This window comes from Pelodiscus sinensis, chromosome 25 (genome assembly GCF_052426305.1).
Source record: "Pelodiscus sinensis isolate ZL-2025 chromosome 25, ASM5242630v1, whole genome shotgun sequence".
NCBI lineage: Eukaryota > Metazoa > Chordata > Testudines > Trionychidae > Pelodiscus > Pelodiscus sinensis.
Genome location: NC_143076.1, coordinates 10,234,777 through 10,306,865, shown reverse-complemented (window position 1 = coordinate 10,306,865; position 72,089 = coordinate 10,234,777). Strand labels below are relative to the sequence as shown.

Sequence of the window (72,089 nt, the reverse complement as noted above, 5' to 3'; positions counted from 1 at the left end):
CTAGCATTCAGCCAGGCTTCTTCCCCATACCATCCCACCCAGCCAGTGGGCTTTCCTCCTCGTAAGGCCACCTCCGAGACCTAACAACCAGTGAAGGTGCACCAAAATGAGGCTCCCTGAGCTGCATGCTGCTCTTTAACCCCTTTCATTCCAGTGTGGGGTTTATACCCCTTGTCGCAGAAATAACTTTATTTTCAGGCTTGTTTATCCACATATATCAAGAAAGGGAAACAGACAGTGCAGAGGACTGAGAAGCAGGACTCTCACGTCCCCATCCCGCCCTGCTACTATCTTGCTGGGTTGACATTAGGAAAATGGGTGCAATCAGGAGCCAAAATGAAGACATCATTACTTAGTACTTTGGTCTGATCCTAATGAAGCAAGGTAAACTTCGTCTGACTTCCATGGAAGCATTGATGCCTAGCGAGAGCATAGGAGCGGGGCATTTGTAAAGACAGGAACCTGATCCTGGAAAAGCCTGGTGAGACACCATTCACAGTTATGATTAGAAATGTCCTAGGAATTCCTGGGGAAGGATGAGTGTACAATAGCTATTAGACCCTGACTGTATGGTATGCAGCTCTGTCAGAAGTGGCCAGATGGCACTGTCTTTTTCCCCCAGTGATTTTGATTTGATAAGGTCATCTTTTCCATGAATGCAAAAATGGATCAGCCACTCCACCTGGCCATAGAAGAGCAGGATGTGTGGGGGAGGGGTACCTCTGACTTAAATCTTCCTGCAGGACTTTTTTAGCCTTTACCGTGGCTCCTGAACCTCATTTCTTGATGCTGGTGTGCAAGGTCAGCCCATGCAGCCTTGTACTGGGCATAAACGTAGTGGGGACAGATAACAGAGAGAGAGAAGGCTCTGTCCCGGCTCTGCCATCAACCTGCTGTATGATGCTGGGAAAGTCACTTCCCTTCTTGGGACTTCAGTTTGTTGTGCTATAGAAGGCTTCCCTGTCTCTTGAAGCTGCTGTGAACTTTGAAGCTCTTTGTGATTCTTGGATGAGAGGTACATCACATCAATGTAACTGTGATGATTTTAATACTTTAGGTGAAGAAGTCCTGACCATTAAGTTACTGGATAAAGTTAGCCCTTTTTGAGCAATTTGTGAAATAGCTGTGAAAAGAGTTTGATTTTCTACGGTTAGCGTGTAATGCAAAAGGGCTCGATGAACACACTCATCCAGATTTTCTGGTCTGGCTCAGACATGCTGGGCTCAGGGCCAGAGAAAGAGAGGGGAAAAGGTGGCATTATTCTGACTTAAGCCTGCAGGGGTCTGTCAGCCTGCATCAAAACCAAAATGACTAGTTTAAGGAACAGTCTCAGACGGGTAGCCGTGTTAGTCTGTAACTTAAAAAAACTTAAAAAACAAGTGGTCCTGTAGCACCTTATAGACTAACAAAAAATATACGTGGTATCATGAGCTTTCATAGGCACAATCTATTTCTTCAGATGAGTGGAGCAAAAGGCACAGAGAGGCACAGAAACTCCAACATTTAAAGCAGAAAAAGAGGGGAGAGGGAGAAAAGAAAAAAAACCGTGTTAAATGAGACTAATAGAGTGGGCTATAAGTGTCCGATACTTCGCTTTTGGTGTTGTTTGGGTGTTTTAAGAAACAGTTGGAGTTGCAGGTTGAAAGTTTTGCCACCAGATAGAGCTATCGTTCCATCATCCAGTGACAGCGTGAACAACTGATGAGAAATGCAGTAAGAAAACTAGGCTTCTAACAGGCTAATTCCTCCCCCTCTTTCTCCTCCGGCAGCTGCTTTAAAGGATCCCTGCTCTATTGTATACAGGAGTCTCACCACATGACAGCAGTAGATGGGAACATATAAAATAGACTGACTATTTTACAGGATCAGAATTGTCATCATCAGATGGTCAAAAATCATGTGTCAAATCCAAAGAAATCACAACATTGGCTTAAAAATATGAGCTTTTTAAAAATAACTTCTGGTCTCTTTTTATCTCCTGGTGCCATAGCCTTTAGGTGTCATCTTTTCAAGCTTTTCTCCCCAATCATGAGGGCTAGAAACTTATTTAAAAATGAAATCTGAGACACTCATGTAGTCACCTGAGTCCAGAAGGTGGGGCTTTCTGAAACGGCCCAAAATATCCACAGACTTGTGATGAAATTGCAAGAGTTGGCAACATGGCTTGACTCAAATGCATGTTCAGCCATTTGTGCTGATGAAGAAATTAGTGGGTGAGGTTTTCTGGCCTGTGTTGTGCAGGAAATCAGATGAGATGATCACAATGATCCCATCTGGCCTTAACATCTAGGGATTTATGCATCTGATCTTGGGTATGTGTTGACAGTGAGGTTGCAAATACTGATTCTTAAATGCACCAGTGGCATCAGAAGGAATGAGCTTAACTCACTTCCGAGCCTCATCCAGTGGAAACAGGGAGTAACCCTATTTAAGCCACTGGAGTTACATAGGTGAGTGCTCCTGGGGAATCAAGACCCAAGTTAACTTTCCTTCCCCTTTTGTCCTTATTACATTTAGCATACATTGGGTCTGACTCGGATTTCATTTTTACCCATGCAACCCTGGAGCGAGCCCAGCAATTTCTGAGTTTACTCCAGATTTACACCCACAGAATTTAGGCCATTGATTTCCTTGCCTGCCTTGCTTGTGCTACAGAAACCAGTGCTTCTGCTATTGTTGTTTATTTATTGTGTTGTGTTAGGGCCTCAGTACAGAGCAATAGCACCCAAGTGTTTTAGGCTCTGTGTTAACCCTGAACAAATCTCTGCTCCAAAGAGCTTACTCTTGTTCTGTAACCAGAGATGTTTGGAGTGAGGGGCTTTTTGCTTTGCTGCTTGGGGACATCAGTTGCCACAGAGAAGAATAATTGGCTCAGGGGGTAGCCTGTTCAGGAAGGACAGACGGGATGAAAAGGGATGAGATTCTGCATTAGGTGCCCAGATGATACCCACTTGTTCTGAGGAACAGAAGGAGGGAGGAGGAAGAGCAGCATCCGGATATCACAGTTTAGGAAAGATGTGGAGAAACTGGAGAGAGTCCAGAGAGGAGCAACACAAATGACAAAAGTTTTAGAAACCCTAATCATAACGAAAGGTTAAAACCTGGGCATGCTTAGTCTTGAGAAACGAAGACCTGGTAACAGTCTTCAAATATGCTAAGGGCTTTATAAAGAGAACGGCGATCGATTGTTCTCTATGTCCATTGAAGGTAGAACAGAAAGTAATGGACTTAATCCAAGAGCAACTGCTGTGTAGGGACATGGGGGGCACTAACCACGTGACCGCTGCCCCATGTGACTCCTCCCTGCCATACCCCTAATCTGGGGGAAGGCTGGAACCACCTCCTTCTTGCCCCTGCTCTGCCTCTTCCCGCAAACCCTCTCCCCTGAGTTATACGGCCCAGGGGACTAGCAGGCAGCAGAAGTCGGCTGCTTCTCCACACTCACTGGCAGCAGTCTGATAGCTGACCTCCAAGGCTAGGCAGACATACACAGAACTCCTGTTGCCTTCCAGGACACAAGGGCTGTGTCCAGACTCAGGGTTTTTTTCGAAAAAAGTAGCCTTTTTTCGAAAAAACTTCACCTGCATCTAGACTGCAGCCGCGTTCTTTCGAAATTAAATCGAAAGAATGCGGCTTTTCTTTCGACGGCGGTAAACCTCATTTCACGAGGAAGAACGCTTTTTTTCGAAAGTGCTCTTTCGAAAAAAGGCGTTCTTGAATGCAAACAGGGGTTTTTCAAAAGAGAGCATCCAGACTGCCTTTCGAAAAAGCGGCTTGCTTTTTCGAAAGTTCCGCTTGCAGTCTAGACGCTCTTTTTCGAAAGAGGCTCTTTTTCGAAAGAGGCTTGCAGTCTAGACATAGCCAAGAATCAAATCATCACCTTAAAAAAAGTGATTTTGTTAACAAAACAAAAAGACATACTTGATAAAGCACACTTAGTTGCTAGGTGTTCCAGAGCAAGGAAGAAAAGAACAGATCAAAACCACAAAGTTGCTGTAAATGGTGAGTGGGGGAGGGAAGGCATAGATTCACACAGAGAAGTTTAACCAAACAATCAAAACAAAGAACAATACCCTGATCATGACTAGATACACAGTTTCCCTCTACTCAAGATCCATGCTGATCCGTACTTCAAGGCCCATTTCACTCCCCAGTCCAATATTTCTTATAGGCATGGTAATTCTGAGCACTGCATCTGCTCCCTCCAGCCCTTACTTAGAATCCACAAAGAAAGAGCAGATGAGGTATCTATATCCAGTTCAGATTTCAGCACTTTATCCCCATTGGTTCTTCTGGCCCCCTGTCAACACCCTTGCTAGCTACCTGAGTTTAACCCCTTAGTCACTGGGTGCTGGCCAGCACTCCTCCTGTCCATCACAACCTCATTCAACCTCATGGTGCTTGGAACTATAAGTACACAGATAGAGACTGTCCCCAAGGATGAAATTCTCCTACCTGGGTCCCACAGATCACTGCTTTATCTCCTTGCCTTGTCCCATGCAGCAGAACCACTCGGAGGCTTCGGACAAGTCACAGTGGATCACTTCCTTCAGTCCTCGCTTAGGCCAATTTTTCAGTGAGTGCCATAGAGGAGGAATTTGGAATGACTGACTAGTCATTGCCTGATCCAGCCCTCAGCGTGGCTGGACCAAAGGCCATTATTACTATAGAGGAACATAAGACTCCCTAGAATCCCATTACTTCTGGCTGAGGAGCTGTGGGGAGAGCTGGGCCTGAGGAGGCGCTGAGGGAGAAAATGGAGGTGGCATGTCACAGAGAAGCCAGTGTGTGTGTGTCTGGGCACAGCGAGCAGCAGGGGAGTAAGACTGCAGGTGCTTATGGAAGAAGGGAAACAGAACTTGCAGAACATCAGGCCTGGGTGGGAGAGACAAGAGACAGGGCTAGGGGCAAAGTTCAGCAGAGCCATGCAGCTGGTAGGCAGGAGTTTGAAATATAGATGCAAACGGCCCTCACAAACTCTGTGCGGCAAAAGAAGCAATTGCATGAGCAAATTGGGAACTCACAGAGATCCACTAGTATTTGTACAGCGTTTTGGGATTCGTGGGGTAAGATATGTTATGGAAGAGCATGTCAATACATGTTGTTAATTGTATTTGTATTTTGGAAGCCCCTGGAGGCTGAGCTGAGGTTGGGGCCCCCATGCACTGTGTTTGTGACTCTTCTGTGCAGGAATAAGGCTTCTCTGACCTCCTCTCTTTCCTCGCTATCAGGGGTGAGGAACCTAAGGCCCAGAGGCCAGATGCGGCCCCCAGCTTGCCTGGATCTGACCCCCAAGGGTTGGAGCTCCTCCCTAGCATTGGGGACCCCGTGATGTTGCTCCAGCCCCCTACCAACCCTCTGTGGGGCTGCAGCACACAAAATCTACTGACCGGTTCTCCCCCCGGCTCTGGTGTGTGAGACGAACGAGGGGAGTGTCTTTCTGCTTCTCAGACGGGGGCCACGTCAGTGAGGTGGGGTTTTTGTCTGTTTGACTGGTTTTTTTTTTGCTTCACCCTTGTGTGGGACCCCCCCCCCAACTGATTTTTCTGTGGGTCAGCATCCCTCGACTCTAAAAAGGTTCCCCATCCCTGCTCTCCACCTGCACAACCTCAAACCTGCCCCAGCATAATGGCCTTGACCAATATTGGGGGACCATGATGCTGAATGCATACAGCTAATAGGAGATTGCCCCCATATGAGCTAAACAGGCAAAAGGATGCAGGAGAAACAAATGCACAGAGGAGTGAAGACTGGCCCAGGATCACACAGCAGGCTCGGGGCAGAGCCAGGGTGCCTGTGTCCAAGCCCAATTTCATTCCCATTAGACCATACAGCTTCTCAACTGCCACGTCTGACGGTTCCTGACCAGTTCTCACTTGGCTTTGTTCTCTCTCTCTCTGAGTCCTCCTCTCTTCTTCCCACACCTGTCCTTTCCATTTTAATCCAGAACAGAAAGATTCTGCCCCTCAGTTTGCTGGTGCAGAGCAAGAGGGATCAGGGCAGTGGAGAGACTCATCACCTTAAAAGTAATGGAAATATTTGCTAATGAATGAGCCCTCGTTTCAGCCGTTACAAGGAAATGCTTAATTGACAGGGGCCACCGGATAACAGGGTTTAATTAATAAATCTGGGTGGCGTCTCTTAAACCACAGGAAGGGATTACGGGGGTTAATGTGTCTGTCTGATGGACTTTTATGGAAGAGTTTCGCTGCCTGTCTTTAACCTGCTGGTCTCCCACCTGACACTTGTGAAGGGGAGAGTCATTTGGTTGGAAAAACACAACGGGCCTCTCTGAATGTTTGAACAGGGCTTGGGTGGCATCTAGGGATGGGGGATTGGACCAAGGGGATATTTGTTTGGTGTAGTTTGTTTGTTTGATGTAGCTTCGTCCAACAACTGAGTTTCTATGGTGCCATCTGCTCTATCCGCTCTCACATCATCATGTGTTCCACAAACAGCCCTCTCTTGAACGTAACGGCTTAGTGAGGGGGTCTTTAGCTGCACTGGCCATCCCAATGCTAGTGATGCTTTTGCTTTGGGACCAGTTCATGGGCTGGATCCTCCGCTGGTGTAAATTGCTATAGACCGATTGACATCAATGGATTTGCACCAGCTGCGAGTCTGGCTGTGTATTTAATTGCAAGCTGTTTTCTCCCGTGCTTGGAGAGCTGTAGCCAGATTCACCAAGAGCAGGTTTCCATTGCTCAGTTTGCAAACAGGGTGGATGTTAGGCCCTTTCTTCTTCACACTGACCCTTACCCAGGGTTCTTGGTGCAATATGAACAGCGAAGGAAGCCTCAAGGGCTGCTGATCTGATGAGTGTTCCTTTAAATGAACATATGGTCACAGCCTTTTTTGAACATGCCCCAAGGGGACTACACCAGAGGCCTGATTCCCCACCACCTTACACTCTAGGCCACCATTTACACCTGTGCAAAGTGGGGCTATAATCAAGCTCTTTGGGTCAGGACCATCTTTTTGCTTGGTATTTGTACAGCTCCTACCACAATGCCATACCTAGGGCTCCTCGGTGTGACCACAATACAAAGAAATTATAATCATACCAAACCCAAAAGATAGCATTTTGCACCCATTTGGCAGCTAATTGAGCCCATGATTTTAAGGCTCTCAGGCTCCCTTCAAAAGAGGAAAGAAAGTAGGAGCATTTGTGCTTCTAATACAAGAAGGTTTAATATATGCAGGTGCATCAGTATATGGGCCGAACCCTCAGCTGGTGTAAATCGGCACTGCTTCATTGGAACCAACTTGATTATACCACTGAGAATATGGACCATGTATGTATGTTTCCACACTGTGTCAAAGTGACAGCCAGGCTCTCAGCATGAAAATGAAAACACTAATCCAGTTTTAAGGAGTGCCTCTTTTCAAACAATCTCCCCTGACCACGAGAGAAATATTTGTGCATACAAACAGGAATATCACGAAGCAATGCAGTATTACCAGTTCTGCTGAAAATGATTAGGCATATAAAACCCCAAAGCCTTTTCCAAACAGACATTTGTGGTTCACCACCAGACCTTTAATAAATCCTTCTCCACCACAGAGATTTGATACTATCTGGTTTGATCTGAAAATCTTTCAGCCTAGTTATTGTGTGTAAATTAGGGTGACAAGATGTCCCAATATTCAAGGTTTTGTGCTATGCAACTATCCCTCCCAACAGCCTGTGGAAAAAGAAGGGGTAACCCAAGTGCAACCCTCTCTTGAAACTTAGACCATGTCTATACTTACTGCATCGGAGATTGATTTTCTGACGTTCGATTTAGCGGGTCTAGTAAAGACCCGTTAAATCAAATGCTAAGAGAGCGCCTGGTCAGTGCTGGTACTTCCTGCAGTCATGAGGAGTAAGGAAAGCTGATGGGAGCATTTGCTCCCATCGGCCTCCCACTGTGAAGACAGTGCCAAGCTTGGCTTAAGGTATGTCGATTTCAGCTACGTTATTTATGTAGTTGAAGTTGTGTACCCTAAGCCGACCTTCTGGGTCTAGTATAGACCTAGTGTTAGAGACAGACAAATTCTGCTTCCAGAAACAGTGGCCAGGTCTACTTTGGCAGAGAAAATCAATTCAAAATATACAACTCCAGCTACATGAATTGCGTAGTTGGAGTCGATATACCTTGCATCGATTTTCTGGGGTGGCCCCATAAGTCAACTGGGAGAAACATGAGGACTAACATGGTCAATGGGGTCATCCTCAGCATTCGACTTAGTGGGTCTTTACAAAACCTGCTAAATTGAATTCTGTAAGATCTATCACCGGAGAGTTAATCCTCCTATAAGTGGGGACAGGGCCACTGCTGTACAACCAGAATGAGTGCACATAAATCCATGGACCTAATCTGGCATTTATATTGTCCCCTGATTGCAGAATTTAGCCAAACAAATTTTGTTAGCTCTAATCGTTTTCAAGTGTTGGTATTATGGACCTGGGACCAGATCCTCTTGTGATCTGAATCAATGTAATTCTGTTGAAACCATTGGTATTAGACCAGTTTACACCAGCTGAAGATTTAGTCCCAGATCCTAATCCTGCTCTTCTTGACGCCTATGGGAGTTTTCCACTAACTTCAGTGGAAACAGCAGCTGGCTGTGTCATCATTTTCACTTGTGTGAAGTGGGTGGAAAACACATTACAGCACTTTGCAAATGATGACACAAGGTGCAATGTAGGGAAGAATCATACCTCAGAATTTAAACAAACAAAAGTCCCAATTAAAGTTACACATATTCAGAGTCAATCACCCCTCATGGACCATCTTCCCACCTTCCCTGCAGTAACTACATATTTGGAAAGGGTACGTTCTGTCCTGCTCTAGTCCTCATAAGGGATAAAAGCTTACCAGTAGTTGCTTCTTTGGCTGAACTGGGAGCAGCTTTCGGGCTGAAAGGCCTGGATTCAAATCCGGATGACTGCTAGAGGGGCGGGGGTTGAGGAAGTTGTTACATTTTTAATTATCAACACAATATTGAGCTTGAAATAAATTTGCTTTAGCTGGACAAATTTGCCTGCTCAATCTCCCCTCCACTCCTGCAACACTCCTTGTGGCATCTAGAGGTGTTTCTTTCCACCTTCTAGGTGCTAGTCTTTACTTTCACGAGGACTGAATTGCTCTGATCTGTCCTAGTCATTTTGTGATCTGCTTCTGTTCTCTTGTACATTTGCGGCTACCTCTGGGCTTTGGTGCTATGCCCAAATGTAATTGCCACTCGATTTCTTCACAAAGGAGGAAAGACATGAAGCAGCTGGGCAATGTAAAGGGAGGGACTGATGGAGATGGCAGAGGCTTAAAGTTTATTGAATCAAAGGAGCTGCTGGGAACTCGTTGAGATCTCTGCTATGGGCTATGACTATTAGGAGAGAGAGTTTCTTTTCCTTCTGACAGAAGTGATCCCTTATGCCATCTAGAAATGGCCCTAAACCTCACCTCGAGAACCCCTGTCCCGAAGCCTGCAGAAACATATTGTATTTCTCTAATAACAGGGCAAAAAAGATTGCTGAATAGCAAAGCAAAGAGACGGAAGTGCCAGATTTTAGCGCTTGGATCAGCGATGCTCCTTGGAATGCCAGGACCTTGTTCGCTCTCTTTCTTTCCACCTCCCTTCCAGTACAGAATAGTATGTTGTTGCTTCTTTCCTAGATCTTGGGCTCAGTTTTTGTTCTGTGTTTGTCCAGTGCTGAGTACAAAAGGTTCCTAGTCCATGAGTGTGGCTCCTAGGTGCTGCCGCTATAAAATAGTTATAAGACACAGGGTTTATTTAATATCCTCAAAGTCCTTTACACAGTTAAAAAGACAATGATGGGTTAAACAAAGATTGTAGCTAAAGAGAGCTCTTGTACGGGCTGTCAGGCTCTTCAGGACAGGAAGGGCACGTCTACACAGCAGGGCTAAACTCAAAATACGCTACACGACTCGAGCTACTCTAATTGCGTTGCTGAAGATGAAATAGCTTATGGAGCTATCTACTCAGCACTTATTTCGAAATAGAGCACTCTTCCCCCAACTTCCCTTACTCCTCCTACAATGAGGGTTACAGGAGTCAGAGTAAGAAGCCCGTTATTTCAAATTTATTTTGAAATAACAGGCTTGCTGTGTAGACACACACTATGTTATTTTGGAATAACTGACATTACTCCGACATAACACTGCTGTGTAGATGTAGTCAGAGTATGCTAGCTCAATGGAGCCCCATCCCTCCTCAGTGCCTCTAGATATTACGAGAGGCATAAGTAAGGAGTAGCCAGGGAGAATCTGTTTCTTCTCTGACAAAACTATATTGGAATTCCCTCTCACAGACTCACCTCCAGACCCTTTCATTGGCTGAAAGTGGGGACAACAATGGTTAACCTTAATGGGTGAGGCTTACGGCTTATGGTTAACTGGTGGGGCTGGAGCAGTTCTCTGCGGTGGAGCTGGGGGAGGTGCTCCAGCATTGCTGTGGCTATGGCGGGGCTGGAGTGGTGCCCTCCGGAACCTGTTTAATTAGTTAACCCATTAACTAATTAAATGGGAGTTCACATCTCCAGCTGAAAGCGTCCCTTCCTGTTTCAATGTGCTTTAATCGCCTTGGGCACCACTGTGCTAGAAATACTAACAAATCTAGGACCTGGTAGCGAGAGAGGGAGGGGAATGGAAGAGGCTCAGGCAAAGGTGGAAAGGCATGTGCTTAGATGGGATTTGAAATTAATGGTAAACTAGGTTGGTCTAGGGAGTTCTGGCTGTCAGGAGCTGTTCTTGCCCCCCACTGAGGAGACTGGGGGAAGGAAGGAAAGGAGGGAGGGAGGAAGGCAAGACGGGAAGGAGGAAGGAAGGGAGGAAAAGGAGGCTGGGGCTACATGAAAGGACAGGAGAAAGAGATGAAGATGGGGTATGTCCATTGAGAGTTTCAAAAGCAGAGATGGTGACTCTGAGCATGGGAATTTGGAGCAGTGGTGCTGTGACAGGAGGGCTCAGGGTGACATGGGCATAAGAAGGCTGACAGCAGTTTTCTGTACTTGCTAGAGTTTGGCACGCTAAAGTCTGGTCTATGCTGAGGATGAGCTTTAAGCTCAGCCATGACTGGACATCGACTGATGTAGCTGCTGATTCCTGTTGCAAATATGGCCATTTGTACGGTTTGCGCTACCTCCTGCTGGAATTGGTTGCTGGCTCCTATTGGCTGAATTAGGGCTAATTCCCAGGTCTGAGGCTGGGATGGGGGGCAGTAGGAAAGCGTGTTCATGCCCAGGCATGAAGAAGTGAAAGCCTAGGGGAGGATTTCACAAGAGGCAGCATGGAGGCAGCATAGCCACATTCCTGGGGTGGCTGTAGCAGGTCTGCAGATACCGGGAGGTGGAGGAGAGGAAACATTCCGGGTCATGGGTAATGTTCAGGCTATGGCCAGTGGAGACAAATGGGAAGTCCAAGTCAAGGAGACAAGGGAGTTATGTCTGAGGATGCTACTTAAACAGATGGGGCTTAGAATTGCCCACCAGTTGTTTAATGTAATACGCTGCCCCTTCGCTCAATTTAACACAGTGAAAGCTCCTGAGCTTAACCAATGGCACCAGGGCTCAAACCAGGGTCTTAACAGCTACATGAATTTTAATGTCCTAATTATGTTCAGTGGCAATTGAATTATGTCTGACCTCTCCCAGCACCTCATGGATACTGAATGTTCTTGCTGCAGAGGCGGGGTTATCCCCATGTGGTGCAAGACAGACTTTTTCATCCAGACATGTCTCACTGAATGAAACTGTAATGATCAGAGCTGAAAGGATTTCCAAATTCCTGCATTATCCCAGCATGCCATTTAGCATCAGGGGGTATGTCTACACTACCCCGCTAGTTCGAACTAGCGGGGTAATGTAGGCATACCGCACTTGCAAATGAAGCCCGGGATTTGAATTTCCCGGGCTTCATTTGCATAAACGGGGCGCCGCCATTTTTAAAACCCCGCTCGTTCGAACCCCGTCGAACCCCGTGCAGCACGGCTACACGGGGCACGAACTAGGTAGTTCGAACTAGGCTTCCGAGTTCGAACTACCGTTACTCCTCATTCCTTTCCATGAGGAGTAACGGTAGTTCGAACTAGGAAGCCTAGTTCGAACTACCTAGTTCGTGCCCTGTGTAGCCGCGCTGCACGGGGTTCGAACGAGCGGGGTTTTAAAAATGGCGGCGCCCCGCTTATGCAAATGAAGCCCGGGAAATTCAAATCCCGGGCTTCATTTGCAAGTGCGGTATGCCTACATTACCCTCCTAGTTCGAACTAGGAGGGTAGTGTAGACATATCCAGGGAGCCATAGATTTTTCTCTCCCACTCTCAGATGCCCTACCCAGAATCTTGATCTCCCCTACACCATGAGTTGCTACACCCAGCACTTCCAAAGAGCTTCATCACTCAAAAAGAACTTCTACCATCCCCCCTCCCAACCCTGCTCCTTACCTCTCCCTACTTTTTCCCCTCTAATATCCTGGGACCACCCAGCTACAACAACACTGCTATGAAATATGCACCCAGTCTGCTCGTTCCTGTAGAGCAGAACCTCCATTTAACCAAGCTCACAAATGACCAGGTAGATGCAGATTCCCCTTTCACTCCCCCTGCCCTAAAAATCAAATCAAGCAATGAAAGTGATACCCAGGGTGCCAGGGGTTGCACAACCTGGCTGGCAGCTGCTCCCTGAGAAAAGCCAGCATGGTGGGGGTGTGCTAGTCAGCAGCTGTTCCCCAGGGCTGGGGCATTTACTGCCCTTCTGTGGTAATTCTGGGGTAGAACTGTGCTTGATGCCCCCCCCCCGTGCTTGATGCACCCACGGTGGTAATTCTGAGGTAGAACTGTCCCTGCTATTATACCCCTCCTTTTCTGGTTGATAAGAAACAATCCCATTCCAGGCACATCCCATTGTCCTGGTGCAACCAAACCCTGACCTTTCTTTAAGTTATAAGAGGAAGCTGCCTACCAAATTTGGTGTCCTATTGTGAAGGCACATTGGGGGTCCCCCGTCTCCTGCACCCCGAAATGGCACAAACAGACTGCACCAGCCAGTGGAATAGAGGAAGTTTATTGCCTCTCCAGGATACAGCACAGCACAGATGCAATCTGGTCACAGAGCTGGGCTAGGATGCCTCAGCCCCCCTTGAGATGGGGGAGACTGGGCCCCTAAACTCCAGCCCCTTTCCCTAGGCTGTCTCCTCCATGCTTCCAGCCAGCAACTCACTAACCCTCTTCCAGCCCTGCCCCCCAGCCAGGGCAGCATTCCACCTTCCTTTGTTCCTCTCCATGGGGGGTGTCTGGCCATACTGGTTTGCATAGTGACTCATCCTATTTTGCTAGGTCGTGGTACCCACGGCAGCCAGTGGGGGTTACCCCAGAGCCAGCAGCATAGAAACCAGCCAGGTACCCCCACTACGTCACACCTATCTCTGACAATTTAGGAGTTCTTGAAAATATAGACTCACAGATGGACAGACAGACACACAGACAGATGTATAGCGCTAATACATATAAGTAGATTATTATTGTTATTAGAGCTCATGGCAGATTTATTTATAGATGTGTTGCTTCCTTTGTGATATGATAAGAAGAAGACCTCCGGAATAAGAGAATTCCACTCTGCATTTCCACTGGTGTAACATCAAAATCAGGCTCTGAAGGTGTAAATGGGGCAGGATCACAGTAACAGCACCATGCTCTCATGTACAGCTTTTCATGCGCAATCTCAAGGCACATTATAAAGGAAGTTCAGAGCACTGTTGCCATCCCACACATGGAGCAATTGAAGCACAGACAGGGGAAATGACTTACCCAAGGTCACTTGCAGACCCCAGGTCTCCTGACTCCTGGTGCAGCGTTAGAGCCCCAGGACTATTTTGCCTTCAAGTAGGGATTTATAAAGTGAATAATCTTGTTCTTTGTGCAATAGGTTTGGAGTCACAAGCCCACAGTGTATCTCTAATTTAGTTGATCTATTTTTATAACAGGCAAGTTTGGAGCCAACTGTAAAATGAATTACTGTTCCAATTCTGCATGATTTACTTCCTTTCCAGGTAACCTTGCCTATAGGAACATAGACACACTAACTTAACAGCTTCCCTTGTTCTAGGTCCTGCTCCCATTGAAATCAAAGGGAATTTTGCATTTGGTTTCAGCAGCCGCCAGATTGGACCCAAGAGTGCAACTGCTCTCTTGGAATGGATTCTTTTCCACTCCGTGGGCTCAGTGATGGGTGTGCCCTTCCACTATTTAGGAACACACCAAACCAGCTAGAATACAACTATCACTCATGGGGCAGGATCACTGGCAGAACTGGAGCTGTTTTGAGAGATGTTTTTGGGGTGGTGCAGATTTTCCGATGGGTGTTGTGTAGATATGACATTCACCTGAGTATATACCAAGAAATGTAGGCTCCCTTTTGGCAGGTAAACATTTGACACCCCTCCCCCCCCTTGTAACTGCTATGAGCCCAGAATCAGGACATGCAGACCAGGGCTGGGGAAGCGAGGAGCTACAACAAAAGAAGCATGCCAGCCTGGCACCCAAACACAGAAATGGGACTTGATGCGTAGGATAGCCCCGATGGGGTATTCTTAGGACAGTAAGGAAAGCAGAAATCACAAAGAACATAGGCTACGTCTACACTGGCATGATTTTCCGAAAATGCTTTTAACGGAAAACTTTTCCGTTAAAAGCATTTTTGGAAAAGCATGTCTAGATTGGCAGGATGCTTTTCCGCAAAAGCACTTTTTGCGGAAAAGCCTCCGTGGCCAATCTCGACGCGGCTTTCCGCAAAAAAGCCCCGATCACCATTTTCGCGATCGGGGCTTTTTTGCGGAAACAGTACTGTGCTGTCTACACTGGCTCTTTTGCGCAAAAGTCTTTCAGAAAAAGACTTTTGCCCAAACGGGAGCAGCATAGTATTTCCGGAAAAGCACAGATGATCTTACATGAGATCGTCAGTGCTTTTCCAGAAATTCAAGCGGCCAGTGTAGAGAGCTGGCAAGTATTTCTGGAAAAGCTGCTGATTTTCCAGAAAAACTTGCCAGTCTAGACACATTGTGTAAGGCAAATCCTCCTTCTGACCTCCCTGAGCACAGTGCAAGAAGGGGGGAGTGAAGCCAACAGATGAGCTGAATCCATAACATTCAAAGCCAGGTGCAAATACAGCAATTTGCTAGGGTTTGCCCACCCAACCATTTGCCCCACCAGCCACACATTGAGATAACCTTCCTCCTGTTCGCTGTACCGCCTCCTAGGCTATGTCTAGACTGCAAGCCTCTTTCGAAAGAGGCTTTTTCGAAAGCATCTTTCGAAAAAGCCTCTTTCAAAAAAGAGCGTCTAGACTGCAAGCAGTACTTTTGAAAAAGCAAGCCGCTTTTTCGAAAGAAAGCAGCGAGTGAGTCTGGCTGCTCTCTCTCTAAAAAGCCCTGTTGGCATTCAAGAACGCCTTTTTTCGAAAGAGCACTTTCGAAAAAAGGCGTTCTTCCTCGTGAAATGAGGTTTACCGCCGTCGAAAGAAAAGCCGCGTTCTTTCGATTTAATTTCGAAAGAACGCTGCTGCAGTCTAGACGCAGGTGAAGTTTTTTCAAAAAAGTATACTTTTTTTGAAAAAAACCCTGAGTCTGGACACAGCCCTAGGCTTTAAGAAACATGCTGAAAAGAAAACATCCCAGAAATCATAATTCTGTAAACTGATGCATCTGTCCCTTCCCCCTCCCCCCCCAAAGGAGTTGAACTGAAAATAGATTGAGAGAAATGCATCTAGAGACTTAAAAACAGCAGCCTGGGGTCTTCTGAAAGATGCCCATGGAAGAGTGACAAGAGCACAGAGCAAAAACTGAGGGGTTTTAAGGCTCAGGAGGCAAAATGGTATTTGCTTTTCGGAGTGTCCTCTCCCCGTATGGATTTAGTGCTGGTGAAGGGAACTACTTTGAGTGGCTCTTTGGGACTAAATTCCCATCATTAGTCACAGATAGGTGTGTCAGGGGCAGTGAGAAAAGAACCTTTTCCCCAGGGCCATTCCATCTGGGTTAGCAAATAGGGGAAAAGCTAGAGAAGACAGACCACCACTTCTAACCCTTCTCTGAGCTCCAGTGCGCAGGATACGTCCAACAGTGCTGGAGTTACTTGTTCTCAGGACCCACACCTCCTGCACTCATTTACAGCAGCGCAATGAATCCAGTCCATTGTATTTTATTGTAAAATCTGTAAAATGGGGCTATCAGTGCTGACCTCCTTTGCCAACTGCGGTGAGATCTACTGCTGAAAAGTGCTCCCTTGGAACTCATTTGATGCCTGCTCTGCAGAGGTGTAAATGAAGACTCAGGGAGTCAAGTCCAAAATGCGCTACGATCAGATAGAGTCAGATAACAAACCAGCCCCAGAGCTGGAGACAGAACTCAAGTCTCCTGCAGGCCAAAGCACAAGGCCACTCCCTGAACCTACCCACTCTCTCTCCATGAAAGCCTCTTTCCATGGGTGGGTGACTGTTATTTGCACAATTTGCTTTTGTTCCCCTGTCACTGGGGATGAGCTCTTCTCGTCTTCATCGACACAGACCCTAAGCTCTTGGACTTGCTTAGATTCTTGCCAGTTTCATCCCTGATTCTGATTCTGTCCTTGCACAGAATTCCTGTGGGAGACAATGGGGTCTGGGACCTAGTGTGTGACACACACACAGGGAAGTCCCAGCCAGTTCTTCTTATAGCTCAAGCTGATCTGCCCTTTGTAGAGTACTCCCTGCCCCCTCACATTACAGCCATCTCCCTCCCACACAATGGCATGAACTTCACCTTCATTCTCCCTCCTCCCCACCCCCACTCATCCCATTTCTTGAGAGTGAGGCAACCAGAGGGGAGAAGCAGCTACCAGCCAGGCAGCCCTGCTTGGAGAGAGGCTTGGTGGCTCCAACAGCTGTGAGGGGTTTGAGTCTCCTTGGCAGATGTTTGCTTTTCCAGCCACTTCATTAATGTTGGAAACAAAACCCCCGATTATTCCTGACCAAAGCGCTCCCGTTATGATTGACGGCCAGCGTGTGTGTCACTTGACAGAGCCCATCTTATTGCTCAGTCTAGCCTTTCTGTCTTTGCTTTGCTTTTTTCAATTCTCATTATTAAAACAAGTTCCTTTGGGCGCTTGAGAGAACGGATCCCATCTGCCAAGTCAGCGCTGACTGGCTCTACAGGGGGGGTTTGCGGCTCCCAGCGTGGCCGCTGAGAACCTGCTCAAGTGTCAGCTAGAAACCAGACTTCTGAGGCAGGAGTGAAATAAGCAGGCAATAAGAGACCCGGGTCCGTTAGCCAAGTGTGTGCGAAACGGCACAGCTCCATGGACATCGATTTCTGCGCTGCAGCGAGTCCCTTTCATGCAAGGCTGTTCCCCTCCCAGCATCTGCCTTGCGCCCTGAAATTAGCATCTCCAGCTACTAGCAACACTGAAATACAAGGCAGCCGAGCGACCCCATCTCCTGTCAGAATGAAGGTCCCCCCCTCCCGTTTCAGGAGTCAAACCCAGACTTCTTCACAACGTTGTGTATTTATTTATCGTCAGCAAGCGTTCGCTATTTATTTACGATGACAGTTTGAGTTACCGGTAGATATTTTAGTTCCTCGAAATAATCATTATCCGTGTAATCGGTTGCGTCGAAAGGTAGTTATTAAAACGTGCTTCTTTTCGAATTAAAGACGGCTAACATTGCATCAAATGATCAAATCTCTCAAGATATTTTGGGGGTGCTTTAGCAATGTAAACTACAGTTCAATTTACAAATAAAATAACTAAAGAGTATCGGGACACCTGTTTCTTTGAACCCCATTTTAATTAAATTCCTGCTTACGATAATCAGCTTTAATTTCTTAGCAGCAAAAAGAACACAGTATATTCCAAGTATAGTAAATAAAATATTATTGATTTTAAATATCGATGCTTTCCTAATTACTTTTAATGAACAAGATTATTGGTGTTCTCTCTGATTTATAAAAAAGCTGTTTAGTTTTTGTTTTAAAAAATGTAAAACCAATTGCTCTGTAGTTGAAAAAAGCATAAAATTCCCTGTTTCTCTGAACACACTATTTCAGTTTTTGACCGTGTTTAGAAAAGACACAAACATATTCTTTTTATGGTTCTCAAGACAGATCGTAAAACCAAACAATTTTTGCAACAGAAAAGGAAATATTGATCAAATACGGAAGCCAGTTAAAAGGATTCCCATATAGGTTTCTTTTAACGGGATCTACAACAACAAACTCCATACTAAAGACAAAGAATATTTTTTCTCATTCAAAACACAATACTTAAAAACAAACACGAACTTTATAATTTCTCAACGTTCTAAAATTAAAATATATGGGTTGTTATCGTATGGGTCAATATTATCTTGAAAAGAACGTGAGCAATATAGTTTTGCAGACGATATTAATGTGTTGGTTATATTTAATAATAAACTATTAGAAAAATTGAGTTTATAGCTACTTGCCTAGTTAATTAACAATTAATTAAACAATCGTTTGCACCATATAGTCGATTCACAGAACTTAATGAGGGACAGACGAGACTCAACGACTGATGTCAAAAGTCATTCAAATAATTCTGGTGCGGAAATATTCCGGTTCAAATGGAGGCGTTGGATCATTTCTAAAATCCAGACCTGACGAACGATTCTTCCCGCAAATCGGGAAGAATTGACACAATGTGAACATAAGCCACAGAAATGAAAAACAGAGCAAAATAATCAAGAAAGGTTTGGCTTCTTGAAACGCGCAGGAAAATTGCAGGAAAGCCCAGAGGCGCTTGAAGTTAAAGAACAAAGAAACATTAAGAATCTTCAGAATTAAACTAATTGACACGCGATTGCTTAACAGAAGACGAGAAAATGTGCCGCAGCACCTAAGAAGAACAATTATGGAACATTAAAAAATAATCATTTCCTCAAAACACTTGCAGGCAATGAAAGTGACACTATTTGCCAAGAATTTCTTTCCAACTTTAATCGGTGTGAGCAGGAGGTGTTCAGTGCTTGTTACGGAGGGAAACTGCCTTTGCAAAAATCATAAAGTGATCCAGCAAAAAGCCGAGAGAAAATAGTCAGAAATTCATCTAGTGCGGTTGTGAAAACAACCCAAAAAGCATTAGTGAAGAAAGTGTTTACTGTGAGCAATACACCTCAGTATAGTTTTCCTCAGCCCTTAGCAACAAACCCAGCAAATTCCTTAATTGTTTTGCCATGATAAAAGGTTTATTAGTTTCAGAACACTTAATTTTCTGTGCCTGTACACGGAATGCCTGTAGAGAAATACCCATTTGTGGATTGGATGTAGATTGGTGTGTGCACAAATATATACCCACAAGTATATGCCCGCGCACGAGTATTTCTTAGGGACAGCTCGTGCAAAGGGAGAGAAAGAGGAGGCTGTGAATTGCTCTGAAGCAACGGCAGCTTCTCTATTTGCCACCCATTTCGGAGCGGTGTGTTTGCTCTCTCGATGCAAATGTTCCAAAGTCCTTAATCACTTCCTGATGGACCACATTGCTACTTGGATTTTCAAGCCTGAAACTAATTGCAGTTCGGAGTGGGGGGAGTCGCCCTGGAAACTTTCCAGCGTTGCGAGGCGAAGCAGAAGGAAAAACACACCCCGGTGGCTTAAAATAGAGCGCGCGCGCCCGGGCACCTCCCCGCCGCGAGCTGGGGGAAGCGACGCGCAGGGAGATGCGAGCCAGAGGCTGCCCTGATTGACAGGCGCAGTGTCCTAAAAAGGACTCTCGGAGCTGCTTATCGGGAGGTTTATATAGCACCGCGCGGGCGCACGCTGGAGAGCGCTCGGCCCGGCCAAGCCAGGCGCGCAGGGGGCAAGGCGCAGGGACCACGCCTGGCGCAGGGGGAGCCACCTTTCTGGGACCCTCTCCTGCCCCCCTCCCCGCCCCCTAGAAAGGGAGAGCCCGCTCCTTGGGCGTGCTACAGCCTCCGCCGCTCGCTGGGAAGGGGGCCGAGCCCGGGCCGGCGGCGGCTTCCACCATGCACTGCCCTGGGCTCGCGTCCCCCGGGCAGCTGAAGGCAGCCAGGAGGCGCTACAAGACTTTCATGATCGATGAGATCCTCTCCAAGGAGACCTGCGATTACTTTGAGAAACTTTCCCTTTACTCTGTCTGCCCGTCCCTCATCGTCAGACCCAAACCTCTGCACTCCTGTACGGGTAAGAGCTCGGCTTTTCTCATCCGCTTCACCCCCTTCCCTGGCGCCCCTGGGCGACTGTCTCCCATGGAGGCTGGATTGGGAAGCTCTGCCCTAGCACCGAGCTGCCCCAAAGGAAGGGACTTTTGTCTCTGCAGGGACCCTTGCCCTTAGGTGCGATCGGAACAAGCGAGTGGGGAGCTGCGATAGCGCAGAAAAGATTTGCAACAAACCCCTTTTTGGCCGGTGGCTTTGGGGGCAAGAAAGTAGCGCGAATTCCCAGTGTGGGCTCTGCATGCGCCCTGATGTAGTTATAAGGGAAATGCGCCAAGCCCTTTCCCCTAAACTATCTTCTCTCCGGCCAAAACATTACAAACTCCTCAGCCAGGAGTCACCTTTCCCCTCCTCTCCGTATTTGTCTGTGGTTTGTTAAATATCCAGACACATCTCCATCTGGGACTCTGCCACCCACTTCAGCCCTCTCTGGATCTTCCACAAATAAATGGTTGGGGGGGAAATACAGAACACACATAGTCCCTACTAAATGGATTAAAGCCCTGATTTGGGCTCAGAGAAGTCACTGATAAAGTTGTGATTGTCGTCAATGGGAACAGGAATAAATAATAGAATAATTACTAACTCTAGAAAAGTGATCTACTGTTGTTGAAGAGCATTATTTGGACACCCAAATCTTCAGAATACGGTAGGACATTCTGAATGGGAAAACATTCTGGTCATGTTACAAACACAGGGTGAGATCCAACATACAGATTTGTACATTTGTGGAGCCCACTGACTTCAAGTGATGGATGGCTTCAGTGGTTTGAAGTGATTTGCAGAATCAGAGCCATGCATGCTTTTGCAAACCGTTTAGTGTGACACAGTGCACCCAAAACAAGTATCACTTTTCTGTTGCACTATGGGCAGAAATGTTTTCTCCTCACTAATAAGAGACTATGAGTTTTGCAGGACCACTAAGCAGTTAGATGGTTCAGCAGACTTTTATTTTCCTTCAAACTCTGTGTCCTCCCCACGCACATTAGTAGAAATATGAGTAACTTTGGAGAATCTAATGATAACATGGATGATTTTGTAAAAAGTGAAATTCCTTAAAATTTTTTTCTAAAGGACCAATTCCTGCTCATGAAGTTTTAGAATCAGCATGGGATGTTATGAATCTGAACATACAAAAGGTCTCTGCTGAAATCAGTAAAAGGTGTAGCCCTCAGATTGACTGGCCTATGTTTTTGGCTCTCAATTTTTCTCCTGCTTACCTGGGAGTAAATGAAGAGGAGCATCACTGATGCTGATGGAGTTACACTGAAATAAAACTTAACTGAAGTGAGATCAGCCACAGATCGATTTATTTTTTTTAAATAGGGACTTATTTAGTTCAAGCAAAGTCTAAAGCTCCCATTGCGTTAGTACCCCAATTTGTAAATATTAGTAATTAAATATCAGGAAAGGTGCTGGAGGCCAATACCATATCAAGCCCCAATTTTACCTGCTTTTGGAGAGATGCTTGTTATAGTGTAATTCTTATTCATAATACATTTTCCTTGGATTGATTCATGCTTGATTTTTTTTTTTACACCTTTTTGAACCAACCACAGACATATTTCTGGTGGAAGGGATAATTATTAATCAAAATCTCACTGGCAATGGATTTTTTTCTTTTTTGCAGCTAATCCTCTGTTAAACTTTAGCCAGTGAAACTCCTTCCAGAGCAAAAGTGGAATGAAAATCCCCATTGGCTCTAATGCAGAGCACAGTTCAGATGGCAAATCCTTACAGAGGGCCAATCCTGCTCACGTTGGAATCAATGGCAAAAACACCTGTTGATTCCAGTCATGCAGGAACAGGACCAAACACTCCAGTAGAATCTTGCGATCAAAGATTTTTCTCTTCATTTTAGGAAATTCTATTTTACATATAGAGGGGAAGTACTATAATCCCCCAAGACTTTCAGGGGTGCAATACGCCAAACATCCAGTAATTTGGAGGGCTGTAAAAGTAGTCCAGCATTATAAAGCAATACTGAGCTGCTTATCTGGGGTAAGCACTTCCTGACTTTTTTTTTGATAGATGAATAAACTCTCATTAGCTGTTTTATTCTCATCAAGCTCATGGGAAGGCTGGGTGTATTTTTATGGGTGCTTCCATGCCAGGTATGGAAAATGGTGGTTTTGCAAGGCTGAGATAATAAATCATAGCTAAATGAACTGACTCAGCAACTGATCATGGAATGATATTATCATGACACACTTGTTCTAATTATTTAAACTTTATTATTTTCTGTAAATTATTCATTGCATTTCCCTTCGGGATTCTGCTAATAGCCCCAAATCCATGTGGCCTATGTCATGACTGGGTTGAGTGAAGATTTTGGGTTCTATTAGAATATGCTTCATAAAACTGAGAAGTGCTGCAAGAGATTTGCATCAGATTAAAACCATAAAAGAAGGGGCTACATTACAATAGTCCACCCTTTCAGATTGTAAGGCACTGATGGATTTATAGCTACAGTTAAAAACTTAGGTCATGTGAATCCTTTTATTATAAGAGTGAGGAAATTCTGTCATTGGCCAAGAAATGGAATTAAATCTATGAATATAAATAAAGATGAAAGAAGAAAAAACCCATGTAGAGCAAATCACTAATAATCACTGATAAAAACTACCTTGTCTTCTGAAAATTGCGGCATTTATCCTACTGTCTGACTGTCTTTTTAAATTATGAAAACAAATAGTAGTCCTGTGGCACCTTAGTGCATAACAAATATATATAGTATCATGAGCCCACAGGGATTTTGCTCATGAGACTATATATATTTGTTGTGCACTAAGATGCCACAGGACTACGAATTGTTTTAAAGTTACAAACTAACACGGCCACCCCGCTGAGACTTTTTATATTCTAAAGCATTTACTTACCATGCTGGTGAGACAGCTCTTAATTTAAACCATGTAAATGTTGTCCAGATATTTCATAAAGCCTTGGAAATGCTTGAAATAAAAATAAGTAGTTAATCATTTCATCTAGGTATCTGGCATCAGTATGGAGATTTCTTGTATCTGGATCAAAATTCTGAAAGCAGTACTGTCCAAAGAGTTAACAACTTTTTCATCTGACAGCCAGTGGGGTCATGTAGGCCTTTAAGATTTGTTTGAGGTCCCCTCTTGAGTGGAGTAATATAAAACATATATAAAAGTATAAGCATCACAGGTATCCAATATTGCCCCCTTTTGATAGGAAGCAAGATCTTAGAAACATAGAAAACAAGGCAAAAACATTTTTCTTTTGCCTACAGTCAAAAGTTAATTATTTAACATGTGATGTGGAATCAGCACAGAACAGACTCAATCTGCAGAGTGTGGCAGGAAAGCAGAATGAAAGTTCTGAATCGCGTCAATGTCTCCAAAAGGGGCATACCAGAGTTCTGGCGAGGGGAATGTTCACATCTCTGAACCTCAGCCTTTTGAAGTCAGTGGAAAATGCCTGTTGAGCTTGGATCATGCCCAGAGTGAAATTAGGCTGGGGAGGAGGGAAAAAACTTCACTATCATGATAAACTTATAGGTACTACCGAAGTGTAAATGTCCGACATTTGTTGACCAAAAGCAATAAAAAGGCCCTACATGTATACATTTTGGCATAAAATAATTAGCCAGGTTCAATTATATGTAGTGGTTAAGATCCACCATAATCAGATGCCAGAACTATATATTCCTAATAAAGAGGAACATTTTTTCAGATGATCATTAAAAGTTCTCTGATACTAGCTTTTTGGATTCTGACATCTCAAACAGTAAGAACTTCCCTGTTCATTCATTTAATAGCCTTTGCATATTATATAGCTGCTAACTAACTAACCTGATCCATTAATTGCAATAGTTCTAATGTTTAAAGTGGGTTTTGTTATTGTGCAATTTGGAGACATGAGAAACTTTATTTCCAGCAGAGTAGGAATCAGTTACCAAAATATCTATCTGCAATTTTGAAAAGCTAAGTAAACCAAAATATGCGTGAATGATCCTCTATTAATTCTACCCTGTTTATTGGCTTTTTTTTTTTTTTTAAAGCTTTAGTTCAGTCATTAAAGTTGACACCTAGTTAGCTGTTGGGGTATGGTTTACTGTAAGTGTTTGGAAATCAATGGTGTATTAGTTTGTAGGGCTAACCTGTAACTGCACCATCTTTACCTGGAATTGGTCCCTTCAAAATAAATTGGATTATTTGGAAAAAATAAGTCAGGGCACCGGATAATTTAAAACAAAATGTTGTTATTCCTCATAGTGGGGTCCCTGATGTTAGAAAGTATTAAAATCAAATATTTGCTCTATGCAGCCTATCCTATTTACATTCATTGGGTTTGTGGGATAGAAAAGAATTTGAATTGTCAGAACTCATTTCAGTTCTGCAGAGCTGATATTGCAAGATATTCTGTGTATTCCATCTCCCACAGCACTGAAACTGTTGCTCATCAGAACTTGAGTAAAATTTTCAAAAACGCTCTGGTGACTTAGAAGATTGGTCTACCAGTTTTTGGGGCAGGTTAATCACAAAGTGGGTTTTCCCCCACAAAAGGTTATGTCCAAATAAATCTGTTAAGTCTTTAAAGTGCCACAGGACTCCTCATTGTTTTTGTAGATACAGACTAACACGGTTACCCCTCTGAGGCTATTTCTGTTAGAGGTATGCTTTTATTTTTTAAATTGAAGTAGTTACACTGATATCACTCCAAGCGAAGAGGCAGTTATGCTGATTTAAAGGTGCCTTTTACTAATTCAGTTTATTCACCTTCCCATATGGGAATACTAACACATTTATATCCACATCCACATTGGTGGGAGTTGTGCCATTTTAGCTACAGGTCAAAGCTCTTTAGTTCCGCACTCTCTGGTCTGGCAACACCTGTGGTCCAGCATGGTTTTAGTTAGCTGGATGTCCACTTTTTATGGGTATGGCCAAGTTTCCCACAGTCCTATAAAGTTTGTTTGCAGCCACCAGTAATCCTGGCTCTCGGTGTTTTGTGCTGTTAGTTAGTTCTAATTTACCCCTAAATGTCTCCTAAGATCCCAGTAAGCTTCAGAGGAATAGCTGAGTAGTCTGTAACAGGAAAGACTTAAAAATCAACAAATAGTCTAGTAGCACCGAAAAGACTAAATAGTTACAAGAGGCTAAGAACCATTAGTTTGCACTTGGAAAGGTCATCTTCCTTGTAACAATTTAGTCTTTTAGGTGCTTCTATGCCTCTGAAGCTTATCTACTCACTGTCTCTTTTCTTTTTTTCTTCTCCTCCATTTTTTTCCTTCACCCCGCTCCCTCCTTCCTTTATTTATTCTTGGATCTGGACTTCCAACACTCTGATCATCTGAAGAAGTGGGTTGTGCTCACGAAAGCTCATGATACCATCTGCATGTTTTGTTAGTCTTTAAGGTGCTACTTAAAATTTGTTGTTTTTTAAGGTTTTCCTGTCTAATGTAAGTCTCTGCTGGTGATTTGAATAGTTGTTTGTCATCTTTCCCCAAGCAAGAGAAGGAGAGGCCCATGTGAGAGCTTTTTGGGCCATTGTTTTCTTTTCTCTAAGTGGATTAAACTACAGGGCATCTGTTAATGTGGATCCTATGGGAGGTTTGGGGCTTATGCAGCAAAGTATGAACTCCGATATTCCCAAACTTCTGTCAATCTTGTCAAGTTTTAGGAAAACATGTAGAGAAAGTAGATTTCTTGTATCTTGCAACAGCTCAGATTTTAGATTAGTGATCACAGACCAATATGAAATTCCATGTGGTCTGGGTTGAAAAAGTTTGTCCATTCCTTGGCTATCTCCACTTTGAATTTGATCTGGGACACTACTTGAAATCTGGGTGGATTTTGGGCTAATGTTTAGGCGGATCTTTTCCTTTTAATTGAAGGGATACTGTTACGGAGCTCCTGTGGGAGAACAGGGAACTGTGGGAAAGGGTATAGCCTGTGTATCAAAGTGTGGAGAAAAATGAGATCGCCTTCCACCCAAAGCCTATTATCTGAAACATAACAGCTGTATTAATCCAGTTAAATAAAACAAATGTAAGGTTGTGAGTAATACCTTCTAACAGACTAATTTATACCTGAGTACACCAAAGCTCTTGTCAGTCATGCATCTTCGACTGGGATTGAATTGCCATCACCAAAGTATAGCACAACTCTATCTGTCCAGAACACAGAGTCCAAAATAATCATTCTTGTTAATACAGCCCCAAAACAGTAGCAGGGAAAGACTTCATCAGAATCTATCAATTTCAACACGTACAAAAGATCTGCATATAGGAACTGATACTGCTGTCATGTTCTTAGACATATTTGTACAGTGATCAAATCTCTCTTTCTAAAAACCATTTTATCTATCCATTTCAGTGACAAAGGCAAGTAAAATCCTATTGACTGATGTAAAACAGTAAAGACAAAACTCACGAGAAAACAATAACCCTGGGGAAAAAATACTTGAAAATGATTCATAAGTCTCCAGATCACTATGGATCCTTTATTAAGATATTCTTAAAAAGAGTCCCTAAATATTCTTAATCATAATAAAGTAATTAAAGGAATATTTTACAATGTAGTTTTACTATACAATACATCCATGTTAGTTTGCAGCGAAATACATCAGCATGTCCAGACATTGTACTAAAAACCATTAAGACTAGTCTTTGCCATAAAATTCTCTTCCGAACCATCAGTGCACACATTGTTTTGCCTGTTGTCAAAATCCCAAAAGACAGGGAGAAGTTTGTCCAGCATCAATCAAAACTTGGTAGGAAAAAATCCTGATATCAATATTATACCAAAGAAAGTCCCGATCCTCAGCTGGTATAAATGAGCATAACACTCCTGATGTCACTGGAGTTGTGTCAATTCATAAAGACTGAGGATTGGGCCCTAACCATCATTTTAAAGAGGTTGGTGTGCATTAGGATGCCTAGACTTTGTCCTATATGCTCAGTGTATTTGTAGCAGGAAAAAAATGTATAAAGCGATAAATGCCAAAATGAAACATGAAAGAAAATGAGTTGGCTAAGGATATAAGTTAATTAAATATTTAGAGAAAGGCCTGTGCCAATATCTTGGATCTGAATCTGTGCTCAGCTTTTGACAGTATCTGAGATTCAGAGCTGGATCAAGGGTCTGAATATTGCAAATGGCTCTTCCCTTTCTACTGAAACCTAACAGAAAATCCCAGATCTGACGGCTCCAAATTTTGGGGTGTCTAAGATTTGACTCCCAGCCTGAATTTTGCAGCTGTAGCCCATTGCTAATAATAATAATGACTCAAATAACTAACAAAAGGCAAAACCACATGGAACAAAACTGCCAAATACACCAGGGAAAAGGAAATAGGGTTACCACATGGGAAGCAATCAAAGTTCACTCTAGTTGTGGTTAAGTATGATTGAGCATTACAAAAGAGCCCTGTACAATATCACTTTTATACCACTGTGTGAAAAATAAGCAGGGGGTGGGGGGAGAGGGTTCTGTTCGTGCTTACTACTGTGCTGCCTCTTTGATGTCTATACCTTTGGATACAAGCATGCAGTTCTGCTCACAAGGGTTGCATGGGTGTAAATGACAGCTGGGTCTGGCTCACAGAGACTGATTTCCTTGCACATCTCCAGTTGCTCCCTGATTTCCATGAGAGTCTGGGGTGTGCTGAAGGATGGTCCGTGGTCTTCAGAGTATATAAAAACAACTTTACCAATTAAAGGGAAAACACGAAGAGTCCCTCCGGCTGGGTTGTGGAGGCTAGTTGCATATACAAGTGCAGGGAGCTACTGGTTTCAGTAAAAGCTGTCAATCCCCATCTGTTTTAACCTGAGTTAGCTAGAAAATAGGATGTAGTGCCTGATTCTGCTAACACAATATACAAACAGAAAGCAGGAGTAAGTGCATCTAAATTGATGGAATACACTAGCATACACTTCACTACAGTGGAATAGTGTACTGTAGGAGAAAGCATGCGGTTAGGTCCCATGGAAATGACTTCAGCCAATGTCCACAAATGCCATTCAATATTCACACAAATGACTCTCGAGTTTGCTTTGCTTTCCTTTGTGTTTCCAGTCCTGATAGGAATGTTTTTATAGAACTGTGCACTTCTCCAGTGAAGTCAGTGACCTTACACCAGTGTGGAGTGTAACTTGTAGCGGTAGCGGGGTCAAGCTGTTTATTTTTGAAAAGGTATAGTCGCTTCCTTGTGAAGATTCCCCTCTCTCTCCAAAGGAGAGGACAATTCAGAATCCTGCTAAGTTATCTACCCCCTATTGTTTTCTTTTAGAACGTAACATTTATTCTATGTGTACCTCTGCATAGCTGACATATTTGTATGGTATATGTATACGTATTGCCATTAGAGAACTTGCTCTCCGAGAAATCCACAACAAGTTTTCTAGGACACTAGGGTTATGTTCATAATTAGCACTGGTTGGGAAACAATTTGTTTTTAATTCTATGGAATGATGTTGATGTCATCTTGAAATGTTATGGGTCAAAAAAATTGCACCCCACAAATTAAAAAAAGCTGAAACCCCCAAAATTAAGCTTTTTTTAATGACACTTTCTGTTAAACTTTTGTTTGAAAAAGAAACAACTTTTCTATCAAAACTTTTCACAAAAAAAGTCATATTTTTATCTGCAAGGCTTGTTAAACACCCTAATAATAATCTTGTGTGTGTTTGTGTATGGATTCTATTTTGCAGACTCGTACTCATTTAATTAGTTGACTGATTTCAGTTGAACTGCTCACCTAAGAAAAAACTTGAATGATCAGCTTCTACATTTGCTGGGTATTTTATTTAGTATTATTTACTGATTTCTTTCAAAATAAGAGGAAACTTTCAATATAAACCTAGTCCAAGTATTTCACTCACAATGAAGTTTTGGGGGAGAAGCACTGCATTTTAGAGATTCCAAATGTTAATAGACTATTTTAATACAAATATTTTATATACCAGATTACACATGGCAAAAACAATACAGTAGCACAGCCAGATCCTCAACTGATGCCAATCCCTTAATTTTAGTGGATTAGTACAAAAATCCTGATCATCTTGAATCTGCATTATTAAAACAGAAGAGGGAAGAGGATTCTGTTTCTTCAGGCATAAAGAAGCCTATTCCCAGTATACTACATATATATAATAAACCTCTTTTAAATAAATGCAGAAGGATAGATTGCTTAAGAAAGATATTCTGGAAGGCAAAGAATATACATATGTTTGTAGTTGATTAGGAGATTTTTTAAGACTAATTGGGTTGATCCATAGATATATAGGAAAGAGCCTAAAATGTTATTTCAAAGTTATATTGAAATATATCGGAAGATTGTATATTGGATTTGCCCTTATTAAGCAACGAAAGATGTGAAAAATCTCATTGAAACCTAGAATAATGAATAACATAGGACATATATGCCTGTTTTATTGCTGAGCGTGTCCATGAATATTTTACAAAAACACCTGCCTTTATCCTTCCGTCTGCTTTCGTTCAAAGTTCCCATTTGATCTCAACACTTGCAATACATTTTATTTTCTGAATGCTGAAGTAGTTGATATTTGAAATATCCTATAAAGAAGGAGCTTGATAAAAGGGACTATACTGTAATTGCAAACTCAATGATGTCCTTTTTAGTTGCTTTTCACTATTAGATTTGCTTTAGATCACTTGATAATGGTGAAGCTTGCATTATTGGTGTAGCTGTGTTGGTTCAAGGATAAGGTGGCTGAGGAAATACACTTTTTTTGAGCCAACTTTTGTTGGTGAAGTTTTTACAAGTTTTGGAGTTTACACAGATCTGAAGAAGAGCTCGGTGCAAGCTCAAAATCTTGTCTGACTCACCAAAAGCAGTTGTTCCAATAAAGATATTTTCTCACCCACCTCCTCTCTCTAATAGCAAGTTTGACAGTTGCGTAGTAAGGCGCTGTGTTAGAAATTGGAATAGTTGGTTTCGCTTTGTTGCAATAAATTATAGAAGAATAATAAATGATGGAATAGTATTTGGGGATGAGGGAAAGAACAACTGATGGATTGTTTTATTTAGAATGATTTAGAGCTCAGTCCAACTCCCACTGAAGTCAATTACATAGGAGTTGGATCAGTGCCTTAGTGAGTCAATTTGAATCATGCTTTCATTGTAAACACTTAAGTCATGTTATTATAAGGTAGTTTAGCACCTATATTTAAGTCATGTTACAACAGAAGTTTTTATGGAAGCTCAGAATGATAGATTTTTTAAAATTTTAATGAACCCATTTTGTGTTTGGATTTAGACATCTTACAGTGTTTGAAACCCAAATTTTGTAGCACTTGACAGTTGTTGAGCAATGTTATAGCAAGTTCTCATGTGATTTTCAGCTAACTAGAAAATAATTTACAAAAGACCCAACCCCACACACCTACATGCTTGGGACTTTAGTCATGTAAGTCCATTGAGTTAAAGGGACTCCTCAGGTGAGTAAAGTTATGTTTAAGCATTTACAGATAAGGTCCCAGCACAATCATTATATTCTGTTTCCACTGTCTAAGCTGAATGAAGCATGAAGTACAAAAGGTGCACAACATAAATTATAAAAAATGAGGTAACCCTGTAAATTCTTTCAGGTTTGATAATTTAAGTTTAATTCAGGGATGGGGAATCTTTCCTGGGTCGGAGGCCACTGACCCACAGAAAAATCAGTGGGGGAAGCAACCCCTCCCCTCCAAACAAAAGCACCTAACTGACATGGCCCCAGACTGAGAAGCAGAAAGACACTCCCCCCCCCCATTCCCATCTCACACCAGAGCCTAAAGGGCCCCGGGCTAGTAGATTTTGTGGGCAATGTTATAGGCTCTGGGGTGGGACCAAAATGAGAGACTCAGTGTATGGGAGGGAGCTACCAGGAAGCAGGCTTGCGGTAAGGAGTGTTGGTGGGTCTGGAAGGGAAGTAGGGCGCAGGAGTGGAGTGGGGATACATCAGCAGGCATGGGGTGGGGGTGCTGCAGGACTGGAGCACCAGCTCCCCAAAGCTGGGTAGGGGCCTTGAGCCTCGGGGGCCAGAGGCAAGCCGGGGGCTAGATCTGGTCTCTGGGTCATAGGTTCTCCACCTCTGGTTTAATTAGCTCTACCTTGGAATAGACAAGTACCTTCTAACTCTACATTTCTATGATTCTTGTGAGGAGTTATCAGCAACAGAAGTCAGGGCGTTTGCTTTGTTGCTGGTGATATTTAACCCAGACTTTGTGTCTTCTTCATATTATGTGCCTCTAAGTAGGAGAGAGTCTTCCTTCTTTAATCTAAAATATTGATCCCTCTTATATTCAGTCCATCCCAAATTTTCTACTAATACAATTATATTCTGCAGTATTCAATGGTATGTCCCCATTTATCTCCCCAAACATCCTTGTTTGAATGCTGGCAGTATAGTGTCTCCTTGCTTGTGTTTGTCTAAAGGACTGACTGTGCTTATGGAGCTGTGGTTCCTCGCGCTGCCTCCATCGATCTGTCAAAAACTTTGGACACTGTGGATCATGACTGTGTATGGGGAATGAGTAGGGCTCATTCCTATCTACCTGTGTGGATTATATTTGTCCCTGTAGATAGGAGGCATTTAACTCTATGCCAGACATTGAAAGGAATTCTGCTGTGTTTGGTGTAAGGGGCCTGTTTTGTTGTTGTGCTTTGTAAACAGCCATGTTAAAGTGAAATATGAGGGGCCTGATTCCCAATTTCACAAAGGTTTCTTTACATTGCTGTGGCTGTGTGAAAAGAAGTCTTAAAGTGGACCGAAATTCCAGAGCAGTGCAAAGTAGCTTTAGTGTAAAACTGAGACTTTGGTGCAGATTGTTTCAAATGTCTGTTTTCGCCTTGTACTATTAGCCCTTAGAATCAGGTGTGAATGTCGAGCAGAAATTTTATTTTCATATAATTTGCAAACTTTGCCTGATAGTCTCCTCTTTCATGAAAAGGAACCATTACGGCTTTATTTTCAGAAATACTGAACCACCCACAACTCCTAGCAAATTTCCTGAGAGCTCAGTCCCTCTGAAGATGCCATTGTGGCTATCACTCATGTTAAAATACAACGAAGAATATGAATGGAAAATACAGAGGAAACAGACTGAAATTCATTTAGGACCATCTCAATTCTTTGATTTTCTTTTAAAATTAGATTTTCCACTGAAATAAATGAGAAGCTGCTTATAAATTGAGAGCATAGCTAGCACAATAGCCTTTAAGTCCTGCAACTTTGGTTAGCCAGCTGAATTGGCTATATACAGTAGTAGGTTTGGCATATTTAATTAGCAAACTGCTTCCTGTGTGTTGTCACATGTCTTTTTCTTTTGCTTTATCAAATAGCTGAGTTGTGATTTCATTTACCCGCATTTTATTTTCAGTGCAAAAGTCTTAGAGGAGTAGCCATGTTAGTCTGTACCTTTAAAAAAAACACCATGTAATCCTGTGGCACCTTAAAGACTCACAAAATATACTAACTATACATATATTTTTGTTAGTCTCTAAGATGCCACAGGTCTACTTGTTTTTTAAAAGTTATTTTCAGTTCTGTTCAATAAGGAACAAGCCCTCTTATGTAGTTTCACAAGTATTTTAGAAAATGATCATTGAAAAAAAAAATAGGTATGCTTTATCTGTTCTTGCCCTCTCTCAAAACACAGAGTAATAGAACCTTCTTACGGTGAATTCACATACCAAAAAAACCTCCATTGGTTGTGGCAAACAATGAAAGCCCGAGAATGTTTCCATGCATTGCAATATACTAATTATAATTTGAATTACACAAAACCTGTGCTTAGGGAGAAGTTGTTCAGTGAAAAAATTGACATTGCTATAAGAGGCTTCACGTGTGTAGCTTTTATAGATAACAAAAGCTGCAGCGAATAGCTTCTCTTGGCACTGATAATTCTGTTTATTTTACTATTTGGTTAAAAAACCAAACCAACAGAAGACGCCTACAGTTAATTTCTGGCTTTGACGTGTAGCACTGTTTAAGGTTGTAATATATATTTTTCTCAAAAGATTTGCTGTTCTTCCTCTTCGTGGGACCTCAGATGGGAGGGGCAGGACCAGGAGGATACTCCCCTGCTTCCCTACCCACAGACCCTGATTGGTCTTGGAGTGGGGGAGTGTGCAAAATCTTTGCCCCTGCCCCTCCTAGGTACCTGTGCCCCTGGCAGTGGGGCTGAGGTGCTCCTCCCGCTGTCCCCAGGTCAATCAGGGCCTTGGAGAGGGGGAGCATGTGAAGTCTCTTGCTCCCTGCCCCGCCCTGAAAGGGAGCACCGGGCTTAGTCAACCACCAGCTGAGCAGCAGCTGGTGGTTGACTTTAAGAGCTGAGCCCCTTGCAGGGCTGGAGGAGACTTGGCTTGTGGGTGGGGAGAGCGTGTAAAGCCTCCTCCCACCCTGCCCGTGTCTTGCAAGGAGCGCGTGGTGCTTAGAAGTGCCATGCCCCTCGCAGGGCGGTAGGAGACCTCATGCGCTTCCCCCCTTCCCCCAGGCCAGTCAGGGCTTGGGAGTGGGGTGAGCGCACAAAGTCTCTTCTCGCCCTGCCAGGAGCGCTCAGCACTTCTAAGCGCTGTGCACTCCTTGGAGGGCGGGGGCAGGACAGGAGGAGATTTCGTGCACGCTTCCCCTCCAGGCCCTGATTGGCTTGGGGATGTGGGGAGCGGCACGGCCTCTGTGTTGACCTAGCTGTATCCATACTGGAGGGTGGGTCAGATAGCTACATTGCTTAGGGTGTCCTGAGTGACACATGTAAATATAATTCTGAAGCGTAGACCAGGCCTTAATTTATGTCTCTGGAGAGCTGCTACTCCGGTTAGAGCAGGAGCACTTTGCATTTTGAGACTAGATTAAAAATGCATAATGATTGCAATGATTCCCTATTTGTTTACCAAATCTATTTTTGATCTGCACAGGCATTCTCCATCCAGGCTTCTCCTAACTTACATCAATAAGTCAATAAAAAAAAAAAAAAGACATAGGAGAGATGTTTGAAGGGCCAACTTTTTAGATGCTGTGTAGACCAGTGTTTCTTCAACTATGTTCTGCGGAACACTGGTGTTCCGTGAACAACTCGCAGGTGTGCCGCGACCTCTTCTTTGTTTTTGTCTTTTTTTGGTCTGACAACAATTGTTTTTTTGAAGAACATTTTTATAAGTATTCCGCTTAAAAAAAATATGATTGTTTGGAGTTCCGTGGTCTCAAAAAGTTTAAGAAACACTGGTGTAGACTATGTGCCCAAATCCTTCTTGACTCAACCCTAATTACTCATTGAAGTCAATGGGAGTTTTAGGTGAGTAAGGAAAGGAGGAATTGTGCCAGGTATATATATAAAGATCCTGCTAAGCTGTCAGTGTGAAAAATGCCTCTCTTGTGAATGAAGGTAAGCAAACTTCACAGATTTTTAAGTATATAAGAGAGACCTGAAGCTCTGAACTTTTTCCTCAGTTCTGCCACTGACTCACTGTCATCATCAGCAAATTACTTCCCTCACCATGCCTCAGTTTCCTGATCAGTAAAACGAGACCAGCACTTACCCAGTTTTATAAAGTATTTGGAAGTGCTTAGGTAAGCAGTGCTAGAGAAGTGCAGTGTCTTTGAATATTTTCTTCACAAAGGTGATTCAAATAAACTAATTTTATAGCCAGGGAGGTGCCTATGCCATGCAGAAAGGACAGACCAGCGCTCTCCAAAAGTCATGCTGGTACAAGTGAGAGCCCTACATGTATGTAGACCATGTTTAGTCTCATTTCTCTCATCCACTCTTTTTTTTTTTTACTGTTAATCTCTGATTTGCTTTTCACGTTACCCACTCCCTTCTAGATTTTACAAGATGTCTTTTTGCTGCATTCACTCTTTCTGGTCCTTTTTCCCCACAGTCATTTTCGTAAGTGAAATGTTGACCCAATGACATTCAAGTTCAAGTCAAACTTTCAAACCCATTACATCAAGTGCATTTGGAATTAGGCAAAACCAGTTTGCCCACCCCTCATTGTAAAAGAGTTAATCCTCTAAACTATTGACAGAAGGGCAGGGAATTATGAAAGAAGTCCTGGTTTTATGAGCATTTATATTACCAGTGGTTGGATACCAGTAATAAATAGGTTGCTGCTATGATTAATGAATGGTTTTCAATATGCTGACAATGGATTATATGCTTTATTTTTGTAGAAACCATTTAGTCTACAGGCTTCCTACCACACCTATGCAGGAACTTAGATTTTAATATCACAAAGAGTTGTCATGTGTAAATAATTTAATTAAAGATGATCTGCAAAAGAGAACATAACTGATTATGTCCCCTGTTTTCCTTCCTTGCACTGTTTTAAATTCTCAAAGGCCTTTTAATTTAGGGCTTGTTTTTACACTAGACATTCTTTTTTTTGTCCATGCCAGAAATCTATATGAACCACTGTAAAACTAGTAAGATTATAACATCATGAATGAAATGTTATTTAGGAGAGAAGTCATTTATGGTCAGGCTTTTTAAAGCTTTTTGCTTGTTTTATATTTTTAGTAACACCATTTTAAGGAAGAAATGGCACAAAAATCAGTAATGTGTGAATTGTACCATTAGTGTGTGTATACTACGCCATTATTTTGAGATAACTAGCATTATTTTGAAATAACAATGTGAATGTCTACACAGCCATTCTGTTACTTCAAAATAACTTGAAGATAATTCTGTTATTTTGAAATAATTTTGAAATAATGGACAGCTTATTCTGAAATCTGTAAACCTCATTCTATCAGGAATAACAGCTATTCTGAAATAGCTATTTTGAAATAAGGCGTGTGTAGATGCGCCACTGATGCTATTTCGAAATATCCCCACACGAGGGCTATTCTAAACTATTTCTCCCCAGTGCCTCGTGGGGCTCTAAATCAAAATAGCACGTCTACATTAGGGAAGCCCCGAAGTGTAGACATGCTATTTCAAAATAAGCTATTTCAGAATAACGATTCTGGAAGGCTGTGTCTACATTGGCACCCTTTTGGAAAAGGGATGCTAATGTAGCACGTTGGAATAGGCAAATCCGCGGGGATTTAAATATCCCCCGCGGCATTTGCATTAACGTGGCTGCCGCTTTTTTCCGGCTTTTTTACGGTTCCATATTTAGAACTTAGATAATGAAGTGGAGAGCGTGCTTATAAAAGTTGCGACTGACTCTAAGGTGGAAGAGGTTGCAAGTGCTTTAGACCAGTGTTTCCCAATTGGTGCTCCGGGGAACCCTGGGGTTCCGTGAAGCAAAACTAGGGGTTCCGCGAGGAGCCGGCACTCTCCCCCCCCCCCCCTCTGAAAGAGAGAGAGCTGTCTAGCCAGCAGAGGTGTAGGCAGCAAGTTGTACGGGCTCGTGGTGCCCATGCTCCACCAATATTTGGAACTGAAGCGGGCCCTGGCCCCCCCACGTGTCCTCCCACCCCAGTCCCAGAGCATCTCTCCCCCAGTCCCATCCCTGTCCCCATCCCGTACCTGCCGCGCACAACCTTTACTGAACTCCCCCTTGCAGGCTGCTGCTGCCCTGCACTGCGTGCTCAAACCGGTAGGCAGGGAGACGCCTGGGTGTGACGTAACGTCACGGCCCGGGATTTTAAATCTGCTGTGCGCTGCGTTGCGCCATGTGGCTGAGTTGCGGGTTCGGAGTTCAGGGATGGAGCTTAGACTCCAGCCCCACAAAGTGGAAGGCAGAAGGAAGGGGAAGGGCTGGGAGAGGAAGGGGCTTGTGCGGAGGGGGAGGGAAGAGGGGGAAGAGAGGGGAAGGCACCAAAAGGACAGGGTAGAGGAGAGACAAATGCCAGGGGGCCAAGTGCAGACAATGAGGAAAAAGGCAGGAGAGGAGGTGTCAGTGGGAGGGGGACAGGGTGATGCTGGGAGGGGAGAGGGTAAGGGCATTGGGGGCTAGAGGGGGGAGGTGCTGGGAGAAGGCTTGAAAGAAGGGGTGGGCATGAGGAAGGCTGGGATGGAGCAAGTCATTGTGTGGAGGGCACAGGGGCATGAGCACAGGGGCATGAGGGGAACGGGGGCAGAGGGTGGTGAGGTGGTAGTCATCAGGGAAAAAGAGGGCAAAGGAGGTAGGCGCAGTGAGGGAAGGGGGAGGCAACAGGAGGGTGCAGGAGTAAGAGAAGATGCAAGTGCCAGGGGATTCTGGGGGTGAAGCAGAAGGGCAGACACCTGCAGGGGAGGGACCACCACCAGAGGAGAGACGCAGGGCAGGTTTGTAGAGAGAGGTGTTAGAAGAGGGGATGAGGAGGGTAGCTCACATGGGGCTACTGGAGGAGTGGGCACAGGGAGGAGAGAAGGGCTGGTGGACGGGGGCAGGTTGCAGGAGGGCTGAGGGCAGTGAGAAGGGCAGGAGTCAGGACAGCAGAGGAGGATGAGGAGTTAGGAGGCAGCAGGCACCAGGGGAGCTGATTGGAAAAAGGGGAGGAGACATGGCAGCAGAGAGAAAAGGTAGAGGTTTAAAAATATTTATTAATAACTTGGGTGCCACAGTGGCACATCCAAACAAGCCACATGAACTCAGTACTGGTGCACAACACAAAATTCATTTTGCTCATGCAAGGAAACTCTTAGGCTATGTCTACACTGGCAGTTTCTTGCGCAAGAGTTATTGTGCAAGAACACGTCCACACTGCCACATGTGAACTGTGCTTTTGCACAAGAGCATCTATGGCAGTGTGGACGCTCTCTTGCCCGAGAAAGTGCCGATGGCCATTTTAGCCACAGGGCTTTCTTGCGCAAGAAATTCATGTTGCCTGTCTACACTGGCCTCTTGCGCAAGAACAGTTGCACAAAAGGGCTTATTCATGAGCTGGAGCATCATAGTTCTTGCGCAAGAAGCCCTGATTTCATACATGAGAACGTCAGTGTACTTGCGCAAGAACACACGGCCAGTGTAGACAGGAAGCAAGCACCAGTGTAGACACAGCCAAGGGGAGGGAGGGAAGGAGGCGGGGCAGGGAATCAGCTGGCTCAGCATGTCTGCATGGTTTGGGGGAAGGTGCAGGGAAATTGAGCTCAGCTGGGTTGCAGAGTGGGGAGGTCCGGGGAGCTGGGCTGGGCTGGGCTGGGCTGCGGGGGGTGTGTGTGTGGAGCTCAGAGCTCAGTTTGGCAGCAGGAGGAGGGAGGTGCCGGGAACCCGGGCTAGACTCAAGGGGAGGGAGGGACAGGGAATCGGCTCTTGCCTCAGCAGTTTTGTGGAAGGAGGTGCAGGCAAACAGGGCTCAGCTGTGCTGTGGGGGAGGCATGCAGGGAACCAGTGCAGGGCTCAGCTGAGGTGGATGGGGGAGGGCATACGGAACAGATGGGCAGCTCAGCTGGACTGTGAGGGGCTGCAGGGAACTGGTGCTGCACTCCCTTGGATTGTGGGGGATGGTTTTGGGGGAGGTGCAGGGAACCAGCAGGGGTGGGCAGCTCAGTTGAGTTGCAGGGGATAGAGGTGCAAAGAAGCCTATTGTGTGTGTAGGGGGGGGGGTGGGGACCAGGAGCCCTGAAATGACCTCCCCTGGTCCAAAAATCCCTCATCTGGGACCAGTCAGGTTCAGAGGGTGCTAGATCAGGGAGGTCCAACTCCTACCCAAGTCCCCTCCTTGCATCCTCTCTCGTAGCCAGACACCCTATATCCAGCCTGCCTACCACCCAGACCTTCTGCACCCTGCCTACCACCCAGACCTTTCCTCCTATCATACACTGGAACCCCCTGTCCTGAGCCTCTTACATCCCCAAACCCTCAGTCTTCTGCCACAACACTCCTGCACCATCCACACATCACAAATCTGTGTCCTGAGCCTGTCATACTCACAACCTTCTTGCCCTGAGTCCCTCACATATCTAGCCCAAACTCCTGCACCCTCACATCCACAAGCCCTTGGCTTGCTCAGCACCCCAACTTCCTCCTGAGCCCAACACTCCCGAGCCTGGAGCCCCTTCTCTGAGCCAACAGCCCCTTCTCCTGCATCCAAATTCTCTCCCAGAGCTTGTACTTCTCACCTTTTCCCAAACCCAAATCCCTCATTCCCACCCCACACCTCCTGTCTCAACCTAGTAAAAGTGAATAAGGGCTGGGGATAGCAAGTGATGGAGAGGAGGGGAACAGAGAGGATGAGGCCTCAAGGAAGGGGGGTAGGAGGGTCTTGGGGAAGGAATGTGATTTTCATGCATTGGTGGGGATTTTCATGAATTACTGGGTACCTCTCCCCCCGCTTTCTTTTTGCTTCACAAACCTAGGGGTTCCTTGAAATTCTGAAAAGCTAAAAAGGGTTCCTCAGCCAAATAAAATTGGGAAAAACTGCTTTAGACAACAGGATTAAAATTCAAAAGGATGTTGAAAAATTGGAAAATTGATATGAAATCAAGAAGATGAAATTCAACAAAGACAAGTGCAAAGTGCTACACATAGGAAAGACAAATCAAATGTTCAACTTCAACCTGGGAAATAAGTGTCCAGGTGGCAGTGCAGCTGAAAAGGATCTTGAGGTTATACTGGATCACAAACTGAATGAGCCAAACTGTGGTGCTATTGCAAAGAATTCAAAATCCTTCTGGAGCAAATGAACAGGAGTGCCAAATGTAAGCTGGGGGAGATAACTGTCCTGCTCCATTCTGCCCTGATGTGTATTCAGCTGGAGTAATGTGTCCAATTCTGTGTGCTGCTCTTTGGAAAAGATGTGGATCAAGTTGGAGAGAGTCCAGGGGAGAGCAATAAAAATGATACAAAGTTTAGGAAACTTGACTGATGAGGAAAGGCTAAAAAATTGGGCATGTTTGGTCTTGAGAAAAGAAGACTGAGAGGGGAAACCTGATAACAATCTTCAAACATGTTGAAGGCAGCTATGAAGGGGATGGTGATTAGCTCTCTGTCCACTGAGATTAGAACAAAAAATATAGGGGCGTAATCTGCATCAAATGAGATTTAGGTTAGATATCAGGAAAAGCTTTCTAAATGGAAGCGTATATAAGCTCTGGAATAGGCTTCCAAGGAGGTTGTGGCATTCCCATCACTGGCGGTTTTAAAGAAGCAGTTAAACAATCATCTGTCGAGGAAGGTCTATAGATATACTTGGTCTTGCAGCAGTGCTGGGGCTGGATTACATGACCTTTAGGTCTCTTCCAGATTTAAATTTCTATGCTTCTATGATTATTATCCAATAACAAGATATAAAAATTGTTCTCAAGGTATAACAATAAACCCCACGGAGTTGTCTGATCTGGCCAGTGATTGAAGTTACAGGTGGACTATAGCATCTGTTAAGCTGAATCTTTGAAAGTGTCATAAAGATTTCGACAATGCAAAAGGAACGACATTTTTCAGAGTGCAGCAGGAAACTGCTGGAACGCCAAATCTTTCAGAGTTCCGTCCAGACCTGAGAAATTTGTTTGAGAAATGTCAAAATATTTGCTTTGGATTTATGCCTTTAAAACTGATCATGTCATAGAATTTGGGAGGGGTGGTTGATGCTTGGCTAAGCATGCTATTTTCTTTCCCAATTTGAAAATTATAGATGTGCACAAAGAGTTATTTTGGTTTGAAAACTGCACACAGTGTAAATGCCTGTTACTGGAGGTGGAATTATTATTATTCCCATAAAGCACTGTGAGTTCTGCAATAGCAGGCTACATACGTTGCTTGATTATTATCATGTATATTAATGGCACACTGAGAAATTTCATAATGATACGACACAAGAGAATTCTCAGTATGGTGTTCCTATAATTTACTTATGCGGAAATAGACTTAACCAAGTGTGGGATAAGGATATTTTCCCCTAGTGGTTTTCATTTGAGGATTTTACAGGGTTTTTACATGGACCCTTGTGTGGTAGGTATCATCATCCTTACTTTACACATGGAGAATGGAGAGGCACATCGAGTTTAAGTGACTTGGTTGAGGTCACACAACACATCTGTGGCAGACCTAGGGATACCACCAGGATTTACACTTTCTAAACTCCTTTCTGAGCTATCATGGGCCTCCTAAGAACCAGAGTAAACCACATAGCTATAGTCATGGGGGGGTTTCTGTTTCTTTTTTGCTTATATGCGTTGTCATTATTATTTAGTTCTCCATAAAGCCATAGATTTACCTACTGCTTCAAAGAAGAGCCCAGTATTACATTCCACAGTGATTGATGCCTTAAAAAACTTTAGATAAGTAGCTATGCAGATGAAAACTAGAGACGGGCAAAAAATGGATGCTTGCATCCAAACCTCTTCAGTCAGTGAGATGAGGAAGGGTATCTTGTTTGCTTCATATGCTAGTAGATACAAAACTGCAAGGGACATATTTTCTAGTTCGTGTTGATATAAATGTGACTGAAACAGATGTCCTTGTAAGATTTCAATGTAACATAGCATGAATCTAGCGAGATTAGCCCACAGTATGAGTTTGCAGAATTTCAGCACTATAAATGCCAAATTCAAACTCTAGAGCTAATTAAGACTGAAATCTAGGCCAGATCTAATCAGGATAGAGATATAAACACCATGTCCCCTTCAATCAAAGTAAGGGAAAAAAATACTGCATGAAAGTCTAACATGAGTGGTTGTCATATTCTTTGGAAAACCTGCATTTTTAGGGCTCACGGACTAGAATTTCTGACTCGTGCGTGCCTGAATCCCTCTAACACAGTGTTTCTCAATGACTGGTGCCAGTCTATGAGACCTCGCAGACTCAGTATAGGCAGGCAGCAAGCTGGTCCTTGGTATAGATTGAGAAACACTGCTCTAACAGACCTGTGTGGGTTCAGCTATGTAACTGAAAGGAGAGGTTGTCATAGTGTGTATGCAGTGGGGCATATTTCTGTTGTGCTTTCCCAACATCAAAGCTGATATTTTCAAAAGGGGTCACTAATTTGGGATGCTTTAATTTTTGGCACATCTTTGCATCTGATATTTCAGAGTGCTGAGGCATAATGGGAACAGCAGTTGCTCAGCATTTCAGGTAATGTTTGAAAATATTGCCCTGACTGTTCTTTCAAAATGAGCAGATAGCTTGTAAGATTTGTTGCTAACTCTGAGAAAGATCCCCTAGTATTCAGGACTCCAGTGGGGTCTCCTCAAAGGAGAGGTGATTCTCTGTGTTTTGTTTTGTTTTGGGTTTTTTTGCCTTCTTCAGCATACTTTATACCTTTTCCTTTTGTATCCCTGGGAATGGTGATGCCCCACATATACTAACTTGTATTTGCAATGTCTTCTGGAGTTTTGGTTAGAATTCTGAGCAGTGGGAGAGGAACATGTTACCATTTTGGGGAGAGGAAAGCAAAATATTCTGGGCCAAATTCTACCCTTTAGGATGCACGCACGATCATAACATAGGAGGGAGTGAGACATGCGAAACTGAGTGCAGAATCTGGCCCTTATCTAGAAAATCTAGATTTATGGGGAGTAAACTCCATTCTCCATTACATCTGGAGTAACCCATTGACTTCAATATGGCCCCCAGGAGGCTGTATCTCCTCTAATGTTGGATATGTGGAGTGAATGCTAGCTGATGAAGACTCCTGCATCACCTGCATTAATTTGATATTAATAAAATTTAGCCCTCCAAAAAAATGAGATAGTTTTGATCAAAATAGATTTAAGACATATAAAACAAACATATATATCAGGGTTCCCTTTAAGCTGCATGCTTGTACGTGCGTGCAAAATTTTTTTCCACTCCACGCACCACCTATACCAGGGCTGGGCAAAATACGGCCCGGGGGCTGGATCCGGCCCGGCTACCCACCGGATTCGGCCCACCCTGCCGGGACCCTCAGGCACTCAGCTGCGCAGTTTAAAGCGCAGTCCATGCAAATCTCTGTGCTCCATGGTGGGGGAAGCTTCTTGTGATCACCCCATCCCCAGCTCAACCCTCAGCTCCTATTGGCCAGAAAAAACCGGCCAATAGGAACGGACCCAGCCAATCTCTCAGTTCCTATTGGATGGTAGTTTCCAGCCAATAGGAGCTGAGAAATTGGCCTGGGAAGGATGAGCGCAGGGCTGAGCGCTTTGTGCAGGGAGCAACCTGCAGTTTCAGGCAGGACTGAAGTAGTCAGGGAGCCCAGCCTGACTTGGGGTGCTGGGCTTACGTAAGCGCCTCCCAGCCAGAGCCTGTCTCTGGCACCCCAGCCCCTCCTGCACCCAACTCCCTCCCCCCAGGTCACCATCCAAACCCTTCGCACCCCCTGCCCAGGTCACATCTTTCTTTCAGACCCTGTACCCCCCTCCTACATCTCTCCCCCAGGCCAGAATCCTCTCCTGCACCAAATACCCTGCATCCCAATCCCCTGACCCAGGTCACAAACCCCTCTCGGACCTCACACTGTCTCCTGCAGCCCAGTCCCTTGCCCAGTACACCCTTCTGCACCCAATCTCCATCCTAGACCCTGCATTCCCTTCACAGAAAAGTGCGGCCCTTGACCACTTTCCAAAATCTTGGAGTGTCCCCCCGGCCAGAAATTATTTCCCACCCCTGTCCTACGCAGAGTGGCTTAGGAGGAGCCATGAGCTGCATGGCAGGAGGCTGCGGTGGCGGCCGGGGCCGGAGGAGTCACAAGTCACATAGCAGGAGGCTGCATCAGTGGCTGGGCAGGAGGAGCCGCGAGCCATGTGGTGGGAGTCTGCAGTGTTGGCTGGGGCCAGAGGAGCCGTGAGCTGCATGGGAGCCTGGGTGGGAGAAAGGTGAGGCAGGTACGTGGGTCATACCATAAGAGCTAAGGACAACGGGGACCCGGCGCAGAAGCCAGCTGGGTGGGGGCAAAGGCACCAGCCATCTGTAGTGGTGGGAGGTACCAGGCCCAGGTAAATTCCGGGGGGCGGGAGGGCAAGGTGCAGTGTTGGACACAAGTCTCTAAGCAACGAGGGGGTGGAACAGGCGAGATGTGGGACTGGGCACAGGTCTCTGGGGAGTGGTGCTTGGGCTGTGGGCCCTAGGCCCAGGTGCTGGCTGTTTGTGTTTGGGGAGCAGATAGCATGGCCCTGGCTTATATACTGGTGGCATTTGGGGGGCAGATTGCAAGGCTGGGCACAACTACAGAGTATGTGTGGGTGTAGGCCTATGCAGGTACCAGCTGGCTGTGTGTGGCCCTGATGGGGACACAGTATGTGCTGGGGGCTGAGGCCAGGAAGCTGGGTGTTTTTCAGGGTGGGTGGGTGCAGGGTCATGCACTTCGTTGATTATCCATTGCTTTAGTATTTTTTCTTGCATAACAATTTTAAATTATGTGTGTGTGTGTATGTGTGTGTGTTTTGTTAGTAACTGGTGGGTGCCATGGTGGTACACATCTAAACAAGTGCACATGGCCTCAATATTGGTGCAAAACTCACTCCGCTCATGGATGGAAAATCTTAGAGGGAACACTGAAGTACATATGTGTATTACTGCTCTTATTGGATAAAATGAGAATTGCTCATCCATATGTCATAGGTCTTGTACTGCTGACTGATTTGGGAAAATCTCTTTTTATTGAAATGGCTGAGGTCTGTGTGTTTGAAGCTTCCTAGGTAATCATGGATTTGTTATAGCAGGCTTGCATCTATTTGTTCTGAACACATCACGTAACATTTAAAGGAAACACAAAACTGCCAACATCATCAACAACAAAAGTCAGGACTAGATCAAATCCCTCAGTTAATGGAGTCTGGTCCTTGTCTATAGTCCACGTGGCTGTGGATTCCAACATGCTTGCTCTGGACTTCTTTGAATAACACTGCTGTTGGCAGTATGAGTATCTTTATCCCTGGTGTATGTTGCTCCTTCATTACCCTGCCATGAGGGATTTGTCTCTGATCTAATTGACAAACACAAAGGATAGGAAGGCTGGACAAAACTCGCTCATGTATCATTTGCATCCTTCTAAATTGCATTGTGTGCACAGCTGTTCAGTCAAATCACCCACCAAGTTTATTTTTGTCCCAGAAAGGAAACAGAGACAGGTGTTCTCTCTATTAGGGCAGATCCAAGATCAAAGAATCTTATATGCAGCCAGAAGACACCTTCACTAGTTTTTGAGTTGGAGTGAGTTTATAACAGGACTACATTTGAGATATTAACAGGCAAAGATTTAACCAAAACTTAGCACATGTCTAGCAGATTTACGCTGGCACCTGTTGAAATGATCCTTTCATTTCATTCACAGAAAATGAGGTTTCTTCCAAGAAAGCCAGAATTAAAAACTGATCACTGGCCCAGGAGATAAAAAGTGTTTCCCACAAGGCCTGTCAAGCCAATATTAAACAGATTTCTGTTTAGCAATAATTAAACTCTATTTCTTCCCTTGTGCCACTCGCCAATTTATTTTATGCCCCTGAAGCTGGAAGAGGCAGTGACATTTACGGCCAGCTTTTTGTTGGCATGCAAGACAAGGGTGGGCTTGTGGAACCTGAAGAGAGCTTTTGTGTGTGCTGCTCGACAGCTGTCCAAAGTGAGGCTTTGCTTATGGCTGTTGTGATAACAATTAACAGAACAGGAAATAAAGGCCTGATTTACTCACACACAGCACGACGCATGTAATTTCGATACCAACAATGCCATCCAAAGTGGGAGATGACCTTCCTTTTTAGCATGTGCTTCTAGGGACAATTCAGGGTGTTGCTTTTCAATCAGTGAACCCCTGCCAGACTACTTTCCACTTCACTTGGGGCAACAGGCCTGTGCAAGGGAAAAATCACCACAGAATGTGCTCCCCTAGCAGCTGGGCACGGCCTAGCAAGTTCTCCTCCACTAGCCCTTCCTGTGGATGGTTGCTCCTGCCCTGTGGCAGTCTGCTTCAACCTGGGCACGCCTGTTCTCTCAGGTATAAGTCTAATTCTGACATACCAGTGTCTGCACAAGAGCCTCCCCAATTCACACTAAATGAAAGGGGGCACTTTATTCCAAAACAAAACCATCTGCACACCAAATTAACAAAACTGAATGCACACCCATTGAATTATTTGTGCAATGAGGTTTAACAGGTAGTTCGAAATAGGGCTTTATTTCGAATGCCCGTTTCACTGCCGTGTGTAGACGTGGGCAGTTATTCCGGGCTTGTAAATTTAAAAAAATGGCGCCCGGCCGGGAAGATGCAAATCAAGCGTGAGATATTTAAATCCCAGGCTTGATTTGCGATTCCGAATGCCTACATTTGCAGCCCTATTCCGAAATAGGCTGCAAGTGTAGACATACCCATAGATCCTGTGCCTGGACAAAGTTCAGTGAAACCTGTTGTATATGAATGCTTCACAATCCTTTTAATGAGGAAGCATTATCCCCATTATACAGATGGGGAATTGAGGGACATGAAGATTAAGAGACTTGCCCTGCATCATCCAGACAGTCTGTGGCAGGGCAGGGGTGATTGAACCTGGGTCCCCAGATTCTTCTTCTATTCCCTGCACTTTCTTTTAATCTGTCATCTGTGTAAAACGGACGGCTGCGGTGGGCTGATCTTGAGTATGCAGAGAGCTATATCTCCTCCATGCCATAGTCCCTTCCTAACCCACAGTAAACAAGACCAGATGCTGTTTGCAAATCTTTTTTCATAAGCATTCAATTCTATAATCTTATGGCTACTTTGATTACTAAACTCGGTACATAAAACCCTGAAAGCTAGATCAAGATTTTATTCTTGGTAATGGAGGGAAGAGTGGGCTGGAACATTTAGTATGACATAGTTCAAGAGAAAGATCTTTAAACTGAAGTTAACTTGCGGGAGCCAGAAGGTCTCTTGATGCAGATATATAGAGCCCTACAAATCTGCGGATATCTGCGGACCATGTCTGTAGATCGCATATCGGCTGCAGATACAAATTTTGCATCTGTGCAGGGATCTACAGGCACAGTAAATTGACTGATGGCTTGCATCCCAGGAACTTTTCTGCATTGTCCAAATGCTCTGGTTTAGAGATGTGCTCATATCGATTTCTCTAGGACTGACATACTCTGGCCTTAAAACTCCCGCAGAGTCTGCACATAAAGGCTACGTCTACATTGCGCTTTCTTGTGCAAGAACATATGCAAATGAGGCACAGCGATAAATATTTTTGCCGTGCAAGGGGCTTTTGTGCAAGAAGGAGCAGTCTATACTTAGAACCTTTACCAAATCACCTCACTTGTGCTGCCTCTTGCTACTGACTTAAAATAACAGCACACACCTCCTCTAAGCTCGTGCTCAGCATCTTTGAGGATTGGACCCTAATGTCACCATAGAGTAGAGATTATTAGTATGTCCTGATAATGGCTTGACTATATGAAGCAGAGTAGATTAATTAGGAAAAGCAGTGTGAATTTGCATTAGAAATGGTTAGTCCAGAATCACTTGTGCTGTGACATTTCTTACACAGGATTTCTGGAGAGCTAAGCCAGGGTTTTCTTAAAAGCTACTTTGAAAAAAAAATCCCTTTATTTATAAATTGCCAGAGCTCCAGAGTACTCTCAGCTGGATAGAGAGCATGGGATGGGAGAGGCTGTATATAACAATTGCAATATTTAGCATCTCTATGTAGTATTTTTTCTGTCCTTAGATCTCAAAACACTTTAAAAAGCATGGGTAGGCACTATTATCCTCTGAGCCTGGGAAACTGAGGCAATGAGCGGTTAAGTTTGCTTTCAAACTGAGGTCAATTACTGACATGGGTCTTCTGACACCCTCTCTCCCCATTCAGTGCCCCACCCATTCAGCTACCCAAATACAGTAAACTTCCGATAATCCGGCACCTTTAGGACCCAGGGGGTGCCGGATTATCAGATATGCCGGACTATCAGAAGGGGGGGCTATGAGGGGTCTGGAGTGGGGTGGGAGGGGATGCCACCCCAGACCCCTCATAGCCCCCCCTTACGATAGTCTGGCTCTGCCCTAGATGTCCCTGATTCAGCTGCTGCTGGTCAGTTTCAGCAGCAGCAGAATGGGGGAAGCCTGTCCGGCTGCCCCAGCACTTCCGGGTTCCTGATGGTGCCGGACCATCAGGAGTCCCGGAGCATTGGATGCCGGACTAATGGAGTTTTACTGTAGCACAGAAGTACAAGGCATAATTATTGTTACAGGAAAGATTCCTTTGGCAGCATCCTTCAGGGTTCTGCATTCAAGACCTTTATCCTGCAGGTGGATTTTCGATTGTGTGTAAAGTAGAGATAGATGCAGGGGGAGTAGCTACCTAATGCAGAGTTTTATACTGAGTTACTTTTGTAGTTAACTAGCTGAGGCCTTGCTCTGGGAATCTCTTAGGGCTTGTCTCATGTTCTGAGCTAATTAGCTAATGTCTGTGCAGAGCCTTGAAGATGTAAAAAGCATGGCATAAATATTAAATGTTGTTGTTGTTGTTAAGTATTAATTATCTTTCTGGTTAGTATTTTTAAGGCCTCCAAAGGCCTTCAGGCACGGGTGCCTCTGTACATTGACAGTTATTAATTACCATTATTATATAAACGTTATACAGAAACATGGGGTTGAGAAATTGCTAATAGGGATAAGCCTGAATCAAAGCCCTCAAGAGCTCCAAACTTTGGAGAAATTTCATGTGTGGGTCAAACTTCTAAATTGGGCCAAACACTCCAGAACTTTGGGCGTGCTCAGCTGTGGCATTAGATCTGAATTAGTCTTATGCCGAGCGGATAAACGGATATGCAGTTGATTTTTTTATGCATTTATTTATGTGCATTTCATCTCTGTGAGGCATGTTGATGAAAAATGCTGTTTAATTACTAGGTTTACTGGCAGTCCCCGACTTACGAACGGATTACGTTTCGAACACCTGGTCATAAATCGATTTGGTCATAAGTTGGAAATACCCTTAAACGCATTGCCCACACTGTTCGAAAAACTTGATGTACAGGGTTCTCAACTCGAAAATATTATAATGGAGTTAATGGGAGGTTGGACGTAAGTACAGGTGGTCATAAGTCAGTGTGTTCGTAAGTCAGGGAGTGGCTGTATTATGATGATAACTAATATTTACACCAACTATGGTAGTAAGACTTCTGCTTGCAGCTGAAATCAGGTGCAAGGTGGTTGGCACAATTTAAATCTGCTTTCAAAACTGGAGACCTTTAATTCTTACTTAACTGATTACTTTAAGCTTTCAGTTACTGTAGGAAGCCCTAATATAGTACTAGTATATGTGCCCTTTGCCTTCCGTGTGTCCCTCTTCAATAAGCTCAGAATAGGGTGGCAACCTCCAATTTATGAGACATGAACAATAACAGCCATGCATAGTGTTATGACAGCACATTACAAGAGCTGGGCTCTAATTCTCCTGGGTCTTGCACCATGTATTATCATTTACCCCAGTGCAATGTGGGTGGAAAATACTGTTGACATTTTAATATCCCACTCTGATGGCATGTAAATGTCTGCACAAGGTACAGGGCAACAGAGAATAGGATTCTTGGTCAGAAAATGTCAATATCTGAAAATGGACATTTTAAAGCAAATTTCCACAAATTTTTCTTTTCTTCCCATTTTTCTCCAGTTCAGGACACCTGGGGTGGAATCCTGGCTCCATTGAAGTCCATGTGGATATAGCCATTGATTTCAATGGAACCCAGATTTCTCCCAAGATAGAGAAACCATTGGATACTAAGAAGCCCTTTGATCCTTTGTTGGATTTATTTCACTTTGGTGATACTTACCTTCCTTGCCACAGTTATACCTCTGAATTCAAGTGGCGAGCTGCAGGACTGTGTATCCAGTGAGGAACCTTGATGAAAGTGATTCCCTGGCACCAGCAGGAACGATTCTACGCTTTTATTTGAGCACTAACTGCTGCACATTGCCCTCTAGCCTCCATGAGACTGATGATTCCCATGGCTCTGTGTCCTTTGGCTGAGTCTTAGGGCTATTTTGGGAAACTTTCAGAACGCTCCAGGAGTGCCTTTCACCCCTGTACACATGCAGAATCTTTGGATGGGCGACAGCAGGCCTTTGTGTGCAATTAAAAACCAGAGAGCCAGAGACAGCACTCCCATGCACGGATCCCAATGAATACTGGAATTGCAACCAGGTGCGGGCCTGGAACCAAGCAGACTCTGTTTTGGGCCTCTTCGGAATCTCTATTTTGGGCATAATAACTAGAGATGGGCCTGAGCTGCAAAGCTGGGTCTGAGGATTGAGATCTGAAGTTTGTCAGTACATTATGCACATGGGAGTCAGCTGAAACCTACAGGTCTGGATAAAAATCAGAAAGGTTTTTAAACAAAAGTGGAAATTCCAGACTCCTACAGGGAGGGCTCTAAGAGAAGCAGCACGTCGTGAAATTTGGGATTAGATTAGCGTGCTCACCATTCAGATTCCTCTTTAAACACCTGCTTCTTCCATGCTGCTTACCATGAACCAAGTTTATTTGTGTTTGTGTGCATGTGTATATTGACTTGTAGTATCTGTTGTCTATTCGGTGCAGTGGGTAACCTTGGACAGTGAGCCAGACAACAGGCGATATAAGTTCTCTAAGTCCTGGGCTGGCGTAGAGAAGGGAGAATACTTGGAAGTGTTCGCTGCGTGGACTGAATGAAAAGAGGATAGTTCTGCAGCCTGCTCCACTGTAGCTGGAAGCAGGGAGGAATACATGACAGCTCCTCATATGTGACATCCTCTCTCCTGGGGGTTTGCTCCCCAGGGACCCTGCACCCTAGTTTTTTGGCTGCTGGAATAAATTAAGATTATTACTCCTGTTAGGCCAGATCCTCACTTCCCATTCATTTACTAAGGGTTTGGTCTATGAACAGGAAATGTGCTGGGGTTGAAATTCACCTTTGTGCAGAGATCAGGCACAAGGACTGAGCACTACCAAGGTTTCACTTAAAGGATAGACTTCGATGCAGCTGTGCATGAACTGAGGATCTGCCTTGAGGTGGGACTTCTCTAGATCACGGCTTTGTGCTGGCCCTTTGCCCCCGAGTGAATTTCAATCCCAGCCTGTTTGCTTCAGCGCTAACAGCCTCAGTGGGATTTTCAAAAGCACTCAGCAGTGACATAACCCTGTTCCCTCTGAAGCGGTGGTAAAACTCTATTTCGGTGGGGGCAGAATTAGGCCACCCTGAGCAATAATGCAAACGATTTCTCTTTTCTTATTGCTAAGCTGGGCCAGTACAAAAAATTACCAACAATATTTTAAAAGAAAACTGGGGTTTTGATTAAACAGAAATTTTGTGGACAGGGTTGGCTTTCTTCAATATTTTTGTGAGAAAAATGAAAAAATTCAAATAAAATTTTTGAATACCAAATTTTTTGTTCTCTTTTCATTTTTTAATGAAGATTCCCTATTTTCTGCTAAGCTCCATAGCTAAGGTTTCTGTTCTTCCCTTTGAGGCTATATCCTTTCTTCCTTCAGACCGCTTGCCCTTTTGCTGCAGTCTGAAGCTGATGTTTCATTCTCAGATGCACCCCTTTAGAAAAATGAGCTTTCCTCTTTGCTTTCCTTTTGTTTGACACTTTAGACTCTGCAGATTTATAGACTTTCCCATGTCATAAGTTCATTTTCTTCTTTTTCTTTACCTTTCACTGACTGAATTCTGAGTGAGTTTTCATTCTGCCTCCGAGCTGAGCGGATCTGCCAAGAGGAGCTGATCCATAAATCTTTCCTTCCTTCTCCTTTCTTTCCAAAACAGAATTAGCTGATTTAGCCCAGGAGGAGAAACTGTTCTGCCATTGCCGGCAGTCAAACAGTGCAATTAATTAGTGCTTACCCTTTTTTCTTCCCCCCCCCTAGTTTGCATTTGTCTGTGCCAAAGGTATGCAGCATAGATCTCATTGAGCCAAGAGAGGGAGAGGAGAAGAAAAAAAAATTGTCTGAAGTGATTTGACTGAAATGATTTTCATGATACTTTTGAAATGTGATCCAATGGAGTAGTGGTGGTATACATTGCGTCATGTCCAGTGGTCATAAGGAATTTAATCAAAACCTTTAAACAGCTGGCTGGAGCTGACTTCGGGTTGGTCTGATGAAAAGCAAGTGTTTTCAGTTCCGATGAGCACACTGGACTCAAACACCTCTGGGGAACCCAATTTGCCTTTGACATACACCTTGTGTTCATAGCTGGGGGAAGTGGATGTAGGGGTCTGAGTTATGCTGAGAAATGAGATTGCTTTGACTGGTAAAAATGCTCCTTCTGGATTGAATCCTTTGGGGGAAAGGGGATGATTTTCTTGCTGTTTTTCTTTCTATTCATGATCGGACCCCCTCCCCTGCAAATATCCTTTTGTATTCTGAGTCTTTTTGTATTTTGTTATGAATATTTGATATACCTCTAACTCGAATCTGGATTCTAGTCCTGGCCTGCTGTGGTGGCAATATGTGGCCTCTTGAACAGGTCCATTACCCTCAGTGTGGCTCATTCACTCCCCAGTGAAGTGGGCATAGTAATAGTCACTCACTCATCACACGGGGCACTGTGAGGCTTGACGGATTTCTTTTAAAAATACTTGGAAATACTCCGATTAAAAGTTCTATAGAATTTTGAAGTATTGTTATATGACAGCCCCTTGGATAAATCCACCTTAAAAACTGGCCACTTCAGGAACCGATACAACCGGACAGTCCATCAACTGGGGACAATGATATGGGAAAAGTTGATTGTCTGTATCCAACTGGAACTGTTCAGTAAGACAGAGTTACTGATTGGAAAAACAGCTGTCTCAGCTCCTTTGTATTTGAGAGTGAGCAAGTCCTGACAGTCCATAGCAGACAGAGCCATTTGCCAATATTTAATTTGTTGTGGATTATGAAATTGCTTCATTTCCACAATTACTGTGTCTGTCTAAAGAAGGATCCAAACACTTTTGAACTCTGGGATGTTCAGAATCTATGTCTGGGTTCAAATTTGAGGATGTTTGGAATCCAGAACTTGTATTTGGATCTGAATTATGCAGATGGCATCTTGATACTGAAACCTTATAAATAGTAGAGCTAGATAGAATGGGAAGGGCCTTGCATACAAAATATCCTCAACTTTTGAGGTACCTAAATTCAGATCAGTTTGTACCCTAGCTTTTTACTTTATGATTTAGAGCCTAGATCCGTGATCTATCTAGTTGGACTCGTAGGGTCTCCTGAGCCCCTCACTTACACCTGTACGGCTGGGATTTTCGGAATTGTGTGCATAACTCCTGTAGGCACCTTTCAAAACCCCATCAATGTCACTCTGCTGGCTACAATGCAGCGATTCCTGATTTACACCCGTGGAAGGGGAGACTGTGGCCCATAAACTTTGGCTCAATTTCTCTAACTGTAAAACCTTCCCTCAGGCTGTGTTGGTAGCCTCAGGTCCCCAGGACCTTTCTGAGCACTTTCTTTGCTGTGTCTTTTATCCATCCTGCCCTGCAATTGTCCTTATTCCTTCAGAACTAGGGGTGAGAAATCTAAGAAACTTTGTCGGGTACTGGAGTGAAGATGAGGCACCTTCACAGAATTATAGAGATGTAGGGCAGGACAGGACCTCAAGAGGTGATCTAGTGAGTTTAGTCCACCCCCCATGCCAAGGAAGGATTGGCTGTACCTAGGAAGACGCTGATACATGAAGCATTCATTGGGGGCAGAAACCATCTTTTTGTGCTGTGTTTGTAGAGAGCCCCACATAATGGATTCCTGGGCTATGAATGGGATCCCCTAGATGCTATGGAAATACAATTAATAAATTATTATTAATAATGGTCGCTTAAAGAGATGCTGCTGCAATTGTTAAGCTTGATATTTGTCTTACATGATTTTTACATTTCTAAATTATAAATGAATAGAAAATATCACATCCAACCAATCTAACAAGATGTTTGCTGCTTTGCACTCATGAGCAGCCCAACCCAGCACTCAAGTATAAGGGTATGTCTACACTAGCCCCCTAGTTCGAACTAGGGAGGCTAAGGTAGGCATTCCAACTTGCAAACGAAGCCCAGGATTTAAATATCCCGGGCCTTATTTGCATGTTCCCGTCCGGTCGCCATTTTTAAATCCCACTAGTCCAAACTAACTGCCCTTGGCCACACGCGGCAGTCAAACGTTAATTCGAGCTAAGTCCTTAGTTTGAATTAACTGTTACACCTCATTCCACGAGGGGTAACAGTTAATTCGAACTAAGGACTTAGTTTGAATTAACGTTTGACTGCCGCGTGTGGCTGCGGGCAGTTAGTTCGGACTAGTGGGATTTAAAAATGGCGACCAGACGGGAACATGCAAATAAAGCCCGGGATATTTAAATCCTGGGCCTCATTTGCAAGTTCGAATGCCTACATTAGCCTCCCTAGTTCGAACTAGGGGGCTAGTGTAGACATACCCTAACAGACTAGCTTTTTCCAGAGTACGCAAGTTGTCCTGTGCAAACACCAAAAGAAGAAGGTGCTGAGATCTTTTGAAAATCTACTGTCAAAACAGAATGTGTTGGGTGTTGGATGCATTGGAAAATGTGTTTCTTATTTAGGGGCTTACGTGGGGGTTAACTACTTAGAACTATGTTTCCACTTGAGGGGACTGAGAACTTGAAGATCTGGACCCATGTTCTTGTGAAATCTGGTAGACGTGCTTCCCAGCATTCATCAGTTGCCATGCAATTGCCAAATATTGTGTCTTTAGCCTCCACTCCTAACTCTACAGTAATAAGCATGCATGTACGGGCTGGTGATCAGGGTACAAGGAAAGAGATTCTCTTTTCCCCTCTGTAAATTCCTCTTACGTAAGTCGCTTTAAGAGATTTCAGTAGTCTGTTTCTCAAGAACAATCTTTTTATTCCTAGCTCTGGGAGGCGCTGTCCTAGCCCTCCCACTCTGCAGCCTAATGCGCTGCACCTGTCCTAAAGAGGAAAGCAAATGTCGCTGATTGCTCTGCTATAAAATACCTTTGCTAAGCTCCCTAGAGGCTAGTGCCTTGTAAAAAAGCTTCTCTCTCAAGGTTCCAGTCAACTGGAGCTTTTCCGAAGTTCGAGCTTGGGAGATTTATTGCTCTTTAACAATCTTGCAGTTTTTTTCTCTGCTAGGCCGTAAACACGCAGGGGGAGAAGGCAAGAGAGAGAGTATCAATTAGATGTCTTGTTGGGGCCAAAACCCAGCTGTGTGCAAGAGTAGGAAGGACCTTTCAGATTCCGAGAATAAGTTTAGTGCGTGAGCGCTGCTGCAGAGCAGGGAGGTCTAGGGCTCCCTACCAGAAAGCTGTTAATCAAGACCTCCTGAAGACGTGGGCCAGATCCATTCCCATGTTGGCACATGAACAGAAATTAGGGTGCTTTGCTTTTTCCTTTCCTAAGCCTGCTGGGAGCTGGCCCCTTGAGCCCAACTGCTAGTGGTCCTATGCATCATAGTGGGACAAAGCACAGAAGTGTCATCTAGCCACTCTGCCAAAATGCCCGTGGTCTCACCAGATATCCTTCCGTATGCCAGAGCTTCCTGCTGGAAAGGGCAAGGGTAGAGGCGGCTTCATGCAGAGGGCCTCCTCTGCTGGGGATTATTCTCGTAGGCTAATTCTAGACTGTACTTCTTTTCTGACATACCAGAGGTATCCTGGAAAAGCAATACTGTGTCCAAGGAATGCGTCCGCCTTTTCGGAAATTTTTTAGAAAAAGTGGATGCATTCTTTTGCCATCCCTGTACACCTCATTTTATGAGGAATAAGGGCTGTGTCGAAAGAGCACTTTTTCCTGAAATTTGGCACCGTGTAGATGCATTAAATTTCCGAAAAGCCTCTTTCGACAAAAAAGTGTACTGCAAATTGTGTTTCTTTTGCCGACTTACCATTGCAGTGTAGACCTAGCCTCAGTGGAGGAGGGCGTTGCAGCTTTTCTGGTTTTGCTGGCACAAAGGAGGCTGTGAGCAACTATATCGGGGTTTACAAATCACAGGCTGTGGGCGACTTCATCACCGTTTATAAATGGTCATGGCTGCCTCACAGGATGGTTCCAGTGCAGTGGGGTGAGAGTCTGCCCTCTGTTACTCTCTTGCAAACCAACTGGTGTCAGTGAATGAAGGCAGAATTCAAGACACTGGGCACCGTAAAGTGGAGAGAGATGAGTTCTACCTCAGTTTACAACTGTACAGCCACTGGTGGGTAAATCGGGGTAGAATTTGGCCCAGCAAGCTGGTGGATTTGTACATCATTGCAGTTATGAGGTGCCAAAAGAACCTTAGAAACAAAATGCATCTGTGGTTTTTTTAATATTACACCAGTTAATGGCTGTTGATAAATTCTTGCCTGGTCTCCACTTAGATTTCAGGTTTTGTTTTTTGTTTAAAACTGATTAAAGTTTTGATGTGAAGGGGAAAATAGTGGTAGAGCTCAAGGAATCTATTGCGTTTTGTAGATTACTGCAGCTACTAGAGGGTTTGAATAGCACGACAATCAGTAATATTCAGATATGATTAAATTCAGTCACCATTCTAGAAATGCTCTTTAAGGCCTGGTCTACACTAGCAGAGAAAATCAATGCAAGATATGCAACTCCAGCTATGTGAATGCCCTCAGCATTCAGTTCTACTCCAGCTATCTAATTGCCCTCAGCATTCGATTTAGCAGGCTTTTACTAGACCCACTCTATGGAACCCCGGAGGATCAATCGCCAGAGCATCAGTCCTCCGTCAAGTGGAGACATGGCCATATTACTGGCAATCCAGTGTACAATTCTAGTAAAGATCCACTAAACCACATGTTGCAGGTGCCCCCAGCGACGCTGGTGTCGTGAGGAGTAAGGAAAATCAACAGGAGTGTTTCTTCTGTCAACCTCCCGCTGTGGGGCTGACCCCGAAAGTTGATGGAAGGTATGTTGACTGCAGCTACACAATTCACATAGCTGGAGTTGCCTGTCTTGCATCGATTTTCTCTGCCAGTGTAGACCTGGCCTAAGGCTTCATCATGATCATGTAATTTTTGATGATCAAGTTCCTAAATGCTGGCTTTCATCTTTGGCTTGCTGTGCACTGCTCGCCATGTAGAGCATGACTGATTATGTCTGACACCCCTGTCCTCTAGTGCCGAGGACAATAATAGACTGTAACCCTGGTTGCATGAACAATAGGATTTTGAAAGACTAATTTATCCAGAAAGAGAGAAACTCACTGGATTGTAACACTATTTGTAATTTGATTGCTCATTCTCTGGGGCAGATTGTCAATCTCTACTCGTGCTGTTGAGAAGTTGGTCATAGACCTGTTCCCAGTGAGGTCCATGGAACAGCTTGTGAACCAGGCGCTCATCAGTATGACGAAGAGGTTCGGGTTAGTCCAGTGACAGTACTCATACCTGGCCTTTCTATAGCGCTACTTGTCTAAGATTTAAAAGGACTTGAACCCTTACCTCCCCAGGTGACTGAAGTCTGAGGTCAGGATTCCCCAGTGTTATATGGGGAAACTGAGGCACAGAAAAGTGATACAATTTGCCCAAGTTGACCCAACAAGTCAGCTGTAAAGCACTGAATAGAATCCGGGAGTCCTGACTCTATATTTCATGCACTTATCACATACACAGTCAAACATAGGCTATTTCTACACTGCAGAGAAAAGTCGGAAAAAGATACGCAAGCTGAAGTTCGCAATTTGCATGTCTTTTTCTGCTTTTTTTTCTGAAAGAGGCTTTTCTGAAATTTGGCCTGTCTACACATTGAGCCAAATTTCAGAAAAAACCTCCTCTTTCGGAACATCCCTTGTTCCTCTCACTGAGAGGAATACAGGGATGCTGAAAGAACATGTCCGCTTTTTCGGATACTTCCGAAAAAGTGAATGCGTTCCTTGGATCCCGCAGCTTTTCTGGGATATCAGAGGTATCCCGGAAAAGCTCTGCAGTCTAGACATAGCCATAGAGTCCCCACAAATTGATCCAGTTTCACTGCACATAGGCTTAAGAAGATGCCTGATTTATAGGGCTTAGGAACTGGGATACTGCTGAAGTAGACACAAGTCTGGATTGGAGCCAGAACTTCTCCTAGAATCTGGGAATGCTTGGGTTTGATGTTCCAGAATGGCTCTGCAGCCCTAAAGAGCTGAACATCTGCCTGGTTTTGAGGATACAGCCCTGATGATTCAGTCTAGGCCCATCTCTAGGGATTCGTCCCGTGTCGACAGAGATAGAGTTCCATTGGTTAAATGACTGATGAGCATAAAGTTTGGTTTGATTTTTCTCTCTCAGTGAAACTAGATGGTAAACAGAAGCACCTCGGTAGGACTAGAACTGAGCAAAGAGTTGATTTTTCAGGTTGATGGCCGAAATTAATGAACAAAAAACATTCATAATTTTGAGTTGCCTCAAACAATATTTTGTTTGCTTCAATTTTGATTTTTGGATATTTTAAAACCTTTTTTTTTTATAGAAATAGAGCTAATCACATTTCCAAATGAAATCTTGTTTTGAAATGAAAAATCAAAATGTTTCATTTTTGAAAGGGTCTAAATGCAACATTTGAGACTCTAAAAAAATCTCATTGTTTTGGCCAAAACTGTTTGCCAGATTTGATCTGAATTTGCAAATAGTTTTGGATCATCCCCAAACTACATCTTTTGACTAATAAACTACAGATCTGAACTTTTGCCATCATGACTCAATTGTATTACAGTAGTATTTATTTAGAGACAGCAACGAGGCAAATACGCAGTAAAAGACACTCGTTGCTTCAAGGATCTTACAAAGTAATTGGATGAGACAGACAAAATGGGGGTAAGCGAAGGAAACAGAAGCCCGAAGAGGGGAAAAGACTTGCTAAAGGTTACACAGACGTTAGCAGCAGAGCCAGGAATGAAAGCCATCTTTCCTGACTCCCAATTCATGATGCTGTTCCATGCTTCCACCACCACTGTAGCTCCCTTCTCTGTTTCCTCCCTCCTAGGGTCCCCATCTCTGAGGGCGTATCCTCTCATCTCTGTCATCACCCGGCAGCCTTCTGTGGTCCATCACCTCATCCCTGCAGCTACCACCTCCCGAGCGCTGTCACCACACTCCTCCTCGGCCACCAGCTCGGAGCCAGCAGCCAGCGAAACCCATGCCAGCAGCGAGTCAGAAGGGGAGCAGCCCACCCCGCGCTTGAAAAAGCCTCGCCGAAGCCGGACCATCTTCACGGAACTCCAGCTGATGGGGCTGGAGAAGAAGTTCCAAAAGCAGAAGTATCTGTCCACGCCAGACAGGTCAGAGGAATGGGATGCGGGTGTGACTGGGCTAAGCCTGGGAAAGTGGCTCAGGTTCTATCACCCTAACCCTGTGACTGTGAGTTGCAGACGCAGGCTCACGCTACAGTGCTAAAAATATCTGCGTTGGTGTTTGGACTGGAGTCTGGGCTCTAGCAAGATGGATGGCCCAAACATCTACACAGCTATTTTTGTGCTGTAGTGTAAGCCTGAATCTGTAGACCTGGGCTCTGAAACTTACTGCTGCGCAATCCTGACTGCTGTGTAGATGTACCCTTTGAGACCTAGCCATCTAGAAGGGATTTGCATACGTGATGCTCAGAAAGCAGAGGAGAGGTACGTAAAACTCTGAGCTTACAGAGAAGATAGGGCCCAGTGCAGACTCGAGTAGGTGAGTGAAGTCCCCGGGGCTCTGAGCTATACTGTCAGCAGTAAATGGTAGTGTAAACTAAGGACGTTAAATATTGATTAATTTACTACTTGATTAATTTTCATCAACTACTTGATAGGTATTTCCACATTTCTCCTTTGAAATGTACAAGAGCCCCAGTGGGGCCTCTTGTGCAGGGGCGGATATATGGCAGGGCGAGCGGGGCGGCCACCCCGGGCCCCGCGCTGCAAAAAGCCCCACGCATGCGCCATGGCAAAGGGGGGCCCCGCAAGATTATGCTGCCCTGGGCCCTGCAAAACAGTCATCTGCCCCTGCTCTTGTGTATTTCAAAGCAGAAGCACCTGCATGGAGCCCGGAGTCAGTGGGACTTCCTGCTAACTCTGGGCTGCACTCAGCATGCCAGCTTTGAAATGTACTTGTGCATTTCAAAGCGGAAGCACCCACATGGAGTCCACATGGACTCCCCACCTGACCCCAGGCTCCACGCAGCATTTGAGTGGCAGTGCTGCAAAGAGCCCAGAATCAGCTGTGCAGTGCTGCCCCTTTGAAATGCTGCATGAAACGCATTCAAAGGGGCAGTGCCACATGGAGCCCGGTGCTTGCCCCTTTGAAATGCCGCCACAGCGTTTCAAAGCGGCAGCACTGCACGGAGCCCATATTCCAGGCTCCGTGCGGCGCTACCACTTTGAAGTACCTCCTCTTCCCCCCAGCTTTGCTGCCTCTGTCTGATAGAGGTAGCAATGGGGGGGAGCAACTAGTCGACCAGCCTTTAACATCCTTAGTGTAAACCCCACATCAGGGGCCTGATTGGCCAATGGCTAGCACTGCATGCCATTGTTGACCCTCATGCAAAGTGCATGTGTGACTCCCTTAAAGAAATGTAATCTCCATTTACTCCCTGCGCTCCTTCATCAGGTACCTGCAGTGCTGCTGTTAAATACTAAAGCCTACCTCTGAAACACAGTAGCTTTTCTAAGGCGAGAAGACAGCAGCATCCTGGATATTACACCCGACTCCTCCCTAGTTTACTCTTGTCCCATTTCAAATGCATCACGACACAGCCATGCATGACCAGGGCTGTTTTGAGGGCACTTTGGCCATAAATATCACGGGCTTTTTGCCCTGAGGGTAGAGTCTATCCCATAGCATTGCTTATTGTGACTATTTTTAAAAGACACAGGACAGCTAGATCATGCTAATGAAGCAAGAGATATTTAAATCCCCGCTTCATTGACTATTTCGAATGCCTGCATTTGCATTCCTAGTTCGAACTAGGGTGCAAGTGTAGACATATCCTAAGAAGAAACTGGGAGAGCTTAGATTTAGTTCACCAAAGTCTCCGTTTATATCTGTCATCATCAGATCTGCCCCATATGCTAAGTTTGAACCACTTGCTTGTAGAGATCCTCAGACTTTTCCTCTGCTGTGGATCACTGCTAGACAGCCAGCTCACTGATTAACCAGTCAGTCAGCTCATCCTGTTACAAGAAAATACAAAACCTGAGAATAACAAAATAGAAATGACTCTTTCCGCATTGCCACATTTAAAGAGGAGCCTGGAGAATCACACTGACTGAGGAAGTGAATGAATCAGCTTGGCTAAAATCAAAATGGCATTCAAAGCATACCATGAACACAGCAGAAGTTATTTTCCCCTTGCTATAACTAGCACTGCCCATGTGCCCTGGTAGAGGGTTAACACCATCACTACCTGCCACAAAGGGCTGCAGAGTGAGGGACAGCAGCCTGCTCTCTGCTCCTGGCTCAGCCTCTCCCAGCTCACCCAGGGCACAAGGCCCTTAGCAAAGCAGCTGCCCTGCCTGCTTGCTCATGGAATCTGACCCCAGCAACAGAGACAGAAGCTATTGGCGCAGACCCCAAACTACCATTCCCAGTTCCAGAAGCTTCTGTGTGTGGGGTGCTAAATCTGCCTAGCAACAATGACCCAAACACTATTCACTCCTACCCCCCCACCGCCCAGAGGTCTCTTAAAGAGATAGTTTTGTGTTAGATACATGGGTTACATTCTCTCCTGCTTAAATCCTGGCAGTGCACCTGAGACACAATCCAAATATCTTGCCTTTCTTGTTCTGCACAGTCAAACAATGATGGGAAGTATGTACAATAGGCTTATATCAGCTGTGAGTCTGTTGTTTTTAGAATAGTGGGGAAGCCAAGGACATAATCATTATCTTTAAGTGGATGAGTTCTAATTCTGCCAGTCCTGTGAGGTTCCACTGGTATTTTGGTAGTGTTTGGAGCAACAGAAGAATTCAGACCATCTCCTCTGGGGAGCTCATTTTGTGAATTTTCCCCATCTCGTGTCTCTTCCAATTCAGTTTCCTGAAAATGAACACTTTCGTTTGGATCAAGCTCTCTTGCCAGACAGTTAAGATCAGACTCCTGGGGTCAAATCAAGTGCAGATTCATTGTCATCTTCATTCTCTCTCTGAGGCTATGTCTAGACTGCAGGCTTCTTTCGAAAGAGGCTCTTTCGAAAGCATCTTTCGAAAGATCCTCTTTCGAAAGATCGCGTCTAGACTGCAGGCGGATCTTTCGAAAGAGAAATCCGCTTTTTCGAAAGAGAGCACCCAGCGAGTCTGGATGCTCTCTTTCGAAGACGGCCTCTTTACATTGAAGAACACCTTCTTTCGAAAGAGGAACTTTCGAAAGAAGGCGTTCTTCCTCGTAAATTGAGGTTTACCGCCATCGAAAGAAAAGCCGCGTTCTTTCGAAATAATTTCGAAAGAACGCGGCTTGAGTCTGGACGCAGGGGAAGTTTTTTCGGGAAAAGGCTACTTTTCCCGAAAAAAACCCCTAAGTCTGGACACGGCCTGAGTGACCACTTCAGTGGGTTTCTGTCTAGTTCTGCCATTCACAGGAGTCTCTGACTGGTTATCTTCTGTTCATTTATGAGCAGAGATATAGCCACACAGTCTTACTATGTTCCTATGAAGAATTCAGTTGGGACCATCTCTAGATTCTGCCTGTACTTTATAAAGGGAGATATCGTCTTTTAGCTGCTCTAGTACCACATGTGCTATGGGCGCCCATCTATCTGCAAGTGTCTGCTTGCCTCTAAGACTCAGGTAGTGCACTAGAATCCTGTCTCCTGGTTCAACGGTTGACATAATTATTTTGGCAAACTGACTAACATTTTCCACAAAATGCATAAATAGCCAAATTAAGAAAAATGCTGCTTGAAAATATTTTGTAGTTTGATTTCAGGACATTTCCTTTGTTTATGATGACATGAACTTCACATTTATTAAGCTCTAACTGTTTGACTATGAGCATATACTGTGGTTACATTACTGTTGCATGACTGCCTCCATTTGCCTGACCTCCCCATCCCCATAATTTCCTGCAACTATGAAAAAGTAAATTAACAATACAAAAAGTGTAAAAATAAATAGCTGCCCAAACTATAAAAAATGTGCATATGGAATCCTACCAAGCCTGCTTCTATTTTTCATCTGATGCATCATGCTACCAAAGCACGGGTCACATTGGGCCAGATTTTCAAATACTTAGCACCCACATTGGGGACGGGTTTTCAAGTGAGTGCCATACCCATTTAAGCGTCTAAAATGGGGTCAGATTTTAAGTAGCTCCCGTAGTGACTCATATGCCATGATTTTTCGAAAGAGCTCAGGACTCATTATCTTTTGATATCTGGCCCATTTGGCATGGTTCTGTATCCCCTGAGGCTGAGGGGTTGTGCTGACTGGCTCAGCACTGCCTCGTGTAACTGGGTGAGTGACACCATCAGTCAAGCAGTCAGGGCTATTGAATTAATTAGAGGCATGAAAGTTTCTTGGCTTTCTCCATGACTGAGGCCAATGAGCAATCTCTGCTCCCATGGCTCTTGCTTTCTCTTTGTTTGTTTCCTTGGTTTCCTAGGCAATGCCAGTTATGCTAATGTACATGGAGAGAGATTGTACCTGTTACAGGTAATCAAGGTGTGACAAGATACAGATTTCCTGGCAGGAGTTCATCAAGCAGACATATTTCCCCTCCATGTGAGCTCATGAGCTAGTAATGCAGTGATAAGACCATGGATTGAGATTTGCATTCACTCTTGTGTCCTTTAACATGGTCTAAATTGAGGAGTATGGTAAGCTACTGAGTTGCATGGCTAATTAGAAGCAAAGACATTCAGATGGAGTAAAGCCTGGAGCCTGTGGGCTTGATTCTGTTCTCACAGTCTCATCCATCTAGCTTCTGCAGTACCCCAGATATTCACTACAGGCTCCTTGAACTACAAAGGGGAAAAACATGTGTGGGTTTGTTAGGGTGTTTAAATATTGGTGTGTCTGACTGTCATTATATGGCCAGTTGGATCACAACTTTTGATATGAAACTCAGTTTTGGAAACCCTGTCTTCTGAACCTCAAATGCATTTGAATGCTACTTCATGTTTGCACCTGAACCCATCTGAGTTTTGCATGGCTTCACATTGTTGCCTAACGTTGGCCCAGCTCTGCTTAGGACTTAGAATTTCTGAATCACACAAGGCCAAATTAATCCCAAATGCAGCTCCATTGCAGCACAAGGTCTAGATTTGTTCTCACTTATGAGATAAATAAAAGGATTATGTTGGATGTGAACTTTGCTTAGGTTTTATGTAGAACCTGTAGAACTTTTCTCAGGTTTTATGTAGAACTAAGTAGATTAATAGCTATAAAGGAACTGCTACAGATTTGGAGGTTGGGCCCAGATAAGTTAGAATAAGCATCTGGGCTGCCTACTGTAGCTTTTCCGAAGGCCCAACCAGCACAAACTTATTTATAAGCATTTCTAGAGTGCTCATCACTGTAATATCAGCAAATTAATAGCACTTCTGAACATAAGGGTCAAGTTGACTCCAGTTGGACAACCAAGTCTTGTCCTTCTTCACTTGCCCAACCAAACACACAGGAAGAGATGGAAATAGACCAGCTATCTTTTCATCCTCTTCTGTGTCATAACCACAAGATCATTCTTGCTTCCTTCATAAATTGGATTCTAAATTTGCACCAGGACCGTTTACACTGATTTGTAGTTCTCATCCAAACTGGAGAGAAAATCTAAGTGAGGAAAAGCCAACAGTTATCTTTTTCTGGAATTTACCTCTGTGCATTGACTCTTGATAGGACACCATCCCCAGGAATAGGCTACTGCAGTGAATTTGGATGCTACAATGCCTTTAAGTCTCTGTCTCTCTTGTCTTCTAGGCTGGACCTTGCGCAGTCACTGGGGCTGACTCAGCTCCAGGTGAAGACTTGGTACCAGAACCGTAGGATGAAGTGGAAGAAAATGGTAAGAGATCAATAGGTTCCCAGCAAGATCTCCAGTTTGATGTCAGAGACCAAGCCTGAGTGGAAGTAAACCTGGGTCTGCATTTGGCTGGCTTTGGCATAAATTCTGCCAGTGAAGCTATGCCGATTTCTACCACCTGAGGAACTGGTCCTGAATTTTGATGTTTGTTGCTGATAACTGATTCCCTGAAAGGCTCACTTAAGTGAAAGTAAAATATATATATATATATATATCTCAGAGGGGTAGCTGTTAGTCTGTAAACTCAAAAACAATGAGTGGTCCTGTGGCACTTTAGAGACTAACCAATATATATATATAGAACCATGAGCTTTCGTAGGAAAAACCTACTTCATCAGAGGGTCATGGACAGCAATGTGGATTCAAACCAAAGGGATGAAAGGGGTTTGGACAGAAATTTCTCCCTTTGCATTTTTGGCAACCCTAGCATCTTTATTGCTGATGGGAATTGTGGGTACACCTGGACCATCAGGAAACTTCAACTCAGTGAAACTAAGTCCAGTGACATCCCTGCTTCTCACTGCTAAAGCTGTCTTTAACTCTGACCCTGCCTCCACCTCTTGCTGTGCTCCTGCTCCCTGTGGTCTACCCTTTATTTCCTACATGCACTCCCAACTTCAAGCCTTTTTTTTAATGCAGTTTCTCAGTTAATATACACAAAGCCTCCTCCCTGTCCTTCAAAAAGGACATCTAGAATGCCCACCTGTCCAATACACCAGTAATGATAGGTTCTGTATTGTATTGATGGAAAGGAAAGACAGTCATGTGCACTTTGTGCCACTTAGTTCCATTCTGGCTCTGTCACTGACTCACTGCATGACCTTAGGCAAGTTGTTGCCTCTCTTTGCCTAGTTCTCCTGTGTGCAAAATGGAGATGATAGAAGTGGCAGAGCTATTTTGCTGACTCATCTTAGTAGGAAGACCTGATGGGTCTCAGTTTTCCAAAGCAGGAGTGAAAAAGGTTGAGTGTCTAAGGGAAACCAGATAGAAGAAGAAAAAACACACTTTAGAAACTCAGGCTGAGGTCTGATTGTTGTTACTTAAACTAAGAATGAAAGAAAGTCTTAATCAGAGAGCTGAATTTGGACAAGACTCTGTGTGTGTTGAGAGTTGGGTATTGAGACCACTTTACAACCTGTCTTGAACTCTGGACTCTAAATAGAGTCTGAAACATAAGTGTCTGCTGGGTTTGTGCTTGCCTCCATTTAGATTAATTAGACCTCATTTAAGTTCCACTAAGCCTATGTATAACTTAAGTTCCATTTGAGACCTGAAGGCAAATAGGAGGTCAATAGTTCCTAGACCTTCAGCCAGCCCTTTGAACAAGGGTAAATTACATCCTAATGTTACAAGTACCATCGGGAACTTGGTAGACACCGATGGTAGACACTGATGTAGTTCAGAATGGTCTAAATGCCTATTTTTGTTCCAGGTACTGAAAGGTGGACAGGAAGCTCCAACTAAGCCCAAAGGCCGCCCAAAGAAAAACTCCATCCCTACCTCAGAAGAGATTGAGGCAGAGGAAAAGATGAACAGCCAAGTTCAGAAGCAGATGTTGGAGACATCTCAGGCCCAGGAAGAGCCTGAATTGACAGAGAAGAAGACTGAAGTCTCCTTGGAGACGGGAAAGTCCCCAGAGCACACACTGGAGCCCTCCCCAGAGGAGACCACACCCTTGAGCTAAAAGAGGAAAAATAGGAGGGAAAAAAAGGAAAGATTAAAAAAAAAAAAACCTCCCAAAGACTGTGTATAAGTCAGGAGCTTGTGCACTTTGTGCCACTGGGAATTAACCAGCATGGGCAGCTGTGGAACAAAAAAACCCAATGCATAGGATGACAATCTTTCCCTTCCCAAGAGCATGTGTAAGTTCTCTGTGAAGGACAAGGGGGCCTGAGTACTTCTAAATATTCTCCAGAGGAAACAGTGTGTCTAGAAACCTGAGAGAGCCTGGAGACACAGAAAAAGCCCAGGACTCCTTTCATGCCTTGCACGGTGGTTGCGTAGTGCTTATGACCATCTGGGAAGGTTCAGTGTATTTGCTTGACTTTATTCTCACCTTTTAAGGTTGAACTAAAGGACAGAGTACTTAGTCCGGCCTCAAGGCAGTGACTGCCAAGAAAAGGGGAAATTTACAGCATGATTGCTCATTTATTTCAGCACTTATTTCTGTTAGGGATGAGCCCAAGCAAAGCAGTTTTTTTTGTCTCTTGGAGGATGCACACACCCAGGGTTTTGGTTCAGCCCATTATAAAGATACATGGTAAGACTCAGCCCCAGGTCAAAATTCAGAGTTCAGACCTCCCTGGGAGGTTTGGGGTGATCAGATCTGGGGTGTGGATCTTTACAAACTTTTATAAAGATAAGAACACTGGATAAAAATATAGCTTGAGATTACGGTTTGGATTTCAAGTTCCTCCAGAGGCTTTGGGCTGCTCAGAACTGGGATTTTTTTTGCTTCAGGTCCATTTCTAATTATTGTGGGGTTTGTATTTTTTTTTCCCAAGGAGCATTTAAATGTTTTCAGGGTTAGGGGAAAGCAATGGACTTAAGAAGTTGCTGAGGAAAGTTTGCATTTGTTTTTAAGACCTGTGTGCCAAGAACAAATATGCATCATGTTTCCTTAAGTCTTGTGGAGGGTGCATTTTGCCTGAAGGCTGCAAGAGATGTATTAAAATAACCTTTATTTTTTAATTAAAATTAAATATATAAATAAGACTCAGTGCCATTTCTCTTCTAAATCCCAGACAGAGGATTTGTCGCACTCACGTGGGCATATACACACGGCATTCAGACTGATTTCTATTAGGCCTGGCTAAGCTGTGCTACTGTTGCTGCCACCCATGTTAGTGTGACTGTCCTACTGTTATACCTGATTAGCTCTCAGTGAGCTATAGCAATGGTTCTCAAAATGCAGTCCCCAGGCTGCCTCCCAGGTGGTCCACAGCTCAAATGCACCCCCAGCTGCTCCCCCATGCAGCCACGAGACTTGGAGCAGCAGCTCCAGCTTCTGGATGTACATGAGTGAGGAAGGTGAAGAAAGCCTCAACCAGACCTGGCTCCCCACTTGCCTCTGCCTCAGTGCCCCCTAGAGCTGCCCCAGCTCCCCACCCACCACCACTGGGTGGCACAGGGACCCTGCACACAGCTGGGACACCCCTGCCTCCACAGGGTTGATGCCCTACCCTCCCCCAATTGCGCACCACTGTTGCTCCACCTGTCCTGGCCCTACTGGCATGCGGGGACCCATGGGTGGCGGGGAGAGGAGGGGTGGGAACAGGCTGTCCCCATGTGTGCGCCGCTGCTGCTCCACCCACCCTGGTCCTGCTGGCATCACCCTCCCCCCCCCTCTTGGGCTGGGGGAAAAGGAACCAATGGAGTGGGGGAGTCCCCCGAAAGCTGCCTGTCCACTTCTACCGGGCAGTACAGGGACTCCACACAGAGATCCTGCCCCTGCTCATGCACTACTGCTGCTCCGCCCACCCTAGCTTGCGGGGACCCACAGGTAAGGGGGTGGGAACAGGCTGCCTTGATCCCGGGGCCTGGCTAGGACCATCTCTGAGTAGCTACCACCACGCGAGATGGGCCGGGGGATGAGGGGTGTCGAGAGCTGGGGGGTGATGAGGCAGTGGGCAGGTCCCGGGGGAGAAGGAAGTAATGGGGTCTGCCCCCGGTGCCTTTGAGAGCCAACCCTGCTCCCCACCTGCCACCACAGGCAGCACAGGGACCCCGCACAGCACTGGGACCCCCACCCCTGTGGGAGAGTGGGGGCCAGGGATGGGGGCCGCTGGGGCCGGGGTGAGGAGGCAAAGGGTGATTGGGGTCTGGGGTGTGATGGGGTCAGGCTCAGAGATCGTAGGACCCGGGTGCACATGGTGAAGTGTGACCCCTCCCCACAGACAAGGCTGTGCAAGGAGCAGACCCCAGGCACTGCCCACAGCTTGACCCATGCCAGGGAGCAGGGCACAGACAGCGGGACAGAGCGCAAGCCCTGGACCGATGTGGTGGGGATAGGCCTGGCCTGTCTCAGGGAGCTCAAGGATGCTGAGGTCAGTCCATTGCTCTGAAATCTCCCCTGCTCTAACAAACTAGACCCAACCCCCGCCCCCCCCGCCCCCCCCCCCCCCCCCCGCTGGGGACAGACCATCCAGCCCTTTAGCATCACATCAAGGACCCGAAGTCAGGGTCAACCCACAGTTCTTCCTGAAACCCACCGAACTGTGCAGTGCTGCTTCTACACAGCTCCACCCCAGAGGTGGCTGCATCTGAACACTGAGCAGGGGATCCCTGCCCCACTCTAGCGTTTTTTTTTTGCTTCTCACTTGTATGGTCCTCAATGGATTTTTCTGTGCTTCAGTGACCTCCGACCCAGAAAAGGTTCCCCACCCTTGTCATAAATAAAACATCGAAACCTTTTGTGTCAGACATAAAATTTTACTAACATGAGAAAGTTAAAATGCTTCTGTTTAATAATTTAAATTAAACCTGTTTAAGAAATTAAATTAAACCCTACCTGCAGCACTAGCAAAATGGATCAGGCATAATTAAGAGTGAGTTTCCAAAAAAAGAGAAGTAACGTTAATTTGAACCAAGGGGTTTGGTTTGAATTAACGTGTCCTGGTGCACACTTTCACTTTTGAAACAGCTGTTGAGCGGAGTAGCGCGCCGGCGGGATCATGCTAATGGAGCGCAGGATATTTAAATCCCCGCTTCATTTGCAATTTCGGTTGCCTACATTTGCAGCCCTAGTTCGAAGTAGGAAGCAAGTGTTGACGTACCCACACAGAAAACAAATTCAACTCAAAAGCAGGGAGAACACTATCAAACCAGTTAGTTAATACACTTTAAATTCTGCCTAAATTACTGTGAACTATTAGCTTAACTGGTACAAAACCCATGAAAATTGATGGAAGTCTTTCAATTGATTTTAGTGGGCTTTGACCAGACCCTAAATCCATGGGAAGTTCTGAAGTTTATGCACTCTTAGAGGAATAACATACAAGGTTTCTAATGCTTCAGGGGGTAGCCAAGTTAGTCTGTACAGGATAAACTTAAAAAACAACAAATAGTCTGGTAGCACTTTATAGACTAACAAAACATGTAGGTGGTATCATGAGCTTTCGTGGGCACAGCCCACTTTTTCAGATGACCAGAGTTTGGAGTTTAGGATGTGCAGACCCAAAATAATTTCTAATATGATGAGGTATAGAAGTCCCATTCAGAAACTGGCAGGCCAGAAATTAACCCTCTCCTTCTGGCTTGATCGCTTAGCTGCACCGAGCACAGGTTGGCAGGGTAGCCGAGCTGGGCCAGCTTTGTAGAGATAAATGATCTTCTGGCACCTTAAAATAACAGAATGCTGTAGTAACAGGAGGACAGAACATAGTGGGAGTGAGAGTCAAGAACTGGTGGGATGGGGGAGGTGGTTTATTTGCCTTCTCTTCCCTTCAGCTTGACTGAGCTGAGCCACATTTGTGCTGTTCTATAGTGCATGACCTGAAGTCCATCCAGAAAGTCTGTCCATGTGCCATGCCATGTGGGAGGAGGTAGAAGACAAAGGTCTGTCTACCTGGAATGGGAAGAAAACTCCAGGGCTGGAAGTCTAGGCTGGAAGTCTGGGCTGGAAGAAGGAGCAGACTGAGAAGGATGTGAATCTGGAACTAGGACAGATCTGGTTTTAGCCTCCCTTTTAAACCATGTCTGGATGGTCCACAGCTGCTGGGGCAATGGCAAAGTGTAGAATTAAAAGTACAAGTTATCTACCAACAGGAACCTCTATCGCCTCATCAGTGAGAGACGTCCGTCTTCCCCTCCCACCTTCCTTAGTACCACTTGCTTCCCACTTCTGCAGCTTCTTCATAGCACTCAAATGATGCCTCCTGCTGAGCACATAGAGGCTCTGCTTTTGGAGACAAATATGCAGAGATCCCACCTATACCAATGACCTGTAGGAGAGGCAGTGTATCCTACTGGACAGGAACATAGGAGATTTGGGCTCTATTCCTCACTTTGCCAGTGGCCTGTTTGAGCCAACCTGTGATGATAGCAACAGAAATCCCCACAGGGGTGCAAGGTTCCCATCCAGAGTTCTGGCTGTGACCCATCTCTTCTATTTTGCTTGAGACACCTGCTCAAAGCCAATCCTACAAGGCCCAGACCTCTTCATGCAAAATACTGAGTTCTCTCAGCTTCCAGTCTGGATCACCAGGCCCTAAACCTCCTCTATACTGAAGACGTATAGTTACTGAAGCATAGTTAGCTGCTCATAAAATTTTGTCAAAATGAGTTTTTGTGTTTGGCTTTTTGTTATACCTCTCTCCCCTCTTTCCCGTTCTTCCCCCTCATTTCAGGAGCAAAATGGAAAAAAAGAAAAACAAAATTGGAATAGAAAAAAAGGAGAAAAGAGATGGGGGAAGCAAAATATTAACTGAAAAGAAGAAAATCTGAAAAAAAGTCAGCTATAGTTTAAAAAATCCAAAGCTTTGTTTATCCATTTCCCATTCTTTTTTTTCTTTACAAAAATCAGATTTTTTTCTAAATATGAAAATTCGAGGAAAAACAAGCTCTTTTGTGAAATGGAGGATGTTGATGGCTTTACTTATTTTCACTCAGATATAGACAGTCCCACTGGAGGAGAAGGAATAGAATTCTCAGTACCAGGACTGAATATCTTTATTTCATAGATGCTTGTATGTTGTAAAGCTCTTTGGGCAGAAAGAATCCTGGTCAAAATGTTTTAGCTGTGCCTTATTGATTTTGGTAATTTCAGTTGTGTTGGGTGCTCAGCCTGAGATAAGTGAAATGAGCCAGAGGTTTATGCTGGTGTCTGCTCTTCTGTGTCTCTGGTTGACATGAGTGCCCTGTTACAATGATGCAGACAAGTCACCTCCTGAGTTTTAGAAAGTGTTAAATACCCACCCTCAAAAAATCTGGTCCCTTTAAGGTGCCTCAGTTTGGCAATTTATGCACAAGAGGTACCCAAAAGAATCACAAATCACTTCTGAAAATGTAGGCCTATCTAAAGGGAAGATGCTCAGATTTGGAGCAGTTTTAGGTTAGAATTAAGGGTCTGGTTTCAAGGCTCAGTACACCATTGCTCAAAGTAGCTTAGATGTTGGCGCTAGAAGGGGACCTGTTAGAATGCCCACTCC

At 44.5% G+C, this 72,089-nt stretch overlaps 1 protein-coding gene across 1 annotated transcript; it reads left to right on the top strand.

The window, feature by feature from the left end:
- The first annotated feature begins 19,660 nt into the window (after positions 1-19,660).
- On the top strand, positions 19,661-67,656 carry BARX2 (BARX homeobox 2). The gene is made up of 4 exons (XM_006111169.5): positions 19,661-20,186; positions 58,937-59,231; positions 64,839-64,923; positions 66,374-67,656. Exons 1-4 carry the CDS (start codon positions 20,009-20,011, stop codon positions 66,623-66,625), a joined length of 810 nt encoding a protein of 269 aa, XP_006111231.1. The 5' UTR covers positions 19,661-20,008; the 3' UTR covers positions 66,626-67,656.
- Positions 67,657-72,089: the final 4,433 nt, after the last annotated feature.

What these genes read in the sequence shown, in the direction of transcription:
- BARX2 (XM_006111169.5), top strand. Translation starts at nt 20,009, where the DNA reads ATGCACTGCCCTGGGCTCGCGTCCCCCGGGCAGCTGAAGGCAGCCAGG. An exon ending in ACCTCTGCACTCCTGTACGG is followed by an intron (nt 20,187 to 58,936) that starts GTAAGAGCTCGG and finishes CCTCCCTCCTAG; the next exon opens with GGTCCCCATCTCTGAGGGCG. An exon ending in GGATGAAGTGGAAGAAAATG is followed by an intron (nt 64,924 to 66,373) that starts GTAAGAGATCAA and finishes TTTTTGTTCCAG; the next exon opens with GTACTGAAAGGTGGACAGGA.